This window comes from Phyllobates terribilis, unplaced genomic scaffold (genome assembly GCF_046119375.1).
Source record: "Phyllobates terribilis strain yellow unplaced genomic scaffold, ASM4611937v1 Scaffold_34__1_contigs__length_13252353, whole genome shotgun sequence".
NCBI classification, from domain to species: Eukaryota; Metazoa; Chordata; class Amphibia; order Anura; family Dendrobatidae; genus Phyllobates; species Phyllobates terribilis.
This window is the reverse complement of record NW_027362794.1, coordinates 848,901-920,989: the sequence shown is the minus strand read 5'-3', so window position 1 is coordinate 920,989 and position 72,089 is coordinate 848,901. Positions and strand designations below refer to the sequence as shown.

General features: G+C 46.7%; 1 long non-coding RNA gene across 1 annotated transcript; it reads right to left on the bottom strand.

Annotated features, from left to right (window-relative positions):
- Positions 1 to 23,992: 23,992 nt before the first annotated feature.
- Positions 23,993 to 64,887, bottom strand: LOC141180632 (uncharacterized). Its single transcript, XR_012256283.1, has 3 exons — positions 64,697 to 64,887; positions 56,469 to 56,613; positions 23,993 to 24,100 (listed from the first exon to the last, which is right to left on the bottom strand). It is a non-coding gene; the product is annotated as an uncharacterized lncRNA (long non-coding RNA).
- Between the last annotated feature and the right edge of the window lie 7,202 nt (positions 64,888 to 72,089).

Sequence of the window (72,089 nt, the reverse complement as noted above, 5' to 3'; positions counted from 1 at the left end):
GGAAGGGTTGCATAGTAAAATAGCAATATTTGCAGATGATACTAAACTTTGTAAAGTAGTTAATACAGATGAGGATAGGGCACAGCTACAGGAGGATTTAGATAAATTGGGGAGTTAGGCCAAAAAATGGCAAATGGGGTTCAATGCCGATAAATGTAAGGTCATGCACATGGGAAAGAAAAACAGCAGTCACCCACACATATTAAATGGGAAACCGTTGGGGAAATCTGACATGGAGAAGGACCTGGGCGTCTTGGTTAATAGCAAATTAAATTGGAGTGCCCTGTGTCAGGCAGCAGCTGCGAAGGCAAATAGAGTCATGGCATGCATCAGAAGAGGAATAGGGGCATATGATGAGAACATTGTTCTTCCTCTGTATAAAGCGCTGGTAAGGCCGCACTTAGAATATTGTGCACAGTTCTGGGCTCCGGTGCTCAGGAAAGACATATTGGAGCTAGAGAGGGTACAAAGGAGGGCGACTAAGGTAATAAAGGGAATGGAGGGACTAGAATACCCAGAGAGGTTGTCAAAATTAGGCCTATTTACATTGGAAAAGAGAAGGCTTAGGGGAGACCCCATAAACATGTATAAATACATCAGGAGGCAGTACAGAGATCTTTCCCATGACCTGTTTATACCAAGGATGGTGACAAAGACGAGGGGGCACACTATGCGTCTGGAGGAAAGGAGGTTCCTGCACCAGCATAGAAGGGGATTCTTTACGGTCAGAGCCGTGAGACTCTGGAACTCTCTGGGAGAGGAAGTGGTGATGTCCAACTCACTTAATGAGTTCAAGAGAGGCCTGGACGCCTTTCTTGAGAACAATAAAATTACATCTTATGCTTAGTTAATTAATCCAGGGATTTAATCTGACTGCCAGATTAGTGTCGGGAAGTGAATTTTTCCTCAATGATGTAAACTGGCCTATACCGCATAGTTTTTTGTTGCCTTCCCCTGGATCAACGCTGCGGAATAGCTGCAGTGCACAAGAAATAGGCTGAACTGGATGGAAGCTTGTCTTTTTTCGGCCTTATAAACTATGTAACTATGTAATATTACCAGATAGAAGGAAGAAATACCACCACACCGTGACCAGATCACATATTACCACCACATAGTGCCCAAATAATGCCACATACAAGGCACAAATACCGCCACACCATGACCAAAGCACATAATACCACCACATAGTGATCAAATGCTACCAGATACAAGGTATAAATACTGACACACCATGAGACCACATATTACCACCACATAGTGACTGAATAATGCCACATACAAGGGACAAATATCGTCATGTCATGACCAAAGCACATAATGCTACCACATAGTGACAAATAATGCTAAAATAATAAAAATGTAAAAAAGCTCTGTATATTGGGTCAGTGTACAGGTTATACAGTGATCACCAGTGACATTATACACAGGAGCTCTGTATATAGTGTACAGGTTATACAGTCATCACCAGTGACATTATACACAGAAGCTCTGTATATAGTGTCAGTGTGTGTGTATAGGTAATACACATACTCACCAGTGATGTCTCTAGGTGAAGTTCTTTATCTGCCGCAGACCGATATATCACATCTTCTATGCAGGACTCATCTATGCAGAAAATAACATAGTTAGCTATAACTGATCACTTCCAGAGCACAATCCACACTTTTCCCAAGATTTCTACACTGCATGAAATGACAAAAAAGCAACATAGTGCCGCACTACACAGTAACAGTGCTCCAGTGTCATTCTGTGCCTGCTCATTTGTCAGCAGACATATTTGTCTGATGGCAAAGATGTAGCAGAGCTGAAGACAGAAGACCCATGGATTACGTCAGAGCGAGGATTTTTTTTTTATATTAAAGATAGAGTCCCTTAGGCTACGTTCCCACGCGGAGTAATAGCCGCATATTCCTGCTTTTATGCGGCGTTTTAGAGCGCTCGCGTAAAAGCAGTGCCAAAGAAAGCTGGAAACGGCTTCCAGCAAAAGCTATGGCTTTTACTTAAAAGCGTTCAGACGCCGCGTTTTGCCAGGTATTTTTGCGCGGGCGCTTTCACTGCAAAAGCGGCCGTGCAAAAAGAATTGACATGCCAATTCTTGGCGTTTTTTTCGGCACGATTTCCCCATAGGCTACATGTTAACATGGCCTTGGGAAAAGCACGCTGAGAAAAGCGCAACGTCGGCATGCAGTAGCGATTTTTTGCGCCGCGTATGAACGTAGCCCAAATGTGTTTTGTGTTTTATTTTTAATAAAAAAAAAATTTCTGTGTTTTTTTTCTGTTTACTAGAAATTCATGGTGGCCATGTCTAATTTGGCGTGACAACATGAATTCCGGGCTTAGTATCAGCTGATAATACAAAGCTGGCCTGGCACTAACCCTATTATTACCCAGGGTACTCACCACCAGGGCCGCTAGAAGAGCCAGCTAAAGCGCCTGGAAATTTTCAAGGGTGGCTGCGGGCTGCGATTTTCAGCGTGGGGGGCCAAGAACACTTGGGCCTTACCATGCTGAGAATCCCAGCCCCCAGCTGCCTTGTTTTATCTGGCTGGCGATCAACATATGGCAGGAGCACACACCTTTTTCTAAAAAAAAATATTTAAAATAAGTTTAAAACAAATATTCGGCTTCTCTGTCTTTTGATCGCCAGCCAAGGTAAAGCCAGGCAGCTGGGGGTGGCAGGCCGTAGCTGTCCGCTTTACCTGCGGTGAGAATCAAAAATTCTGCAGAGTGCTACATCATGTTTTTAAAAATGATTTCTTTTCACACTTCTATATGTCACAGACCCAACAGCCAATCACAGATGCTGTCAAAGAGGATGGGCGTCTGTGATTGGCTGTTCGAGTAATGTACAATCAGCCCATACATTCTAGTATGGTACTATGTATGGGCTGCTTTCAGGTTACTCAAGCAGCCAATCACAGACGCCCATTTTCTGTGTCAGCGTCTGTGATTAGCTGTTGGGCCTGTCACACATATAGAAGTGTGAAAATAAATAAATAATAAAGCAAAAATGACATAGCGCTCCGCAGAATTTTTGATTCTCAGCGCAGATAAAGCAGACAGCTACAGGCTGCCACTTCTAGCTGCCTGGCGATCAAAAGTCAGGAAAGCCCAATGTTTTTTTTTAATTATTTAAAAAAATAATTTAAAAAAAAATGCGTGGGCTCCCGCCATATTTTGATCGCCAGCCTGGTAAAAAAAACAGGCAGCTGGGGTGTGGGATTCTCAGCATGGTAAGGCCCAGCATTCTGGGCCCCCCACGCTGAAAACGGCAGCCCACAGCCACCCCTGTAATTGGCGCATACATCGTAGCGCCATTTCCAGGCACTTTATCTGGCTCTTACAACGGCCCTGGTGGGGGTGGCACGCTGGGTGATAATGGGGTCAGTACCAGCCTTGTATTATCAGCTGGCACTAAGCCTGAAATTCATGGCGTCACGCCAACCTAGACATGGCCACCATGAATTTCTAGTAAACAGAAAAAAAAACCACAAACACAGAAATTTTTTTTTAATAAAAATAAAACACAAAACACATGTAGGGACTCCATCTTTAATAAATAACAAAATCCTCGCCCTGACGTAATCCACGGATCTTCTGTCTCCAGCTCTGCAACATCTTTGCCATCAGATCAGACAAATATGCCTGCTGACAGAGATGAGCAGGCACAGAATGACACTAGAACACAGTTGTCAGAGAAGTGCTCAGCTGGCCTCCAGCCGCCGACCATGTTTTCCTGCGCGTTGCAAATAATGCATACTTTCAAATGCATGCCTATTTTTGCAATGCAAGTCTACGGTACATTGCGTCTGCGCTGATTTACAACGGATCCGTTTTAACGCACAGCATAAACGCAATGTTAACCCATCCTAACAGCAGCGAGAAGGGGAGACGGAGCCCTGGAGACCGCCTAGTCAGTCTACTGGTGGTACTATCATGCCCATTGCCCAGTATGTACTGCCAGCCTCTGTGGTACTAGCATTCAAGCTCACATGGCATGTCCTGCCAGCCAGCCACTGGTGTTAGTACTAGCATGATAGTACCACACCACCAGTGGCTGGGCAAGGGGCATGCATGATGGTACCACCAGTGGCTGACAGGACAGGACATGCTGGGCATGATAGTACACAGAGGCTGGCAGGACATACTAAGCATGATTCATGCCTAGTATGTCCTGCAAGCCTCTGTGGTACTATCATGCCCACCCGGCATGTCCTGCCAGCCAGCCACTGGCGGTAGTAGTACTAGCATGATAGTACCACAAAGGGCCGGATCCAGGTTTTTCTGGGCCCCGGGCGAAAGAGTCTCAGTGGGCCCCTTTAACACATACCACGATTCATGATGCACAGATACTGCAGAGAGATAAAAGTATAGTACAATGCAAAGATTTCACTTCTTATATTATATGAGTGATATCTATTTTAAATTCTACAATAGCTCAGAAACCGGCGAATCGCTCCACACAGTGTACTGGCCCCCAAAAAATGCTCCATACAGGATATTGGCCCCCAAATAACGCTCCATACAGGATACTGGCCCCCAAAAAAATCCTCCATACAGGATACTGGTCCCCATATAACGCTCCATACAGGATACTGGCCCCCCAAAAATGCTCCATACAGGATACTGGCCCCCATATAACGCTCCATTCAGGATAATGGCCCCATATAACGCTCCACACAGTATACTAGCCCCCATAAAATGCTCCATACAGGATACTGGCCCCCCCATATAAGGCTCCATACAGGATACTGGCCCCCATATAAAGCTCCATGCAAGCTGTTCCCCCCACATAATGCCCTATGCAGGCTGTCCCATCCTCCCCTTATAATGCCCCATGCAGGCTGTTCCCCCCCCATATAATGTCCCATGCAGGATGTCACCCCCTATATAATGCCCCTTGCAGGATGCCACTTCCCCCCATATAATGCCCCATGCAGGATGCCACTTCCCCCCATATAATGCCCCATGCAGGATGTCACTCCCCCCCCCATATAATGCCCTATGCAGGATGTCCCTTCCCCCCCCATATAATAACCCATGTAGGATGTCCCTTCCCCTCCATATAATGCCCCATGCAGAATGTCACTCATCATATAATGCACCATGAAAGATGTCACTCCCCCACATATAATGCCCCATGCAGGATATCACTCCCCCCCATATAATGCCCCATGCAGGATGCCATCCCCCATATAATGCCCCATGCAGGATGTCACTTCTCCCCCCCATATAATGCCCCATGCAGGATGTCACCCCCCCTTATAATGCCTCATGTAGGATGTCCCTTCCCCCCATATAATGCCCCATGCAGGATGTCACCCCCATATAATGCCCCATGCATGCTGTCACCCCCACCCCATATAATGCCACATGCAGGCTGTCACCCCACCATATAATGCCCCATGAAGGGTGTCATCCCCCCATATAATGCCCCATGCAGGCTGTTACCCCCCCATATTATGCCCCATGCATGCTGTTACCCCCCCATATAAAGCCCCATGCAGGATGTCACCAGCCCCCAATATAATGCCCCATGCAGGCTGCACCCCCGCCCATATAATGCCCCATGCCTCCATACATAAAAAAAAAAAAAAATCAAATATTCACCTCCCTCCTCCTCACCTGCTGCCGCTGCTCAGGTCTATACTCCTGCGTTGCCGGCGTCTTCCCGCTCTGCGCTGCCTGTGATGGCTCAGGGGAGGACGCAGTGGAAAGTCGTCACCGCACCCTCTGACCTGAGACGTCACAGGGAGCGCAGACCAGGAAGACAGCGGATCTGCGAAGGCACGGGGAGAGGTAAGTATCCGGCTGCCGGGGCCCTGAGCAAGCGGGGGGGGAAGGGCGGGCGCTGGCACTGCTCTCCTCCGCCCATAGCCCGGCGGGGAGCCCGACGGCAAGTGGACCTCCCGCCTGCTCAGGGCCCCGGCACTTGCCCGGGAGCTGACGCCAGCACTGACTACCACTCCACCAGCCTCCTTGGTACTATCATGCCCACCCAGCATGTCCTGCCAGCCCCTGGTGGTAGTACATGCTGCTAGGCATAGTACCAGTAACCAGAGGCTGGAAGCAAGACATGCTAGGCAATGGGCATGATGATAATCATGCCCACTGCCCAGTAGTATTTACTGCCAGCCTCGGCCAGGGGTCCTCCCAGTCACTCCCACCGATCCCTCCCCCCGTCCCGGCCCCTGCTTTTCATACTCACGCGTCGAGATGAGAGGTAGGCCTGCAGCCGCTGCCTGGAGCGACGCCGGGTCCGTCAGCGCGCACAGGAAGCAGTCCCAGGGCGATGACGTCATCACCCTGAGACTGACCTCCTGCGCACGCTCCGTCAGTGTCGCGCTGCGCACGGGAGGCAGAAGGCCACTGCGGCAGCAGGCAGAGGAGGGAGATCGCTCTCCAGAGGGCCCATCACTAATCATATCGGCAGTGCTGCCGACATGATTAGCGAACCGAGGGGACCTCTGTTCTCTGTACAGGGGGTGTAGGGGGCGGGGCTTGATGGAGACATTAGGGACAGAATGGAGGCAAAATGGAGACATGGGGGCCAGGATAGAGACATAGGAAGCGGGATGGAGACATGGGGGGCAGAATGGAGACATGGGGGGCAGAATGAAGACATGGGGGACAGGATGAAGACATGGGGGCATGATGGAGACATTGTGGCCAGGATAGAGACATGGGGGGCAGAATGGAGACATAGGGAGCGGGATGGAGACATGGGGGAGAGGATGGGGGGCAAGCTTGAGACATGGGGGGCAGAATGGAGGCAAAATGGAGACATGGGGGGGGAATGGAGACATGGGGGACAGGATGGAGACCTTGTGAGGGGGGTCCTGTTACTGTGCAAGGCGACACTAGGTTGCTTTATTTTCTTTATCTTGTGCAGTGTAGAAGCTGGGGAAAAATTGAGGAATGTGCTCTGGAAACTGTTCTTGATAACTGTGTTATCTTATGCAGAGATGAGTCCTGGCTGGAAGAAGTGATGGCAGTCTGCGCTGGATGAAGAGGAAAAGCAAAGATGAAGGACTTCAACTAGAAATGTCACCGGTGAGTCAATGTGTTATCTGTACATTTACACTATACACTGTGTACGTTGTACAGAGCTCCTGTGTATAATGGTACTTATGGTAATATTAGTTTTCTTTTTTTTATTAATAATCAGTATTGTAGTATTCGGTCACTATGTGGTGGTAATATGTGATCTGGTCATAGTGTGGTGGTATTTGACCCTTGTATGTGGTATTATTCGGTCACTATGTGGTGGTATTATGTGATCTGGTCATGGTGTGATGGTATTTGTCCCTTATACGTGGTATTATTGGTCATTTTAAAAAATATATGTAACACATTCCCATAAATAAAAATATACCTAAAAAGAATATTGGATATTATAAGAAATTTTTAATAGGTTAGCGTAGAGTATGGCCCGGCCAGAAGAGTCTCCTTGTCGTGGTGGTGACTTAAAATATCTTTTGGCAAAAACAAAAGCTGCTGGCTATATATGTGATCTGCTGTTCAATGGGAAATGTTAATGTGTGATTGGTGAAGATGTGGTGCAGAAAGTAGAGTTTTTCCAGGAGTGGGCGGTGGGACTGTGGAACGTTTGAGGGATGGAGACAGAGCTGGGGTGGAGGTGGAGCTGGGATGGAGCCTGGCTGGAGTTTCAAGGGGGCCCAAAAATTTTGTCAGTATGGGGCCCCCAAATTACTGGTGGCAGCCCTGCATCTGATGGATGGCTCTAGGTTTGGTGAATGCCAGGAGAATGTGACCTGCCTGAATACATTGCAGGGCTGCCTCCAGGAATTTTAGGGCCCCATACAGCCAAAGTTTTTGGGCCCCCCTGAGACTTCACCCCAGGCTCCACACCAGCTGCACCCCTCGAACCTTCCACAGTGCCACCGCTCACTCTTGGAAAAACTCCACTTTCTGCACCACGTCCTCACCAATCACATATTAACAGTTCCATCGAATACCAGATCACCTACATAGCCAGCAGCTTTTGTTTTGGCCAAAAGATTTTTTTAAGCTGCCACCACGACAAGGAGATTCTTCTGGCCGGGCCCTACTCTACTCTAACCTATTAAACATTTCTTATTTTACCTAAAACTCTTTTTAAGTACAGTATATAGGAGCTCTGTGTATAGTATGTAATGCATAGTGTAAATGTACAGGTAACACACTGACTCACCGGTAACGTCTCTAGTTGAAGTCCTTCATCTTCGCTTTTCCTCTTCATCCAGCACAGACTGCCATCACTTCTTCCAGCAAGGACTCGTCTCTGCAGAAAATAACACATAGTTATCTAGAGCAGTTTCCAGAGCACATTCCCTAATTTTTCACCAACTTCTACACTACACCAAATGAAGAAAAAAAGCGACATAGTGCCACCCTGCACAGGAACAGTGCCCCCTCCCCACTGAAAACAGCATTCTCAAAAATAAAATACATCACACTTGTAATAATGTCCTTTTATTAGCCCCTACAGTAATAATGTAATAATGTCCCACATCCTGCTTCCATATGTACTCCATTCTGGACCCCATATGTCTTCATCTTGCCCTGATATGTTCTCCCATCCTGGCCCCATGTGACTTCATTCTCCCTGCATATTTCTCCATTCTGGCCCCCATGTGTTAGCTCGCATTCTGCCCTGCATGTGTCAGTTCCCATTTTGCCCCCCATGTCTCAGCTTCCATTCTGAACCCAATTCTCAGCTTCCATTCTGCCCCCCAGGTCTCAGCTCCCATTCTGCAACAATGTATCATCTCCCATTCTGCCCCCCATTTCTCAGCTTCCATTCTGCCCCCCAATGTGTCAGCTCCCATTCTGCCCCCCAATGTGTCAGCTCCCATTCTGCCCCCAATGTGTCAACTCCCATTCTGCCCCCCATGTCTCATCTCCCATTTTGCCCCCCGTGTCTCAGCTTCCATTCTGCCCCCCATGTGTCATTTACCATTCTGCCCCCATGTCTCAGCTTCCATTCTGCCTTCATTTCTCAGCTTCCATTCTGCCCCCCATGTCTCAGCTCCCATTCTGCAACCATGTGTCATCTCCTATTCTGCCTCCCCCCATGTGTTAGCTCTCCTTCTGCCTACCCCCATGTGTTAGCTCTCATTCTGCCCCCCTTGTCTCATATTCCATTCTGCCCCCCTTGTCTCATATTCCATTCTGTCCCCCATGTGTCATCTCCCATTCTGCCCCCCATGTGTCATCTCCCATTCTGCCCCCCATGTGTCATCTCCCATTCTGCCCCCCATGTGTCATCTCCCATTCTGCCCCCCATGTGTCATCTCCCATTCTGCCCCCCATGTGTCATCTCCCATTCTGCCCCCCATGTGTCATCTCCCATTCTGCCCCCCCATGTCTCAGCTTCCATTTTGAACCCAATTCTCAGCTTCCATTCTGCCCCCATTTCTCAGCTCCCATTCTGCCCCCCATTTCTCAGCTCCCATTCTGCCCCCCATGTGTCAGCTCCCATTCTGCCCCCCATATGTCAGCTCCCATTCTGCCCCCCATATGTCAGCTCCCATTCTGCCCCCCATATGTCAGCTCCCATTCTGCCCCCCATGTGTCAGCTCCCATTCTGCCCCCCATGTCTTATCTCCCATTCTGCCTCCATGTCTCCTCTACATTCTGCCCCCATTTTTTTGCTCCATCCAGCCTCCATGTGTCTCCTCTCCATTTTGCCCCATGTGTTATCTCCCATTCTGCCCCCCATGTATCATCATCCATTCTGCTTCCATGCCTCATCTCCCATTCTTCCCCCTGTCTCAGCTTCCATTCTGCCCCCCCCCCATGTGTTAGCTCCCATTCTGACCCCCATGTGTTAGCTCCCATTCTGACCTTCTTGTCTCATCTCCCATTCTGCCTACTATGTGCCATCTCCCATTCTGCCCCCATGTCTCATCTCCCATTCTGGCTCCCATGTCTCATCTCCCAGATTTCCAGTGTGTAGTCCCAGTCAATGTATAGCAGTCATCACCAGACAATGCAGATCAGGCTCTAGAATAGCTTACAGCCGTTGATCTTTGGGGATACAGTATATCACAAAAGTGAGTACACCCCTCACATTTTTGTAAATATTTTATTATATATTTTCATGGGACAACACTGAAGATATGACACTTTGATACAATGTAAAATAGTCAGTGTACAGCTTGTAAATTTGGTGTGCCCTCTAAATAACTCACACAACCATTAATGTCTAAGCCACTGGCAACAAAAGTGAGTACACCCCTACTTGAAAATGGCCAAATTGTGCTCATAGTGTCAAAACTTTGTGTGGCCACCATTATTTTCGTTTTGATTTAAATTATTTATTTATCATGAATCAAAAAAGTAAAGACAAATCAGAGATACAACAATGGTGGAACAACATCTGGAAATAAGATATTACAGGAAGATCAAAAATTAGAAATCAAACAGAAGTGCCAGTTGAGTAGAGCTAAAGGTGAGGATTAGTTCCGACAAGAGGAAGAGAATTAAATAGATGATTCGTGGCCACCATTATTTTCAAGCAGTGCCTTAACTCTCTTGGGCATGCAGGTCACTAGAGCTTCACAGGTTGCCACTGGAATCCTCTTCCACTCCTCCATGATGACATCACGGAGCTGGTGGATGTTAGAGACTTTGCACTCCTCCACCTTCTGTTTGAGGATGCCCCACAAATGTTCAACAGGGTTTCGGTCTGGACACATGCTTGGCTAGTCCAGCACCTTTACCGTCAGTTTCTTTAGCAAGGCAGTGGTCATCTTGGAAGTATGTTTGGGGTCATTATCATGTTGGAATACTGCGCTTTGGCCCAGCTTCCGAAGTGAGGGAATCATGCTCTGCTTCAGGATGTCACAGTACATTTTGGCATTCATGGTTCCCTTAATGAACTGTAGCTCACCACAGCCGGCAGCACTCATGTATCCCCAACCATGACACTCCCACCAGCAGGCTTGACTGTAGGGAAGACACACTTGTCTTTGTACTCCTCACCTGCTCGCTACCTAACACACTTTACACAATATGAACCAAATAACTTTATTTTGGTTTCATCAGACCACAGGACATGGTGCCAGTAATTCATGTCCTTAGTATGCTTGTCTTCAGCAAAGTGTTTGCGGGCTTTCTTGTGCAGCATCTTTAGAAGAGGCTTTCTTCTGTGACAACAGCCATGCAATAAAAATTTGATTGCAAAGTATGGTCTGAGTACTGACAGGCTGACCCCCCACGCCTTTAACCTCCGACGCAATGCTGGCAGCACTTTTACACCTCTTTTGAAAAGACAGCCTCTGGATATGACGGTGAGCACGTGTACTCAACTTCTTTGTTCGACCATGGCGAGGCCAGTTCTGAGTGGAACCTATCTTGTTAAACCACTGTATGGTCTTGGCCAGCATGTTGAAGCTCAGTTTCACAGTGTTGGTGTTATGATCTGCTACAAGAACTAAGGAAAGATAGGAAAACTGTCCCTACAATAGGACTAAGCTGATTCCCTACGATGCAGCGGGCAACCTGTTCCTTGTGAACAGACCCGCCTTCATCCTCAGCTAGTCTGAACACAGGGGTCCCTAAAAGTACTAAGGACTGGGACAAAATTGGACACCTCCTAGCAGAAGTTGTAGCGGAGCAAAAAGACAAACAGACAGAAATACTTAGATGTCCAAGGACCAAGCAAACTATAGAGATAGGTACAAAGCACCTGGCTAGATTAAGAGTCAAAGTAACACTGAAGTCCAGCAAAGCCAGAAGGGCGGAGCTTGAATAAATAGGCAGCAGGTCACGTGACCACAAAATAGAAAAAAAACTAACAGGAGGGTTCTAACAGTACCCCCTCTTCTATGAGGATCCTCCGGATCCTCCAGGCCCAGGCCTATCAGGAAACCTCCTGTGAAACGCTCTGATAAGTCTAGGAGCAGAGACATCATCTGCCCTTACCCAGGAGTTATCCTTAGGACCGAAACCTTTCCAAGCGACGAGATACTGCAATCTCCCTCTATGCCCTCTGGAATTCAGGATACGAGAAATTTCATATTCACCGTCTTCCACCACCGGAGGAACTGTGACAGTGGCGTCCCTATCCCATACATCAGCTTTTTTCAACAAGGAAACATGAAACACCGGATTAATCTTCCAGGAGGAGGGAACCTCCAACCTAACAGCAGACTGGTTAACCACCTGAAGCACTTTAAATGGTCCCACAAACTTCGGACCCAATTTCTTAGAAGGAATCCTCAACCGCAGATTCTTTGAGGACAACCAAACCATGTCACCAACCGTAAACAAAACCTCTTGACGTTTCCTGTTAAAATACTTCTTAGACTTTTTGTTAGCCTCTTGAAGGTTACAACGTACATCAGTCCAAACTCTCTCCAAATCACCGGAAAAATTCTCCTCCGGCACAGCCGACACCAATTTGGAGAACGAACCACCGACGGATGTCTCCCAGTACAACAAAAAAACAGAGAACACCCAGCAGAAGAGGATGTATGGTTGTTAAGAGCAAATTCAGCAAGTGGCAGAAACTCAGACCACACCTCTTGATTGTCTGCGACAAAACAATGCAAAAACTGCTCAACATCCTGGTTCTTTCTTTCTGTCTGTCCATTAGACTCAGGATGATACCCAGATGAAAATGACAAATGGACTCCCAACCTGTCACAAAAATCACGCCAAAAATGAGCCACAAACTGAGGTCCCCTATCAGAAACAATGTCGGTGGGAACGCCATGGAGTCTGACAATTTCCTTGACAAAAGCCTTAGCGAGTGTCTTAGCACAGGGTAGTTTAATGAAAAGAACCAAGTGACACATCTTGCTAAAACGGTCCACGACCACCCAGATGTCAGTGAAACCCTCGGACACAGGAAGGTCAGTAATAAAATCCATTGCAAGATGCGTCCAAGGTGCACTAGGAACCTCCAGAGGGCAAAGCAACCCCGCAGCAGGAGCGTGTGAAGCCTTTGATCTGGCACACACAGTACATTGACGCACCCATTTAATGATTTCCTTCTGCCACCCAGGCCACCAAAAACTGCGACCTACCAGTCTCTTAGTCTCCGAAATTCCTGGATGACCTGCCAACCGAGACTCATGGTACGCCACAAACAACTCTCTCCTAAAGGTTCTAGGTACAAACAACCTCCCATGGGGAGTGTTAGATGGGGCATCCTCCTGGGCTTTCAGAATCCCATCTTCCAAAACGGAGTCCAATGCTGCTATCACAACTCCTTCCTGTAAAATGCTCTCCTCCTCCTCGGTACCAACCATGGGAGAAAAGCTGCAAGATAAAGCATCAGCTTTAACATTCTTAGTACCCGGGATGTAAGTAACAGAAAAATTAAACTGTGAAAAAAAAAGAGCCCACCTAGCCTGACAGGCATTCAAGCGCTTGGCAGCATCTAGATAGATCAGATTCTTATGATCAGTGAAAACCTGAATGGAAAATTTAGCACCTTCCAAGAAATGACGCCAATGTTCAAATGCGAGTTTGATAGCCAGCAATTCCCGATTACCAACATCGTAATTAAGTTCGGTTTCAGAAAATTTTTTCAAACAAAAAGCACAGGGATGTACTCCATCCTTGTTCTCCTGAGACAAAACCGCACCGACCCCCACCGAAGAAGCATCAACCTCGACCAAAAAAGGCTTGGTCTCATCAGGCTGCATAAGGATGGGGGCAGAACTGAACCTCTCCTTGAGATACACAAAAGCTTCAATGGCCTCAGTAGTCCACTGGACTGTATTCGCACCTTTCCTGGTGAGATCGGTCAGCGGCTTAACAATTATAGAAAAATTCTTAATGAATTTTCTGTAATAATTGGCGAAACCCAAAAATCTTTGTATCGATTTTAAACCAATAGGCCTAGGCCATTCTTGCACAGCCTGAACCTTCACCGGGTCCATCTCAAAGCCCTCGCTGGAGATAATGTAGCCCATAAAACGAATTCTCTGCACAGCGAACTCGCATTTCTCCAGCTTAGCAAAAAGTGAATTGTCACTTAATAACTGCAATAACTCACGTACACTCTGCCAATGAGACTCCAGATCTGGCGAATAAATCAAAATGTCATCCAAATACACCACCACATTCTTACCAATGAAAGGTCTCAGGATGTCATTAATAAGATTCTGAAAAAACGCTGGTGCAATGGTAAGACCAAAAGGCATAACCAGATTCTCAAAATGACCCACCGGGGTGTTAAAAGCAGTCTTTCATTCATCACCCTCCTTCATTCGCAACAAATTGTATGCCCCCCGGAGATCAATTTTAGAGAACCACTTGGCCCCCACTAACTGGTTAAACAAGTCAGGAATTAACGGCAGTGGGTAGGAATTCCGTACGGTAATTTTATTAATTTCGCGAAAGTCCAGACATGGACGTAAACCGCCGTCCTTTTTTTTTACAAAAAATAATCCAACAGCCACAGGTGACTTAGAAGGTCTAATGTGACCAGCAGCCAAGTTCGTCTGTATGTATTCCTCCAAGGCCTATCTTTCAGGGATAGTAAGATTAAATAAGCGACTCTTGGGAAGAGTAGCTCCAGGAACAAACTCAATGGTGCAATCATAGTCCCTATGAGGAGGTAGAATTTGTGACTCCTCCTCTGAAAAAAACTTCCAAAAATCCTGAATAGATACAGGTAATTCCCCTCTTTCCACAGCAGCAATGCGACCGTTACAACATTTATCATAACACTTAGGACTCCAAGACTTAATCTCATTAGTAGACCAGTCCAGTAAAGGATTGTGCAGTTTTAACCAAGGCAAACCTAAAACTACTGGAGAAGGTAAATTATTTAATACCACTAAATCCAAATTCTCTTGGTCAATACCATTAATAGTGAGGGGAAATTCAAAAACCTTGTGAGTAACACATTTCAAAGGAGTGTTATCAACAGCAACCACAGAAATAGGAGATGACAAAGGTTTGGGTTCCAATTTAAGTTTTTCCAAAAATCCCTTATCAATCACATTCAGTGTAGAACCACAATCCACAAATACTTGAAATTCAATCAATTCCTCCTGCAATGAGGTACTCCCTGCAAGAAATACTCCCTTAGTGTTTAAACAAGCAATACGGCGTAACTGACCTTTTTTTTTGTTTAACAGAAGCTCACAGTTCTTAACAAAATGGTCAGATTTACCACAATAAAAACACAATCCCTTGGAAAACCTGCGGTCTTTTTCCTGAGAGCGGAGTGGCATCGCCCCAATCTCCATCGGTTCTCCGTCGTCCGAGCAGACCCCCTGATGACTAGGAGCTGCCATAGCAGGAGTTTTCTCCTCATTAACCCTGGCACGCAGTCTCCTGTCCACCTGAATAGCTAATTGCATGGCTTCTTGCAAGTTTCCAGGTGCAGGGAAAGCAATCAGCAGATCCTTAACCCTTTCACTTAAACCAGCAAGAAACAAACATTTTAACGCCGAATCATTCCATCTCACTTCAGAAGACCACCTTCTGAAGTGTGTACAATAATTTTCAACATCACCTGACCCCTGCTTTAAACGTCTCAGTTGTGTCTCAGCAGAAGAGACTCGACCAGGATCGTCATACAACAACCCCATAGCAGAAAAAAAATCTTCCACCGATCTAAACCACGGATCATTAGGTTGGAGAGAAAAGGCCCATCCCTGTGGTTCCTTGCGCAAAAGTGACATGATAAACCCAATGCAATGTGATTCATTCCCAGAGGACCTGGGTCTCAAACAAAAATATAATAAACAAGCATTTTTAAAGGAAAAAAAATCTTGTTTACCATAAAAAAAAATCAGGCAGTCCTACCTTCGGTTCAACAAAATGCACTCCAGGACAGCTACTCACGTGTTGCTGGAGCTCGGCCACCTCAAGAGACAATCCCAGCAGGCGTTGAGCCAATTTCTGAACAGACACCATGCTGATCTCCGGATCTCTTTCCTTAGGATTTTTTATTTTATTTTGGGCTGGACTTACTGTTATGATCTGCTACAAGAGCTAAGCAAAGATAGGAAAACTGTCCCTACAATAGGACTAAGCTGATTCCCTATGATGCAGCGGGCAACCTGTTCCTTGTGAACAGACCCGCCTTCGTCCTCAGCTAGTCTGAACGCAGACCTATAGATATAAGGGAGGGGTCCCTAAAAGTACTAAGGACTGGGACAAAATTGGACACCTCCTAGCAGAAGTTGTAGCGGAGCAAAAAGACAAACAGACAGAAATACTTAGAGGTCCAAGGACCAAGCAAACTATAGAGATAGGTACAAAGCACCTGGCTAGATTAAGAGTCAAAGTAACACTGAAGTCCAGCAAAGCCAGAAGGGCGGAGCTTGAATAAATAGGCAGCAGGTCACGTGACCACAAAATAGAAAAAAAACTAACAGGAGGGTTCTAACAGTACCCCCTCTTCTATGAGGATCCTCCGGATCCTCCAGGCCTATCAGGAAACCTGTGAAGCGCTCTGATAAGTCTAGGAACAGAGACCTCATCTGCCCTTACCCAGGAGTTATCCTAAGGAACGAAATCTTTCCAAGCGACGAGATACTGCAATCTCCCTCTATGCCCTCTGGAATTCAGGATACGAGAAATTCATATTCACCGTCTTCCACCACCGGAGGAACTGTGACAGTGGCATCCCTATCCGATACATCAGCTTTTTTCAACAAGGAAACATGAAACACCGGATTAATCTTCCAGGAGGAGGGAACCTCCAACCTAACAGCAGACTGGTTAACCACCTGAAGCACCTTAAATGGTCCCACAAACTTCGGACCCAATTTTTTAGAAGGAATCCTCAACCGCAGATTCTTTGAGGACAACCAAACCATGTCACCAACCGTAAACAAAACCTCGACGTTTCCTGTTAAAATACTTCTTAAACTTTTTGTTAGCCTCTTGAAGGTTACAACGTACATCAGTCCAAACTCTCTCCAAATCACCGGAAAAATTCTCCTCCTCCGGCACAGCAGACACCAATTTGGAGAACGAACCAAACGACGGATGTCTCCCAGTACAACAAAAAACGGAGAACACCCAGCAGAGGAGGATGTATGGTTGTTAAGAGCAAATTCAGCAAGTGGCAGAAACTCAGACCACACCTCTTGATTGTCTGCCACAAAACAACGCAAAAACTGCTCAACATCCTGGTTCTTTCTTTCTGTCTGTCCATTAGACTCAGGATGATAGACGTTGTAGTGGAGCAAAAAGACAAACACACAGAAATACTTAGAGGTCCAAGGACCAAGCAAACTATAGAGAGAGGTACAAAGCAACTGGCTAGATTAAGAGTCAAAGTAACACTGAAGTCCAGCAAAGCCAGAAGGGCGGAGCTTAAATAGGCAGCAGGTCACGTGACCACAAAATAGGAAAAAAACTAACAGGAGGGTTCTAACAGTTGGCAATATTCTTATAGCCTAGGCCAGGGGTCATCAAACTTTTTAAACAGGGGGCCAGTTCACGGTCCCTCAGACCATTGGAGGGCCGGAATATAGTTTTTTAAAAAAACTATGAACAAATTACTATGCACACTGCACATATCTTATTTTGTAGTAAAAAAAAACAATACAGGAACAAATACAATATTTAAAATGAAGAACAAGTAAAGTTAAATCAACCGGTATTTCAATAGGTAGGTAACTGTACCCAATAGGAAGCATAGGTCCTCAATAGGCAGTTAAATATCCCCAATAGGCAGCATAGGTCCTCAATAGGCAGTTAAATATCCCCAATAGGCAGGTAAATGTCCCCAATAGGCAGCATACGTCCCCAATAGGCAGGTAAATGTTCCCAATAGGCAGCATAGGTCCCCAATAGGCAGGTAAATGTCCCCAATAGGCAGGTAAATGTCCCCAATAGGCAGCATAGGTTCCTAATAGGCAAGTAAATGTCCCCAATAGGCAGGTAAATGTACCCAATAGGCAGCATAGGTTCCTAATAGGCAAGTAAATGTCCCAAATAGGCAGGTAAATATCCCCAATAGGCAGCATAGTTCCCCAATAGGCAGGTAAATATCCCCAATAGGCAGCATAGGTTCCTAATAGGCAAGTAAATGTCCCCAATAGGCAGGTAAATGTTCCCAATAGGCAGCATAGGTCCCCAATAGGCAGGTAAATGTCCCAAATAGGCAGCATAGGTCCCTAATAGGCAGGTAAATATCCCGAATAGGCAAGTAAATATCCCCAATAGGCAGGCTGTTTCCCCCTTATAATGCCCTATGCAGGCTGTTCCCTCCTTATTATGCCCCATGCAGGATTTCCCTTTCTCCCACCATATAATGCCCCATACAAGATATCACTCCCCTGTCTTTATAATGCCCCATTCAGGATGTCACCCCCCCCCCATATAATGCCCCATTCAGGATGTCACCCCCCCCATATAATGACCCATGCAGGATATCACTCCCCCATATAATGCCCCATTCAGGAAGTCACCCCCCCATATAATGCCACATGCAGGATGTCACCCCTAATATTATGTCCCATGCCTCCATACATTAAAAAAAAATATAAAAATCCAATACTCACCTCCCTCCTTGCCTGCTGCCGCTGCTCAGGTCCGGACTCCAGCGTCGCGGCGTCGTCGTCCCTCTCTGCGCTGCCTGTGATGGCTCAGGGGAGGGCGCGGTGTAAAGACGTCACCGCACCCTCTGACCTGAGACGTCACAGGGAGCGCAGACCAGGAAGACAGTGGATCTGCGAAGGCACGGGGAGAGGTAAGTATCGGGCTACCGGGGCTCTGAGAAAGCGGGGAAGAAGGGTGGGCGCTGGCACAGCTCCCCTCTGCCCACAGCCCGGCGGGCCGGATAAAAATCCTCCACGGGCCGCATGTGGCCCGCGGGCCGTAGTTTGAGGACCCCTGGCCTAGGCCATCTTTACATAGAGCAACAATTCTTTTTTTCAGATCCTCAGAGAGTTTTTTTTGCCATGAGGTGCCATGTTGAATTTCTAGTGAGCAGTGTGAGAGCGATAACACCAAATTTAATGCTCCTGCTCCAAATTCACATCTATGACTTTGTAACGTTAATGAGCCACATGAAATCGGTGAAGGAAAGTACCTAATTGAGCACAATTTGGCCATTTTCACTTAGGGGTGTACTCCCTTTTGTTGTAAGTGGTTTAGACATTAATGGCTGTGTGTTGAGTTACTTAGAGAGCACACCAAATGTACACAGTTATACAAGATGTTCACTGACTACTTTTGTGACTTTAATGCGCTTTAACAATATTATTTGTTATATCTCCAATCTATATAGGATACCACCGATACCACCACCTGCCTTGATACCACCACCTGGCTTGATACCACCACCAGCCTTGATACCACCGATACCACCACCTGCCTTGATACCAACGATACCACCACCTGCCTTGATACCACCGATACCACCACCTGCCTTGATACCACCACCTGGCTTGATACCACCGATACCACCAATACCACCACCTGCCTTGATACCACCACCTGCCTTGATACCACCGATGCCACCACCTGCCTTGATACCACCGATACCACCACCTGCCTTGATAACACCGATACCGCCACCTGCCTTGATAACACCGATACCACCACCTGCCTTGATACCACCGATACCACCACATGCCTTGATACCACCACCTGCCTTGATACCACCACCTGCCTTAATACCACCGATACCACCGCCTGCCTTGATACCACCGATACCACCTCCTGCCTTGATAGATACCACCACCTGCCTTGATAGATACCACTTTTTTATTTTTTTACTGGCAATTTTGGATGACAGCCCAATAAACTTTGTTTTTGATTTCTACCTTTCATTACTCCTGAATTTCTTTTTATTTGCTGCACCCTGTTTACATGCTGCTCTCCAGACTAGGTTGTGCTCCCTGTACCTTTTTTTGTAGACTCAGAACCAGAGCTAGCACTGCCTGGCTCAATTGTCCAGCACTTGCTTCTACCCGCCCAATACTCACTCATTGGCTGTTAGTAAACCGCCTCAGCACTGACCTCATTCATTCCAGCATTGGAACTGACTGAGCAGTGATCCTGTGCTTTTATCTGTGGCAGTGCGGCACCGATCACTTCATCTCACACCCCATCCACAATGATGTCAGTATCATCCCATGTCCCCTACATTACCCAGGGGCGTAATGATTGCGGTCTCATAAAGTGCAACTGGACCCATATGACTACTTCAGTCAGATGTGCACCTCAGGACTGAAGTGTGTTGCGGTGCAGAGAATCGGAGTCCCTGGACTACAATACACGCTGCCGGCCAATCAGAGGGCAGCAGCTGACGTTGATGTGCCAGGGATTGGCGTTTCATGGCAGTGACGTTAGCCCACACACATGGTCTAGCCTATGCTTGGGTGACACGAAGTTTGGTCACAACATAGGTCAAGCTGCCAAACTTCGTTCTATGCCGCTGCTGCATGGTAGCGTGATGCAGGTGAGTAGGGTCACATTGCGAGTCCTGCGGTGACAAGCTTTAGTCTGAATACCAGCCGAAGAAGTTTTACAATAGATCCTGCCGATTTTCTCGAGTCCGTATATTCTACACTAATATATATGAGGACAAATCTATGCAGTTTTTGTTTTACATATAAAAATGTAACCATATAACTAGAGATTCATATAGATATTTATTTATAGTGAAATACAGCAAGAAAATGGCAGCACTCCATCTGCGAGATAGTAAAAACACTGATCTTTATTCACCCGTGTAGGTGCGACATTTCAGCTCTTTATACTGTGAGCCTTTCTCAAGCCATGAACATTCACAGTGCATAAACAAGGTATATATAAGATCTACTCCATAATCAGTGATTAATCACTGTACATCAGGAAATCATACTGCAATAATATTCATCTCCTCATATAACAATACTTCATTTTTATTCTGTACCACTTCACATGTATTTGCATATAGTGATAAAAAGCCTTAATTGCATCAGAATGATAATGTGCCAACACTTGTGTTATAATTAAAAACTGCTCACCCAACTGCTGAAGTATAAGTAATATACATAGTATGGCGTCCCAGGGACGGCCTTGCATGTGCTCTAGGCTCAGCTGTGATGTCACGGACCCCAGCTACTCACTGCACCAGGGGCGGACATATGTCTGATGCAGCTGGAGGGGGCCCGCCGATACCAGCGACTATTTCAGCTTGATGTGCATCATCGTACACACATTCAGCTGAAATGTATTACGGTGCAGGGGACCCGCCGAGTCCCTGCGCTGCAATACATGCCGGCAGCCAATCAGTGCGTGACTGGAGACACAGGTCCTCTGTTGTTGTATTATGTTTTGCATATACACATACATTCATATACAGTTAGGTCCATATATATTTGGACAGAGACAACATTTTTCTAATTTTGGTTCTAGATATTACCACAATGAATTTTAAACAAAACAATTCAGATGCAGTTGAAGTTCAGACTTTCAGCTTTCATTTGAGGGTATCCACATTCAAATTGGATGAAGGGTTTAGGAGTTTCAGCTCCTTAACATGTGCCACCCTGTTTTTAAAGGGACCAAAAGTAATTGGACTGATTAAATAATTGCAAATAAAATGTTCATTTCTAGCACTTGGTTGAAAACCCTTTGTTGGCAATGACTGCCTAAAGTCTTGAACTCATGGACATCACCAGACGCTGTGTTTCCTCCTTTTTGATGCTCTGCCTGGCCTTCACTGCGGTGGTTTTCAGTTGCTGTTTGTTTGTGGGCCTTTCTGTCTGAAGTTTAGTCTTTAACAAGTGAAATGCAATTGGGTTGAGATCAGGTGACTGACTTGGCCATTCAAGAATATTCCACTTCTTTGCTTTAATAAACTCCTGGGTTGCTTTGGCTTTATGTTTTGGGTCATTGTCCATCTGTAGTATGAAACGACGACCAATCAGTTTGGCTGCATTTGGGTGGATCTGAGCACACAGTATGGCTCTGAATACATCAGAATTCATTCGGCTGCTTCTGTCCTGTGTCACATCATCAATAAACACTAGTGACCCAGTGCCACTGGCAGCCATGTATGCCCAAGCCATCACACTGCCTCCGCCGTGTTTTATAGATGATGTGGTATGCTTTGGATCATGAGCTGTACCACGCCTTCGCCATACTTTTCTCTTTCCATCATTCTGGTAGAGGTTGATCTTGGTTTCATCTGTCCAAAGAATGTTCTTCCAGAACTGTGCTGGCTGTTTTAGATGTTTCTTAGCAAAGTCCAGTCTAGCCTTTTTATTCTTGATTCTTATCAGTGGCTTGCACCGTGCAGTGAACCCTCTGTATTTACTTTCATGCAGTCTTCTCTTTATGGTAGATTTGGATATTGATACGCCTACCTCCTGGAGAGTGTTGTTCACTTGGTTGGCTGTTGTGAAGGGGTTTCTCTTCACCATGGAGATTATTCTGTTATCATCCACCACTGTTGTCTTCCGTGGGCGCCCAGGTCTTTTTGCATTGATGAGTTCACCAGTGCTTTCTTTCTTTCTCAGGATGTACCAAACTGTAGATTTTGCTACTCCTAATATTGTAGCAATTTCTCGGATGGGTTTTTTCTGTTTTTGCAGCTTAAGCATGGCTTGTTTCACCTGCATGGAGAGCTCCTTTGACCGCATGTTTACTTCACAGAAAAACCTTCCAAATGCAAGCACCACAGCTCAAATCAACTCCAAGCCTTTTATCTGCTTAATTGAGAATGACATAAAGGGATTGCTCACACCTGTCCATGAAATAGCCTTGGAGTCAATTGTCCAATTACTTTTGGTCCCTTTAAAAACAGGGTGGTACATGTTAAAGAGCTGAAACTCCTAAACCCTTCATCCAATTTTAATGTGGATACCCTCAAATGAAAGCTGAAAGTCTGAACTTCAACTGCATCTGAATTGTTTTGTTTAAAATTTACTGTGGTAATGTCTAGAACCAAAATTAGAAAAATGTTGTCTCTGTCCAAATATATATGGACCTAACTGTATATACCACCGTCCAAGGGCGGACACTAAAAGGTTGGGGCCCCTGTTTAAGAAATGTGTCTGGGCCCCCATCCTTTTGTGGTGACAAAGCTATATACACGTAATATAATTTTATATAGTGTCCTCTCTTGTCCTTTACATGTCAAATTCTCAATATTTTGGTGCCCTGTCCTTATTTCATTGCGTTCACTCTTGTTAGAAATAAATTAAAATGACGGCTGATGGAGCATGGGAAAGCTTTTTTTCTAATGGAGGCGGATGATGGACTGGTCTCCTGGTCAGATGCTGCTTCATCAGCAGTCATTATATATCTAACAAGTGAGAACCATGTGATAAAGAGAGGGCGCAGTGATTATCAAAACTAACAAGAATATGCTATGTAAGGGACGGTGCTATACATAATAAGATGCAGGGATTGCCTAACAAACAGGCAATCCCTGCATGTGTTGCAGCTGTGTAACAGCCGCGACACATGCAGCCGTAGCGACTCGAACATAGTTGTTGAGCACTCCGAAAATTCTCGGTCAGTATCCGAGCGTGCTCGGTGAAAGGGTTAACTGAGCGAGCTCGCTCATCACTAGTTACGACCACTAACAGCTGACTAACAGTCACTATGTGTGTGGCCATTTGCTAATATTACTACACTTACTACATATTAGGATAGGAACTTAGAGATGGGAATACTCCTTTAATGACTGTGCTATACATAATAAGGGAGTACACTATACAATAAGGGACGGTGCTGTATATAGTAAGGCTACATTTCTGTATCAGTGTGCTGCTCAATTTTCTTTTTCTCTCGAACAGCACACAGACCCACTGAGTAAGTCCTATTCTGATCTTCAAAATCAGATCAGAAACAGGACATGCCCCGAGTCTCGCAGACCTCATTCTCGGATCCATGATTTTTACTGATAAGTGAATGGATCTATGAAACCCTGAGTCCATGTGCCAACCAATAAAAAAATCTGGCAGCTCACAGACATTTCACACAAATGTGAGAAGTGGCCTAAGGAATTTTACAAAGAACAGTATTACTCCAAGTCATACACATCAGAATATATACTTACATCTCGTCTGATTAGAGCCATTTTCTGTTGTTTCTTCTCAATCTGGTCAGACCTTCATGTCGACATCTTCCACCCACGACGCGTCTTGTCACACTGATCACCGCAGCCCTGAAAATAATAAGGTCACATATATCATATGTATATATATATACACACACACACACAAACGTCTCCATCACATTGCTCCTTAAAAATATAAACTGATAAGTAATCTAGCTCTGTGCCCCCCACCCCACATTAACTATAATTTTCGAAGCCCAATAAATAAATATTAGTCAGTGTCTAACATTCCCCCAACTAATTTCAAGGCTATGTGCACATGTTGCATCAAATACGCATCATTTTACTGTACCAGCAAATTGAATGAGAATCCTGAAGTCATGCACACGCTGCCTATTTTTTCCTTACAGATTTGCAGCAGATTCAAATCTGCATAATGTCAATTCTTGCAGCATATTTCACCCATTCCAATGAGTGGAGAAAAATCTGCAACAAAATCGCCTTTTAAAAGCACAGCAAAAAAGCGTATTTTATGCAACGTTTTTCCTGCCAACACATTAGGATTTGCAGTAGAATTTTCTGCTGGAATTCCTGAATGTGTGCACATAGTCTTAGTCCCTGCCCTGCATCCATCCCCCCATTCATTATACATACTGTTCAAAATAATAGCAGTTTAATATGACTAACCAGATTAATCACTGTTTTTGATATAAATTATATTACCACATATCAAACAATTTACCAGTTGGTGCAATAGATTCTAAGAAAACCAACAGACTCAGCATTCATGATCTGCATGTTTTTGAGTCTGTGTATTTGAATAATTGAAAGGGGGTGTGTTCAAAATAATAGCAGTGTGGAGTTCAATTAGTGAGGTCAATCATTCTGTGAAGAAAAGGTGTGAATCAGTTGGCCCTTATTTAAGGATGAAGCCAGCACTTGTTGTACATGCATTTCTCCTTGAAAGCCTGAGAAATATGGGTTGTTCTAGACATTGTTCAGAAGAACAGCGTACTTTGATTAAAAAGTTGATTGGAGAGGGTAAAACTTCTAAAGAAGTGCAGACAATGATAGGCTGTTCAGCTAAAATGATCTCCAATGGTTTAAAATGGATCGAAGAATAGCCATAATGGCAAAGGTACAGCCAATGATCAGCTCCAGGATGATCAAAGACAGTCTCAAGTTATCTGTGAGTAGACACAAAAGACAATTTTCAAAGTCATGAAAATACATAAAAATCTTTAAATGAGAAAGTGTGTCCAAACTTTTGGTCTGTACTGTATATGTGATCCGTGTGACGGAGAAAACAGAGTTTTAAATACCTGGCCTGTAGGTAACTAGTTTGAACAGCAAACTGGTGTGAATTGCTTCACTGACACACTGAAGGAAATTTTTAATGGAGTCCAGAAATGGCAGTGTTTTCTGACAACGTATATGTGATCCGTGTGACGGAGAAAACAAAGTTTTAAATACCTGGCCTGTAGGTAACTAGTTTGAACAGCAAACTGGTGTCAAAAACTTTGCTGACACAGTGAAAAAAAATTGGAATGGAGGCCAAAAATGGCAGTATTTTCTGAATACGTATATGTGATCCATGTGACGGAGAAAACACGGTTTTAACTAGCTGGATTTCTAGCGCTGTAATATGGAAAGGACCTGACTGTATTCTGCAGTGCCAACAAGCAAATGGCGCAGAAAAAAATGGTGTTCTCTGGATTGCTTTTTAAGCAAATAATGAGGATTTAAAAAAAAAAAGTATTCCTGGCCCCTGAGACCTGGGCCTTTGTATAGAAATATCTAACAGCAGCAGAAGGCAGAATTGGAATGGAGCCTCTTGTGCTATATGCACTGCAGTCTGCTATATACACTGCCTGCCAGCCTATGTACACTGCCTGCCTGATATCTCTGCATATGGATCAGTCAGTGCTCAAAATGACTGTTTGTTAAGATGGATAAGTGTAATGTACGGTTTTTCTCCCTACACTACCTAATACACAAGCAAATCTCTCCCTGAAGCAGCAGCACCTCTCCCTACTCTGCCTGACTCCGGAGTGACTGTGACGAGCACAGCGGCGCCAGGTCTGATATAGACCTGATGACGCTGTGCGGCCATCCAACCACTGTAATGCCACAACCACCATGGCTGCGGCATTACAATGAGTGGCAGGCAATCCCTGCATGTTGATTGGCGCTCTAAAGAGCGCCAAACATGCAGGGAGGGGACCCGAGCAACCCCGGGAATACTTGGCGAGCGCCGAGCATCTCGAGCAGTGAGATGCTCGGGCGAGCACCGAGCAGTAGCGAGCATGCTCACTCATCACTAATAAAAAACAGACTCGACAATACAACCTCAATGTAATCACATTGTTCAGCTCCTGCACCTCCTCCTTCTCATCCTCCTCCTGTTCGGCCTCCATTTCCAAAATGATCAGTCACAAGCTGGAAGCACTGCAGCACTTCCTTGGCCAAGCGGCAACAGGCTGTGCCAAAGATAATATGCTTATGCTTAGGTGACAAACCACACACCGCTGCAGAGTTGTTGAAAGCTGTAACACAGCAGGCAGATCTGTGGCTTTCACCGCTGAACATGCAGCCAGACATGGTCGTGTGTGACAATGTCCGGAACCTGGTGGTGGAGAAATGACAACCGGAGTGGATAAGGTTTCCCTGTATTCCAGTCCTTTCATCTGACCTAAAGAATATGGATGTGGTGAAATACAACTCTCTCCTAGAAGCAGCCCTGGCTAAGAAAAGTATGTGTGAAGGTTTCCGGACACTCTATGGCTGCTTTTTTTTACTGTGGATTGGACGTGCTTATGCACGTTATTTCTCAAAACGCATTGCAGATCAGGCCATTGCCCAACTCTGTAGTCATGAAATTCAAGCCACAAAGAAAGATCTTTGTATGTTGAAGCACCACCCAGAAGTGGTAGCTGATGTTGGACGGGCTGCCATTGCTTATGCAACAAGCTGCATTAGAGGACTTCCTGGGAGAAATGACAGCTGGAGAAGATACGGTTTCCCTCTATACCAGTCCTTTCACAGAGCTAAAGAATATGGCTGTGGTGAAATACAACTCTCACCGTGAAGCAGTGTGAGACTGAAGAACATTGGGCCCACCAGAGGATTTGATTCTCTGAGGGTCCACCTTTCTCTCTCGCTCAAGAGCCCCATAGCAGCTGTAAGGTTTGCACTATGAACTATTCAGAAGGAGAAGCCAGGGCCCACCGGAGGAGTCTCTGATTCTCTGGTGGGCATGTCCAACCCTTCTGAGAAGCAGCCCTGGCTAATAAAAGTCTGTGTGAAGGTTCCCAGACACTCTATGGCTGCTTTTTTTTTTTTTTTACTGTGGACTGGCTCCAGCAATCTATAAGATTGCAATCTATAAGATCCCTTCACTGGCTCCCAATTGCCCAGCATAACCAGTTCAAACTACTAACACTGACCTACAAAGCCATCCACAACCTTTCTCCTCCGTACATCTCTGAACTACACTGTGTTCCAAATAATTATGCAAATAATATTTTCTCAGATTTTCCCAAATTACCTACAGTACAGACCAAAAGTTTGGACACACCTTCTCAGTTAAAGATTTTTCTGTATGCTCATGACTATGAAAATTGTACATTCACACTGAAGGCATCAAAACTATGAATTAACACAAGTGGAATTATATACTTAACAAAAAAGTGTGAAACAACTGAAAATATGTCTTATATTCTTGGTTCTTCAAAGTAGCCACCTTTTGCTTTGATGACTGCTTTGCACACTCTTGGCATTCTCTTGATGAGCTTCAAGAGGTAGTCACCGGAAATGGTTTTCACTTCACAGGTGTGCCCTGTCAGGTTTAATAAGTGGGATTTCTTGCCTTATAAATGGGGTTGGGACCATCAGTTGTGTTGTGCAGAAGTCAGGTGGATACACAGCTGATAGTCCTACTGAATAGACTGTTAGAATTTGTATTATTGCAAGAAAAAGCAGCTAAGTAAAGAAAAACGAGTGGCCATCATTACTTTAAGAAATGAAGGTCAGTCAGTCCGAAAAAATTGGGCAAACTTTGAAAGTGTTCCCAAGTGCAGTTGCAAAAACCATCAAGCGCTACAAAGAAACTGGCTCACATGAGGACCTCCCCAGGAAAGGAAGACCAAGAGTCACCTCTGCTTCTGAGGATAAGTTTATCCAAGTCACCAGCCTCAGAAATCGCAGGTTAACAGCAGTTCAGATTAGAGACCAGGTCAATGCCACACAGAGTTCTAGCAGCAGACACATCTCTACAACAACTGTTAAGACGAGACTTTGTGCAGCAGGCCTTCATGGTAAAATAGCTGCTATGAAACCACTGCTAAGGACAAGCAACAAGCAGAAGAGACTTGTTTGGGCTAAAGAACACAAGGAATGGACATTAGACCAGTGGAAATCTGTGCTTTGGTCTGATGAGTCCAAATTTGAGATCTTTGGTTCCAACCATCGTGTCTTTGTGCGACGAAGAAAAGGTGAACGGATGGATTCTACATGCCTGGTTCCCACCGTGAAGCATGGAGGAGGAGGTGTGATGGTGTGGGGGGGCTTTGCTGGTGACACTGTTGGGGATTTATTCAAAATTGAAGGCATACTGAGCCAGCATGGCTACCACAGCATCTTGCAGCGGCATGATATTCCATCCGGTTTGCTTTTAGTTGGACCATCATTTATTTTTCAACAGGACAATGACCCCAAACACACCTCCAGGCTGTGTAAGGGCTATTTGACCAAGAAGGAGAGTGATGGGGTGCTACGCCAGATGACCTGGCCTCCACAGTCACCAGACCTGAACCCAATCGAGATGGTTTGGGGTGAGCTGGACCGCAGAGTGAAGGCAAAAGGGCCAACAAGTGCTAAGCATCTCTGGGAACTCCTTCAAGATTGTTGGAAGACCATTTCCGGTGACTACCTCTTGAAGCTCATCAAGAGAATGCCAAGAGTGTGCAAAGCAGTCATCAAAGCAAAAGGTGGCTACTTTGAAGAACCTAATATAAGACATATTTTCAGTTGTTTCACACTTTTTTGTTAAGTATATAATTCCACATGTGTTAATTCATAGTTTTGATGCCTTCAGTGTGAATGTACAATTTTCATAGTTATGAAAATACAGAAAAATCTTTAAATGAGAAGGTGTGTCCAAACTTTTGGTCTGTACTGTATATGAATTGCAGTCATTGTAATTTTCCAGTCAAATAACTATTAGAGTACAATTGAAAGGTTTTTGTACAAACTGCCTATGATAACAGTATATTTTTTAAAAAATAAAACACTCGAACTGCACTCAAAATGCATGTTCCAAATTATTATGCACAGCAGAATTTTAAACCTTTTCATTTTAATAAAGAACAAAAAAATGGTCATTTTTGAAATTATAAGCATTAGCAGGTTATTACACACTAAAATCAAACAGTTTTCAACTCAAAACTTTATTCTAGGTGATGTTACATTTGCACATAGGACCCCTTGTTCGAAAGGAGCTTCTGAACTCTCTCATTCATTGAATTTGTCAGGTTTTGGATGGTTTCTGCTTCAATTGTTTTGCATGAGGACAGAATACCCTCCCAGAGCTGTTGCTTAGATGTGAACTGCCTCCCGCCATCATAGACACTCCTTTTGATGATGCTCCAGAGGTTCTCAATGGGGTTGAGGTCAGGGGAGCATGGGGGCCACACCATAAGTTTGTCCCCTTTTATGCCCACAGCAGCCAGAGATGCAGATGTGTTATGTGCAGCATGAGACGGGGCATTATCATGCATGAAAATGATCTTGCTGCGGAATGCACGGTTCTTCTTCTTGAACCATGGCAGGAAGTACTGTTTGAGAAACTCAACATACATTATGGAGTTCATCTTTACCCCTTCAGGGATCCTAAAAGGGCCGACAATCTCTCTCCCCATGATTCCAGTCCAAAACATTACTCCACCTCCTCCTTGTTGGCGCCGTAGCCGTGTTTGCATGGGGTGTCCATCAACCAGCCATCCTCCACTCCATCCATCTGGACCATCGAGATCATTTCATGCATGATATTGCCCCGTCTCATGCTGCACATAACACATCTGCATCTCTGGCTGCTATGGGCATAAAAGGGGACAAACTTATGGTGTGGCCCCCATGCTCCCCTGACCTCAACCCCATTGAGAACCTCTGGAGTATCATCAAAAGGAGTGTCTATGATGGTGGGAGGCAGTTCACATCTAAGCAACAGCTCTGGGAGGGTATTCTGTCCTCATGCAAAACAATTGAAGCAGAAACCATCCAAAACCTGACAAATTCAATGAATGAGAGAGTTCAGAAGCTCCTTTCACCTAGAATAAAGTTTTGAGTTGAAAACTGTTTGATTTCAGTTTGTAATAACCTGCTAATGCTTATAATTTAAAAAATGACCATTTTTTTTGTTCTTTATTAAAATGAAAAGGTTGCAAGGTTGAAAACTCTGCTATGCATAATAATTTGGAACATGCATTTTGAGTGCAGTTTGAGTGTTTTATTTTTTTTAAAAAATATACTGTTATCATAGGCAGTTTGTACAAAAACCTTTCAATTGTACTCTAATAGTTATTTGACTGGAAAATTACAATGACTGCAATTCATATAGGTAATTTGGGAAAATCTGAGAAAATATTATTTGCATAATAATTTGGAACACAGTGTAATCTCTCCTGATATATTCCCTTACGTAATCTCCGGTCTAACATACTGAAGAAACTTGCCACTCAGTATCTTCAGCTCCTTTATGAAAAACAAATGTATTTGGCCAGCTACTCATTCTACCAAATAAAATTCCTGAGAAGGAAATTGTGGATGGCTTCGCTACTGGTACTGGGGGCAGTGCTAATACCATGGCGTCGTGCCATAATTCACTGAAAATATTTCAGGCTGGTTGGAGCCAAGCTGATTCCTGCAGAAAAGTACCACCAGCAAGCTAAGGAGATAGTGGCCTCTATCATAGGCGCATTATAATGAAGGCAATCTGGGCTACCGCCCGGGGTCCGGAGCGGCCCTTGGCCAGATCGCCCTCATTATAATGTGTGCGCAGCTGATGTGGCGCACATATCCCGGTGGGTAGGGGCGAGCTGGACGGCGAGGAAGGGGGAGGCGTGCCACTCCCCCAGCAGCTGCGCAGGGCCCCTGCTTCTTCTTTCGGCCGGGCCAGCACTGCACCTGTAAACTTTCTTGTGTGCTGGACCGGCCGCGTCATAGCTAGGAGACACGGCCCTGTGACGTCAGGCAGTGCGCCTTGCACTGCTGCACCGGAGAGGAGTTGGATGACAGGAGCCGAGCAGAGGGATGGTGAGTGACGTGTGTGTTTGTGCGCATGTATGATTGTGTTTATGTACATAGGCTACAACACATATTCATGAAATGAATCTTCATTTATTAAAAAAAAATAATGATAACAGGCAATGGAAGAAAAAGTGCACAGTGCAAATCGCTATGTGAATAAAGGACGCGCAGCCGTGGAGACATAATTCATGGTAATATCAATAGAACAATATCTACTATATAATTGTCTTATCCCGTCTGTCTGTCTGTCTGTCTATCTGTCCAGGAAATCCCGCGTTGCTCATTGGTCCGGCAGCCAATCAGCGCCGCGGGATTTCAGAAAAAAAAATGGCAGCCGTTAGCGGCTCATCTGCGGGACGGAGCTCAGCGGCGTTGCAGCCGGGATATGAGCGCCGCGAGGCGCTCATCTCCCGGCCGGTACCAGCAGAAGGACCCCGACCGTCGGACCCATCTGCGGGACGGAGATGCAGCCGGGAGATGAGCGGCGGGAGGCGCTCATGTCCCGGCCGGTAGCAGCGGAAGGACCGCCGGCGTCGCTGACATCCATGCGGAAGGGAGGACCGAGGAGCGGCGCTGCGGGTCGGGATACTTCTGCTGCGAGCGCCCGCTCATGTCCCGGGTTCTCGCAGCGGAAGTAGCCGCACAGGCAGCGCCGCTCCCCGGTCCTCACCAAGACGATTCGATGATTGGTCACGGTCTTCGGACCCGACCAATCACTGATCTTAGCGCAAAAGTTAAATACCGCTGTGCTGATTGGTCGCGGACGCTGCCCGCGACCAATCACCGATTTGGGCGCCACATTTAAATAGCGGCCGCGACCAATCACCGATCTTGCCGCCACATTTAAACACTGCTGTGCTAATTGGTCGCGGACGCCAGCCGCGACCAATCAGCGAGCTTGGCGCCAAATTTAAACAACGCTCTGCTGATTGATCGCGGTCGCTGGCTGAGATCAATCAGCAGCATTGGCGCAAAATTTAAACAACGCTCTGATGATTGGTCGCGGCCTAACGCGATCAATCAGCGATTTGGGCGCCAAATTTAAACGCCGCTCTGCTAATTGTGCCCCGTCGGCCGCATACCTATTCTAGAATACCCGATGCGTTCGAATCGGGCCACCATCTAGTATACATATATGTGTTTATCCCCTTCATATCATGAAAATTATGACCATGCTAATACACAATAATGCAGCACATGTATACATATACCTGCATGTCACCCCTATCAAAAATATTGTTATATTATTATTACCATGAGTTATGTCTCCAGGGCTGCGCATCCTTTATTCACATTTGTAGTGTGCACTTTTCTTCCATTGCCTGTTTATTATTATTACTAGATGGTGGCCCGATTCAAACGCATCGGGTATTCTAGAATAGGTATGCGGCCGACGGGGAGCAATTAGCAGAGCGGCGTTTAAATTTGGCGCCCAAATCGCTGATTGGTCGCGTTAGGCAACCGCGACCAATCAGCAAAGCGGTGTTTAAATTTGGCGACAATATCGGTGATTGGTCGCAGGCGGCGGCCGCGACCAATCGGCGAAAAGTGTTAGTGAGGAATGGAGAGCGTGTTTAAATTTGGCACCAAAATCGCTGATTAGTCGCGACCGCGACCAATCAGCAAAGAGGTGTTTAAATTTGGCGACAATACTGCTGACTGGTCGCGGCCGGCGACCAATCAGCAGAGCGTTGTTTAAATTTTGCGCCAATACTGCTGATTGATCTCGGCCAGCGACCGCGATCAGTCAGCAGAGCGTTGTTTAAATTTGGCGCCAAGCTCGCTGATTGGTCGCGTGCGGAGAGCGCGACCAATCAGCGAATCGTATTGGTGAGGAGCGGGGAGCGGAATCGTATTAGTGAGGACCGGGGAGCGCCGCTGCCTGTGCGGCTACTTCCACTGCGAGGACCCGGGACATGAGCGACTGCTCGCAGCAGAAGTATCCCGACCCGCAGCGCCGCTCCCCGGTCTTCCCTTCACACCCTAGCCGCTGATCTCCCCACAGTATCCGCATGGTGTTACAAAGGTCCAGACATTTGTGTTAAAAATCGCTGATATTGGCTCCACATTTAAACACCGCTGTGCTGATTGGTCGCCGACGCTGGGCGCGACCAATCAACGATTTTGGCGCCACATTTAAATAGCGTCCGCGACCAATCAGTACAGCGGTGTTTAAATGTGGAGCCAAGATTGGTGATTGGTCGCGGCCGATATTTAAATTTGGCGCCCAAGTCGGTGATTGGTCGCGGGCAGCGCCAGCGACCAATCAGCGATTTTTAACACAAATGTCCGGACCTTTGTAACACCATGCTGATACTGTGGGGACATCAGCGGCTAGGGTGAGAAGGGAGGACCGGGGAGCGGCTCTGCGGGTCAGGATACTTCTGCTGCGAGCGCCCGCTCATGTCCCTGGTTCTCGCAGCGGAACTATCCGCACAGGCAGCGCCGCTCCCTGGTCCTCCCTTCACACCCTAGCCGCTGATGTCCCCACAGTATCCGCATGGTGTTACAAAGGTCCGGACATTTGTGTTAAAAATCGCTGATTGGTCGCTGGCGCTGCCCGCGACCAATCACCGATTTGGGCGCCAAATTTAAATATCGGACGCGACTGACTCGCCCCCTGGGCCTGCGCTGTGCAGGGGATACCCGGAGCCGGATCGCTGGGGGTTGTAGTCTCCGTGTGGCGGTGACCCGGTCCGTGCCCAGGGTGGTCAAACCAGTGGCAGTCTATTGGTGTTATAATAAGTGTCCGACTACGCCACCCGTGGATTGCGGTCAGTGGGGACCGCCGCTGCAAGGCAGACCGCTGGGGCTGATGGTATACGCAGCTTAGGTAGTGTGACTCCCCACGGGAAGAGTGCAGCCCCAGGGCAGTTAGTGTGCGAGATGATGGGAGTGATGGTGCGAGCGTCCCAGTACTAATGGTGCTGGTGCGGCGATGAAACACAGAGACGTGCGGTTGCAGTTTCCAATGCTTTACTCACAGTTGTTATTCGTGTCAATGCTGCAGGCGATGACTGCCCAAGCCGTGCTGCGTCCACCAGGTGAGGGACTCGGTCAACTCCCAGGCAATTCCAGAGTGTGGCACAGAACTCCCTTCTCTTCCCTTCTCTGGCCGTCCCCACCAGTGACCCACCTTTGTCCAGCTTCCTCGGGCCTTCTGTTGGCGAAAACTCTCTCCGGTTTCCCTGACCCTATGTGGTATGCTTTCCTGGTGGATGTAGTGAGGGGTCGCACCAAGATGTGGTCACAACCTCCGGTTTTGGCTGAGGATTAGTCGCCTCCACCAATTTGGGTTCCGGTACCCTGCTCTGCCAACCCTTCACCCGTTATCTCGTGGGTTCTTAAGGTTCCTACTTCACTCATGTCTCTGGGCCTTTCTCTGTGTTCCTGTTCCTTGCTTACTGTCCTTTCTGTTCCTTCTCCTTTCTCTCTCTCTCAGGCTCCAGCCTCCGGACAAGGCCAGCCTGCGGAGCAGAGCCCATGCAGAGGCTCTGCTTCCTGTCTTCCCCTCTGACTCAACTCACTACTGTCCTAAGATGGTGCCCACCTTATATACCTCCTTCTAACACCCGAGCCCAGGTGACTAGCAACCAATGGGCCCCTACCTATGCCCAGAGACCCACCCCTATCTGCTCCTACACCACTGGGTGCACTCCCCCCCCCCCCCCCACTCCAGCCAGGGACAGATGCTGTCGTGCCTGCACTTCTGTCTAGTGGGAGCACCGTTGAGCTGTCCCTCGGAAATGGGGTGTATGTGGTGCATGCAGCCTACCGAGTCCTGGTCCACACTCCATCCTTACCCGGGAGTGGAATACCACACCTCTGGTTTGAGGTGCAATACCCCTGTAGCAGCCGAGCCCTCGGGGTGCTACACGACCAATCACCGATCTTGGCTCCAGATTTAAACACCGCTGTGCTGATTGGTCGCGGCCGATATTTAAATTTGGCGCCCAAATCGGTAATTGGTCGCGGGCAGCTCCAGCGACCAATCAGCAATTTTTAACACAAATGTCCGGATCTTTGTAACACCATGCGGATACTGTGGGGACATCAGCGGCTAGGGTGTGAAGAGAGGACCGGGGAGCGGCGCTGACATCTAATTGGTCGCGGCCGCTATTTAAATGTGCCGCACAAATCAGTGATTGGTCGCGGTCTTGGCCCGCGACCAATCACTGATCTTGCGGCTAAAGTTAACCACTACTGTGCTGATTGGTCGCGGCCGATATTTAAATTTGGCGCCCAAATCGGTGATTGGTCGCGCGCAGCGTCCGCGACCAATCAGCACAGCGGTATTTAACTTTTGCGCTACGATCAGTGATTGGTCGCGGTCTTCGGACCCGACCAATCATCGAATCGTCTTGGTGAGGACCAGGAAGCGGCGCTGCCTGTTCGGCTACTTCCGCTGCGAGAACCCGGGACATGAGCGGGTGCTCGCAGCAGAAGTATCCCGACCCGCAGTGCCGCTCACCGTTCCTCTCTTCTGCATGGAGGTCAGCGACGCCGGCGGTCCTTCCGCTGCTACCGGCCGGGACATGAGCGCCTCGCGCCGCTCATCTCCCGGCTGCATCTCCGTCCCGCAGATGGGTCCGGCGGTCGGGGTCCTTCTGCTGGTACCGGCCGGGAGATGAGCGCCTCGCGGCGCTCATCTCCCGGCTGCAACGCCGCTGAGCTCTGTCCCGCTAACGGCCGCCATCTTTTTTCTGAAATCCCGCGGCGCTGATTGGCCGCTGCCGGACCAATGAGCGACGCGGGATTTCCTGGACAGACAGACGGGATAAGACAATTATATAGTAGATTATTATTTATTATTATGATCTGCCTGTATTTTTCAGCATTAAGGACTCCATCATACAATTCCATCAGGGAGGCGTCTGATTGCCTCCAACATTATTCTGCAGCAGCAAAACGACCACAAATATACAGCCAATGTCATTAAGAACTGTAAATGGCAAAAAGAAGAAAAAGGAGTCCTGGAAGTGATGATATGTCCCCACAGAGCCCTGATCTCAATATCAAGTTTGTCTGGGATTACATGAAGAGACAGAAGGTTTTGCGAAAGCCTACATAGGATCTGTGGTTAGATCTCCAAGATGTTCGGAACAATCTCCCTGTCGAGTTCCTTCAAAACTGTGTAAGTGCATCCAGAAGAATTGATGCTTTGATGATGTATTGTGTTCATTCACTTTGTATTTTGTTAATTGATAAAAATAGACACTTCTACATTTTAAACCATTTTCACTGTGCAGCATTTCTCCACACCTGCCTGTCTAGTTGATTGGAGGGGTTTCGGTCCTGAGGAACGGTCTTGGGAGCCTGCCGACAACATCGTTCTCCCCCCTCTTCCCCCCTGCGATTTTTGAGCAGTTTCTCCGTCGGGTTGGCCTAAAGAACAGTGGGGCGTCAGGGGGGTGCTGTCACAGCAGTAACTCACGTGCCTCCTCAGCGTCGTCCTACTCTCCATCGTCAGCGTTCGGCGTCTCCTCCCATCAGGGCGGCTCGCTGAGGTTTGCCTCTTGCAGCTCTCCTCTGCACAGCTGCAACAGCATGGTGTTTTCCATTTGGCCTTAGGGGGCGTGGCCGGTCTCTGCAGGAATTTAACCCTGCTTTGTCCTGCAGAGATCAGGAGTGGTACCTGGCGAATACCTGTGGCCAAGACTATCCTCGCCACCAGAGGCTCTAGTGAAAACCAGTTAGTTGCTTAGTCACGCCACTCCAGGGTCAGCCCGGCCCCAGGAGCAGTGGGTCCACACCCAGCCGTGTTACAGGAAGTTTCATCAGTTTTTATTTTAAGTACATTAAGACAACTTTTTCTGTTGAACAACTTCCTTTGTAGAGAAGCTGTCACTTGACATAAATGTGTAATTTTTTCCGTTCTTATGAATCTGCGTCATTTAGTTTTTCTTTCCTGTGCCCCTTCGTTTCTAAAAGATGGCACTTTACGCCTTGTGTAAAGTAGTCTTTTTAGCCAACTCGGAGTGGTCTTTAACCCCTTACTGGCCAGGGGCGTATTAGTACACCCCAGGCCATCACCCCTGGTTCAGCGCTGGCTCTGACGCTGAGCCCGCACTGAACCAGGCACATGTCAGCTGATTCTTACAGCTGACATGTGGCTGCAACAGCCGTTGGTGGAATTGCGATGCACCCGCAGCTGTTAACCACTTAAATGCCGCTGTCAATCTGCAACAGCGGCATTAGCCCCGCCCATCGGTGACCTGTCACGTGATCGCGGGTTAGCGATGCGTGGGCATGGCAACCCGGGGTCTGCAGCAGACCCTTGTGGTTGTCATGTCTTGCTTGCTATGAGCGCCACCTAGTGGTTGGCGCTCATAGCACATGAGCATTTCTGCTACATAGAGGCAATCTGCTCATCGCCTTTCTGAAGCCGAGCCAATCAGGTAACTGCAGCTTCTGGTCTCCTGTGGAGACTATTGAAGCATGCAGAAAGTGGAAAAAAATGTTTTTAAAAATATGAAAAAGATAAAACAATATATAAAAGTTTAAATCGCCCCCTTTCGCCCCATTCAAAATAAAATAATAATAAAGTAAAAACACATATTTGGTATTGCTGCGTTCAGAATCGCCCATTCTATCAATATAAAAAAAAGAATTAATCCGATCGGTAAACGGCGTAACGAGAAAATTCTAGACGCCAGAATTATGTTTTTTGGTCGTCACAACATTGAAATAAAATGAAATAACGGGCGATCAGCTCGACACGCAAAAAATAAGCCCTCACTTGGCCCCAGATCCCGAAAAATGGAGACTCTACGGGTCTCGGAAAATGGCGCCATTTTTAGCAAACTTTGGATTTTTTTTTCACCACTTAAATAAAAAAGAACCTATACATGTTTGGTGTCTACAAACTCGTAATGACCTGGAGAATCATAATTGCAGGTCAGTTATAGCATTCAGTGAACGTGGTAAAAACAAAACAACGATGGAATTGCATTTTTTTTGCAATTTCACCGCGCTTGGAATTTTTTTCCCCGTTCTCCAGTACATGATATGGTAAAACCAGTGATGACGTTTAAAAGTACAACTTGTCCCGCAAAAAATAAGCCCTCACATGGCAATATTGACCTAAAAATAAAAAGGCTATGGGTCTGGGAAGAAGGGGAGCAAAAAATGAAAATGCAAAAATGGAAAATGCTCCGGTCATTAAGGGGTTAAAAAGCCTCCCATGTAGAGGAGTTTTGTATCACTACCACTTAGCTAAAGGGAGAAGATTAATATATAAGTAAGAGGAGTGGAGTGGCCGATGGAAAAGGGAATAAAACCAATCCCAGATTCAGAAGAACAGCGGCATTTACACCAAATAAATGTTACAGATTTATGACAAGTGACAGATCCTATTTAATGTGATTGTTTCTGTGACAAAACAGACATTTTCTGATGTTCTATAACTCCTTTCCATATAAATGTATTGTGGGCTCTAGATGGCACCGTGTATGCTATCATTGTAATCTCCATTACTGGATAGAATTAGAGAAGAAAGACTAAGGCCAGAAGCTGTGACAAAAAATTATCAAAAGTGACTGCAGATTTTATTTGTATTTTTTTTTAGGCAAAAGGAGTTAATAACAGCGACCACCTGACTGGGGTCTTACATCTTCAAGCAACTATTCCCAATCATCCGGGGAATCTACAAGAAGAAATGTCTTGTTTGCAGCCACTGATTTCTCTGCCTCCATTCAGTCCACAGTTGTGGATTTGTCCGGCTGAATCTTCCATGAGGCTTTTCCTCCATCACTGACTGCGAGGATCCATCACAGAACTGCCATAGATTCAGCTTATGTGCTCAGACATCACTGGGAGCCCCCCAGCAATGTATACATGACATTGCCAGAACAGACCACCCCACTGTATCCAGAGCTGATCCCTCCGTACTAGGACCCTGTAATAGAAGTGGACGGCCCCCACACACAGGGGGCAGCTGTGGACGTGGTCCTGTGCCGGCTTCATTAGGGCAAGGTATATAGAGGATCTCATCTGTACCGAGAAGCCGGACGAGCAGTCCTGCAGCAGAAGTGACCGAGCACTGCGAGGGTCAGTACCTAGGACCACCTCTTGGGAGGAGGAGGATGTTTTAATGAAGTATAAAAACTTAGGACACTATAGTCCTGATTGATCAATGCAATTATGCCAGAATACTAGTGTAAATCACTTTGAAAAGTCACAATTTTTGTTCATTGTTGAGTTGATCAAAAATGTTGTGACGTTTGGTGTTTTCACGTCAGTTTTGCCCAGCTTCACCAAAATGGGCAGAGTTGGGGCAGGATGAAAGTGTGGCACCACAGCTTGTCTAATTCATAGCGAACTGTGGCTTCCCTTACACCAGAAATCTTACTCCAGTCCGTGACTGGAGTAAGATTTGTGGCAAGGTGCACGCACCACTTGTCAGAAGCGCATAATTCATGCGCCACTTAATGAATCTGGACCGTCTGACTCCAGCACGCTCCCTCATCAAGAGCAGCTTGAATATGACCAGTCTTAATGAATCCGTGTCCTAAGTGCTTTATTAGTTAAAGAATAACCGTTGTTTTAATTTTTGTTTTGTAAATTAATATTACACATGAAAATAAGTAATTTTATAATCTTATCAGAGAAGTCTTCTTTTTCCTGCTGGATTGATCTTTCAGTCTCAATTCACGGTAACATCTGTAAAATCTGTATTCAGTGAAGACAAACTTTCCTATTAGTGAGATAGATGACAGTTAGTGCTATTAATACTCTTTAAAGAAGGAAGGGGAGGAGCTAGCGGAAGGGGGAGGAGCTAGCGGAAGGCACAGACCTTCTGCTGCAAGTTCTCCTGAAACCACAGTTACTTCTCCATGGAAGATTGCAGCTGGTGTTTATAAATAGAATCCTAGAACATTAGAATTGGAGGAACCTCCAGGGTCCTAGTGTCCAACCCCTGCTCAATGCAGGATTCACTAAACCATCTCAGACAAATGTCTGTCCAGCCTCTGTTTGAAGACTTCCATTGAAGGAGAATTCACCACCTCTCGTGGCAGCCTGTTCCATTGAAGAACGCACCAAATCTGCAGCGTGTGCACACAGCCTTGTTGTTCTTTTGGTCACAGGCAGGTCTTTGCACAGTCCTGAATGATAAGTACAGCACATACACGCTAAGGCTATGTGCCCACGTAGCAGATTTGATGCAGAGCGTTTTTGCCTCTCTCTGGCAGATTTACATGCAGATTTACATGCAGATTTACATGCATTTTTTCTGCCAGAGAGAAGTGTTTTTTCAGCGTTTTTTCAAGCACTTTTCCAAGTGATTTTGAGCATAACTTGGAAAAGTGCTTGACAAGTTGGTCACACAATATAAATCCATGCAACCGGCATGGATTTATATTGTGTGACCAACTTAGATGCTTTAAATGCTGCATCTATAGTAAAAAAGTTAAAAGTAAAAACAAACCTGTATACTCACCTCTCCAGTCTCCTCCCGGCGGCGTTCTCTCTCTTCAGCGTCGCGCGGTGTACTGGCAGGATCTGCGGTGACGTCATTTAGTCAGCTGATGGTCACGTGACCATCACCTGACCGCTGACGTCAGCGGTCGCGTGACCATCAGCTGACTAGATGACGTCACCGCAGGTCCTGCAAGTACACCGCTGGACGCCGAGGAGAGAGGATCGCCGCCGGGAGCAGACCGGAGAGGTGAGTATACAGGGTTTTTTATTTTTAACTTATTTATTTCTTTTTTTCACCGCTTGGTAGCCGGGATGAAGAGGAGTTGTAGTCTCTTCTTCATCCTGGGTACCACACGCACCCCGATTACGCTGCAAATTCTCGGCCATTGAATTTAATTGAAAAGCAGCAAATCCACATATACCTGCGGGGTTGCTGCTTTCCAATGGCCGCGAATTTGCAGCGTAATCGCGGTAGAAATGGTCATGCTGCGTTTTGCAACGCAATGCGAATTTGGCGCGCTAATTAGCGCATCATGTGCACAGCACATCCGAATTCACATTGCTTTGCATGGCAGACGGTTTTACAAGCGTTTTCATGGGCACATAGCCTAAGAGCGGGGAGCGGCTCTAGTGTCACCTGCTGGGATGGCACAATCACTGTCACCAGGATACAGGGGACATTATCAGAAAGGAGGAGATGACGTCTCTTCCCTCTCGCCTATCAGAGAATAGATTGCTGTATACGGGGGGCCTTATCCTCCTCTATTACACATCACTCAGTTCCTAAAGGGAATGATTTGACCATAATACAATATATTTGAGTGGGGCCAGTGCTCCAGTTTTACGTTCATCATGTTGAATGGAGATTGATCAGTTCCAGTGTGTCTGAACAGGGTCCGAGCCCACATCTCCTGAGCTCAGGCTTTACACTGAGCATCACTGTCACGGACGTCAGATTAGAAGGGCATGGAGCACGATGTGGATGGTTGCCTCCGTATCCGCCATTACCTGGACTGCTAGCTTTACCTGGACACTCTGGATCAGCTCCTCCGTCTTGTCGAGACCTCTAAGGGCCTGTTCACACAAGCAGATAAAATATCATTCAGAGTTTCATCCAGAAAAGTGGGAGAATTCTTTTCTCACTTGTCGTCCATGTGCAGTCCAGATCTAATCTGGCTTTTTAACCATTTACAGTTTCCAGGGCTACAGGATTGCAATGTATCTGTATAAAGCAGATTTTTTTCTGTACCCATAGACTTGAATGGGTGAATCTTGTCTGACGGATGAAACGAGGACATGCTGCCATTTTCTCTATTTATTTTTTGCTCACACACAGATTCGATCAGTGACAAAAAAAAAATGACTCCTCTGCACTTTCCCATTGAATAGCATTGGTCTGAGTGCTGTCCATTTGTTCCACAGACAACTTTCCTACTGAAAATACATTCGTGTGAACGAGTCCTAAGAAAGACATTGTAATTGGTTATTAGATGTTGACTGAAGTTTGGCTCTGAAAATGCAGGGCTCTTAAAGACGTTCTCTAATACTTTAATGCAGATGATTTATGCATAAAATAGGTCGTCTATATCAGATGGTTGTAGGTCCGACTCTTGGCTCCCCACCAATAAGTTGTTTATAGCTCTGGCAACGGCCGGATGTAACTTGTGCACAGAGCGCACCCCAGTGGCCACTGCCTGATGCTGCAGATCACCTCCGGTACTCCTCAATAGCTGGTCTGCACCCGGCAGCGGCCGCAGTGTACGGAGCGGTTTTGTCAGAGGTGATGGCGGCTGATCATCGGGGGGCCGATGGTTGGACCCCCACCTATCTTATATTAATGACCTATCCAGTGGAGTATAAAAGTGTTTGATAACTCCTTTTAAAATCTTGTTTCCATACCATTGTCTTATACAGCGTGTATCTGTGTTCTTGCTGTAACCAGATCGGCCTGACCTCTGATGGTTCTTCTAGGCCTCTATTACAGCTCTTACAGCCCCAGCATGCATCATTTGTGCTGGAGAGGAATATGAAGATGCAGGAGCAAATAGAAGAACAATTAGGAAAGCTTGGATTATTAGAAGAGCAAAAAATGCTCATAGTGGAGGTGAGCCTATTATTATTATTTTATTTTTTTTTAACTTTCATTTTTATATTTTTTTATTTTTAGGACATTTGTTTCCTCTCTTCAGGAAATAACAGTAGATAAGATTGATTAAAGCTTCTGGAAAGGTGTTCAATAACGTCTGATCAGGTGGCTGGTTTGTAATGGTTGTCCCATCTTACCAATCCCTCTCTCCTGCGGTGAATGTGACATTGTGGGATGAATATATATATATGTATATGTGTATGTGTGAAAAGTTATTTGCCCCTTCCTGATTTCTCATTCTTTTGCATGCTTGTCATACTTAAATATTTCAGATCTCAAAACAAATTTTAATATTAGACAAAGATAACACAAGTAAACACAAAATGCAGTTTTTAAATGAAGATCCTAATTATTAAGGGAAAAAGAAATCCAAACCTACAGGGCCCTGTGTGAAAAAGTGATTGCCCTCTAAACCTAATAACTGGTTGAAGCACCCTCAGCAACAACAACTACAATCAAGTGTTTGGGATAATTGGCAATGAATCTTTTACAACACTCTGGAGGAATTTTTGCCCACTCATCTTTGCAAAATTGTTGTAATTTAGCCACATTGGAGGGTTTCCGAGCATGAACCGCTTTCTTAAGGTCAGGACTTTGACTAAACCACTGCAAAGTCTTAATTTTGTTTTCCTTAAGCCATTCAGAGGTGGACTTACTCCTGTGTTTTGGATCATTGTCCTGCTGCATAACCCAAGTGCACTTCAGCTTGAGGTCATGAACAGATGGCCAGACATTCTCTTTCAGGATTTTTTGGTTAACCAGCAGAATTCATGGTTCCATTTACCACAGCAAGTCTTCCAGGTCCTGAAGCAGCATAACAGTCCCAGACAATCACGCTACTGCCACCATATTTTACGGTTGGTATGATGTTCCTTTTTTGAAATGCAGTGTTACTTCTACGCCAGATGTAATGGGACATACACCTTCCAAAAAGTTCAACTTTTGTCTTGTCAGTCCACAGAGTATTCTCCCAAAAGTCTTGGCGATCATCAAGATGTTTTCTGCCAAAACTGACATGAGCCTTTGTTCTTATTGCTCAGCAGTGGTTTTCATCTTGGAACTCTGCTATGCGTGTCATTTTTGCCCAGTCTCTTTCTTATGGTGTAGTCATGAACACTGTCCTTAACTGAGGCAAGTGAGACCTGCAGTTCTCTGGATGTTGTTGTGGGGTCTTTTGTGACCTCTTGGATGAGTCGTTGCTGTGCTCTTGGGGTAATTTTGATCAGCCGGCCACGCCTAGGAAAGTTCACCATTGTTCCATATTTTCGCCTATTCTGGATAATGACTCCCACTGTGGTTCGCTGGAGTCCCAAATCTTTAGAAATGGCTTTAGAACGTTTTCCAGACTGATAGATCTCAATTACTTTGTTTCTCATTTGGTCCTGAATTTCTTTGGATCGCAGCATGATCTCTAGCTTTAGAGGATCTTTTGTTCTACTTCACTTTGTCAGGCATGTCCTATTTAAGTGATTTCTTGATTGAGAACACGTGTGGCAGTAAACAGGGCTGTGTGGGGCTACGGAAATTGAACTCAGCTTCCCAAAGATGTGACAAATCACAGTTAATTTATGTTTTAAGGAGGGAGGGGCATCACTTTTTTCACACAGGGCCCTGTAGGTTTGGGTTTCCTTTTCCCTTAATCATAAAAACCTTCCTTTTAAAAACTGCATTTTGTGTATACTTGTGCTATCTTTGTCTAATAGGAGTCTGCTGCTGACATTGGTATTGGGGTAATGTCCCCTAATTCTGTTAATATCCTCCATCCTGGTATGTATGGTCCCTCCTTCCTGGTATATGTGGCCCCCATCCCATCTTGGTATACGTGGCCCTCATCCCCATCCTGGAATGCATGGCACCCATTGATCCCCCATCCTGGTATTCATGGCACCCCTTTGATCTACCATCCTGGTATGCATGGCACCCCCTGATCCCCATCCTAGTTTTCATGGCACCCCTTGATCCCCCATCCTGGTATGCATGGCACCCCTTGATCCCCCATCCTGGTATGCATGGCATCCCTTGATCACCCATCCTGGTATGCATGACACCCCTTGATCCCCCATTCTGGTATGTATGGCACCCCTTGATCACACATCCTGGATATATACAGTAACAGACCAAAAGTTTGGACACACCTTCTCATTTAAAGATTTTTCTGTATTTTCAATGACTATGAAAATTGTACATTCACACTGAAGGCATCAAAACTATGAATTAACACATGTGGAATTATATACTTAACAAAAAAGTGTGAAACAACTGAAAATATGTCTTATATTATAGGTTCTTCAAAGTAGCCACCTTTTGCTTTGATGACTGCTTTGCACACTCTTGGCATTCTCTTGATGAGCTTCAAGAGGTAGTCACCGGAAATGGTTTTCACTTCACAGGTGTGCCCTGTCAGGTTTAATAAGTGGGATTTCTTGCCTTATAAATGGGGTTGGGACCATCAGTTGTGTTGTGCAGAAGTCTGGTGGATACACAGCTGATAGTCCTACTGAATAGAATTTGTACTATGGCAAGAAAAAAAGCAGAAAAACACGTCCCCAGCATGAGACACCCATTCAGGGCCAGCGTAAGGGCAGGCAGACTAGGCATCTGCCTGGGGCCTCCAGCCCGTGGCGTGCCGCTATAGGGCCCGTGAGTTCGTCCCCCCACATCGCGCATTGAACTGTATCGGTAGCGGGGGAATGACTGTGCCTGCAGAGTGGAGCTGCTGAGACGCTCTGCAGAGCATGGAGCAGCTGGAGAACGAGGAGAGGTGAGTATTGTATGTATTTGTTTTTTATACGTGGTGACCATAATACTGCAGAACTGGGGGGCTGCATTATACTCTATGGTTGGGGCCGAATTATACTTTATCGAGGACTATGGGTTGCATTATATTATATGTACTATATGTTTGGCTGCATTATACTATAGGGAGGCTGCATTATACTCTATTAAGGACTGAGGAGAATGCATTATACTATATGAAGGACTATGGGGAGTGCATTATACACTATGAAGGACTATGGAGAGTGCATTATACTAAAGGGAGGGCTATGGGGAGTGCATTATACTATAGGGAGGGCTATGGGGCAGTGTATTATACTATATGGAGGGCTGTGGGGCAGTGTATTATACTATACACAGGGCTATGGGAAGTGTATTATACTATATGGAGGACTATGGGGAATGTATTATACTATATTGAGGAATATGGGCCACATCATACAATATGGAGGGCTGTGGGCCACATTATACTATATGGAGGACTATTGGGAGTGCATTATACTATATGGAGGACTATGGGCCGTATATTATACTATATGGAGGACTTTGGGGAGTGCATTATACTATTTAGAGGGGTATGGGGAGTGTATTATACTATATGGAGGACTATGAAGTGCATTTTACTATATGGAGGGCTATGGGGAGTGCATTATACTATATGGAGGGCTATGGGGAGTGCATTATACTATATGGAGGGCTATGGGTAGTGTATTATACTATATGGCGGACTATGAGGTTCATTATACTATATGGAGGACTATGAGGTGCATTATACTATGTGGAGGGCTACGGGGATTGTATTATACTATTTGGAGGAATATGGGTCACATTATACAATATGGAGCGCTGTGGGTCACATTATACAATATGGAGCTCTGTGGGGCACATTATACAATATTGAAGACTTTGGGGAGTGCGTTATACTATAGGGAGTATATTATACTATATGGAGGGCTATGAGGTGCATTATACTATATGGAGGGCTATGAGGTGCATTATACTACACTGTGTTCCAAATTATTATGCAAATAATATTTTCTCAGATTTTCCCAAATTGCCTATATGAATGGCAGTCATTGTAATTTTCCAGTCAAATAACTATTAGAGTACAATTGAAAGGTTTTTGTACAATCTGCCTATGATAACAGTATATTTTTAAAAAAATAAAACACTCAAACTGCACTCGAAATGCATGTTCCAAATTATTATGCACAGCAGAGTTTTCAACCTTTTCATTTTAATAAAGAACAAAAAAATGGTCATTTTTGAAATTATAAGCATTAGCAGGTTATTACAAACTGAAATCAAACAGTTTTCAACTCAAAACTTTATTCTAGGTGATGTTACATTTGCACATAGGACCCCTTGTTCGAAAGGAGCTTCTGAACTCTCTCATTCATTGAATTTGTCAGGTTTTGGATGGTTTCTGCTTCAATTGTTTTGCATGAGGACAGAATACCCTCCCAGAACTGTTGCTTAGATGTGAACTGCCTCCCGCCATCATAGACACTCCTTTTGATGATGCTCCAGAGGTTTTCAATGGGGTTGAGGTCAGGGGAGCATGGGGGCCACACCATAAGTTTGTCCCGTTTTATGCCCACAGCAGCCAGAGATGCAGATGTGTTATGTGCAGCATGAGACGGGGCATTATCATGCATGAAATGATCTCGATGGTCCAGATGGATGGAATGGAGGATGGCTGGTTGATGGACACCCCATGCAAACACGGCTACGGCGCCAACAAGGAGGAGACGGAGTAATGTTTTGTGCTGGAATCATGGGGAGAGAGATTGTCGGCCCTTTTAGGATCCCTGAAGGGGTAAAGATGAACTCCATAATGTATGTTGAGTTTCTCAAACAGTACTTCCTGCCATGGTTCAAGAAGAAGAACCGTGCATTCCGCAGCAAGATCATTTTCATGCATGATAATGCCCCGTCTCATGCTGCACATAACACATCTGCATCTCTGGCTGCTGTGGGTATAAAACGGGACAAACTTATTCAATGAATGAGAGAGTTCAGAAGCTCCTTTCGAACAAGGGGTCCTATGTGCAAATGTAACATCACCTAGAATAAAGTTTTGAGTTGAAAACTGTTTGAGTTCAGTTTGTAATAACCTGCTAATGCTTATAATTTCAAAAATGACCATTTTTTTGTTCTTTATTAAAATGAAAAGGTTGAAAACTCTGCTGTGCATAATAATTTGGAACATGCATTTTGAGTGCAGTTTGAGTGTTTTATTTTTTTCAAAATATACTGTTATCATAGGCAGTTTGTACAAAAACCTTTCAATTGTACTCTAATAGTTATTTGACTGGAAAATTACAATGACTGCAATTCATATAGGTAATTTGGGAAAATCTGAGAAAATATTATTTGCATAATAATTTGGAACACAGTGTATATGGAGGACTATGAGGTGCATTATACTATATGGAGAACTATGAGGTGCATTATACTATATAGAGAGATATGGGGAGTGTATTATACTATTTGGAGGAATATGGGCCACATTATACAATATGGAGGACTGTGGGGCACATTATACAATATGGAGGACTATGGGGAGTATATTATACTATATAGAGGGTTATGGGGAGTGCATTATACTATATGGAGGGCTATCGGGAGTGTATTATACTATTTGGAGGACTATGGGCCTCACTATACAATATGGGGGGCTGTGGGGCACATTATACAATATGGAGGGCTATGGGGAGTGCATTATACTATATGGAGGGCTATCGGGAGTGTATTATACTATATGGAGGACTATGGGCCTCATTATACAATATTGGGGGCTGTGGGGCACATTATAAAATATGGAGGACTATGGCATGTATTATACTAAACACGCAAAATGCTGCCTATTCATCGAGTAATTGGATTGTTTATGCCAGAACAAAAATCCTTGTTCTCAGCAGCACATCGGCCGGTGTAACCTGCTGATAACATTATGCTGTATGGGGACAGATTGATCTATTAGTGATTGTTCTGTATCCATCATTCTTCCTCAGCTGGTGTAAAGAGGTCGGGAAACAAGCGTCGAACGGCTTCAGTATTGTGGATTGCGCTCGTTTAGCGGCCTGATCTCAGCGCATGTAAATACAAGCTAAATGTTTGTGTGGTGCTGTATGTCAGCATTTGGGACCCCACTTTAAACTTTTCCCCAGGGCCCCACTTTATCTAAAATCGGCCCTGCACCCATTTAAATGGTTCCCGTCCGCTGCACAGACTGGGAGAGAGAGGGGAGACTATTTGTGGCTTATGTAGTGGCGCTCAGTTTTGTGGACATCGGAGGGAAAGTTTTCTTTTAATTTATGAAATTCAATTCATGCGCTAAATTTAAAAAAATAATATTAGTAACAATTCAACTTTATTTTAATCCTTAGGTTATGGGTGAGGATCTTTTGGCAGAAAGAACAGAGGAAGGACAAACGGACACAAAAACCCCTCAGACATTGGCCTCTTACATAATGCCGTCTGACGCCGAGTTCAGAGTCAAATGGTTTCAGAAAGCGACCACTTTCCTAATGAGCAGCGAGTAAAGATGATCAGCTCTCCGCCATCACTGACTGTCTGCCAACTGGAGCTTGTCCATCTCTAATCATTCCTGCTCAATGGGGGCCACAATATTTTTACTTCACAGTAATCCCTGACATCTTTTCGGAGTATATTGTATACATAGTGATCTTTATACGGCTGGAGCACTTAGCAAATCAGATGGCATGCAGGTAGCGTTGTGCGAGATCCAGTATGCCGTCCTGCTTCTATCATTAGAGGGTCCTGCTAGAGAACAGCGGCCACACTATTATACTGTGTCCAGAGTTACAGGAGTCTGTCAGATGTGGACTGCTACGTTGCAAAAAATACTTAATAAGTTATTTTTTTTCAAACTGGATTGATATGCAAAATATTTTTAATAAAATCATTTTCTTATACTTGCAGGGTTTCTGTTTATTCAGTAATGTTGTAGCTGTTTTCTCTCACTCTGTGGATGATTGTAAATGAATACAGTTTCCTACATAATCATTGCAGCAGATCAGTTAAAAACGGGTGCCGTATGTGTTGTACCCAGGGCCGGCATCACCACCCGGGCAAGAGCCTGGGCCCTGAGCGAGCAGGGGGCCCACTCACCCTCTGGGACACCAGCGTGCTATGGGGCCCATGAGTCGGCGGGGCCTGATGCCAGCGAATGGGCACTTGCACTGGGCCTTCCCCAGTACTTTAAACTGTTTGCAATACTTACCTCTCCCTGTTCCTCTGCTGCTCCTCTGTCTTCTGCGTCTTCTTACTCTGTGACATCTCAGGGCAGAGGGCGCGATGACGTCACTACAGAGCGCCCTCTGCTGAGCAGTCCCAGTGCAGAGAGTCGGAAGACGCTGATGAGACAGGCCTGCTTCCAGCAAGGAGCGGTGAGTATTTGATTTTTTTTTTTATGTAAGGAGTATTATATGGAGCTCATTATGTATGGAGTATTATATGGGGCTCATTATATATTGAACAATATATGGGGCCCATTATGTATGGAGTATTATATAGGGCCCATTATCTATGGAGCATTATATGGGGCCTATTCTTTATGGAGCAATATATTGGGCCCACTATTTATGGAGCAATATAAAGGGCCCATACTGTGTGGAGCAATATATGGGGCCCATACTGTATGGAGCAATATTTGGGCTCCATTATTCTGTATGGAGCATTATATGGTACCCATTATGTATGGAGCAATATATGGGGCTCATTTTACTTTATGGAGCAATATATGGGGTCCATTATACTGAATGGAGCAATATATGGGGATCATACTGTATGGAGCATTATATGCGGTCCATTATTCTGTATGGAGCAATATATGGTGCCCATAGTACTGGATGCAGGACCATGTGCTGCCCATAATACTATATGGAGGACCATGTGGTGTCCATAATACTGTATGGAGGACCATGTGGTGTCCATAATACTGTATAGAGGACCATGTGGTGTCCATAATACTGTATGGAGGACCATGTGGTGTCCACAATACTGTATAGAGGACCATGTGGTGTCCATAATACTGTATGGAGGACCATGTGGTGCCCATAATACTGTGTGGAGGACCATGTGGTGCCCATAATACTGTATATGGAGGACCATGTGGTGCCCATAATACTGTATATGGAGGACCATGTGGTGCCCATAATACTGTATATGGAGGACCATGTGGTGCCCATAATACTGTATATGGAGGACCACGTGGTGCCCATAATACTGTATATGGAGGACCACGTGGTGCCCATAATACTGTATATGGAGGACTACGTGGGGCCCATAATACTGTATATGGAGGACTACGTGGGCCCGTAATACTGTATAGAGGACTATATTGTCTGCACTGTGCGCTGGGAGGATTCGCCGGTTTCTGAGCTGTTGTAGACTTTACAATAGATATCACTCATGTAATGTGAGAAGTCAGTGAAATCTTTAGCATTGTACTATACCTATATTTCTGTGCATCATGAATCGTGGTAGGTGTGAAAGGGGCCCACTGAGACTTTTGCCCGGGGCCCATGAAATCCTGGAGCCGGCCCTGGTTGTGGCATCTATTTCTTTTTGTACTGTATGCATGAGTTTTAATGGCGAATTTCTTTCAAAAAACAGTGGGATAAACAGTCATCTGAACTTGTCCCTTAACTTACATTGGTCTGTGAGGTGATCTGAAAGAAGAGAATCCAATGCTGACTTCTATAACATTTGGGGTAACTTTCCCGCATTGGTCTCTACATAATCTGTGAATTCAGGGAACTGCTAGATCTGCAGCAGATAAAAGAGGGATTATATCAAAATGCCATCATGCAGACCAGCAAGTGACACATCGCTGGGATAAGGTCCTCTGCCCCGACTTGTTGCTTTTAGATTACATAGCAAAAACCTGATGACCGTTTCCCTGTAATAAAATATCAGAGCTTCTCACATGGGAAATACAGCGGGTGGCAGATACTGGCCTGGAATCCTGCAAATACACAGTACTGCCGTCGCCTATACAGTGCATTGTGAAAGGATTTGGCCCCCTTAAACTTTTCTACCTTTTGCCACATTTCTGGCTTCAAACATCTACTATATAATTGTCTTATCCCGTCTGTCTGTCTGTCTGTCTGTCTGTCCGTCCTGGAAATCCTGCGTCGCTCATTGGTCCGGCAGCGGCCAATCAGCGCCGCGGGATTTCTGAAAAAAGATGGCGGCCGTTAGCGGCTCATCTGGCGGACGGAGGTCAGCGGCGATGCAGCGGGGAGATGAGCGGCGCTAGCAGCACAACTACCCCGACCGGCGCCGCTGACCTCCATGCGGCTAACGTCGGAAGATCAGCGGCTCGGCCCGCTGATCTCCCGACAGCAAGTGTGAACGGAGGACCGGGGAGCGGCGCCGCCGGTCGGGATGCTTCTGCTGCGAGCAGCCGCTCATCTCCCGGCTTCTCGCAGCAGAAGGAGCCGCACAAGCAGCGCCGCTCCCGGGCCTACACTAATACGACGCTGTTGGTCGCGGTGGCCGGCCGCGACCAATCAGCGAGATGGGCGGCAAATTTAAACGCCGCTCTGCTGATTGGTAGCGTTGGCCGACCGCGACCAATCAGCGAGATGGGCGGCAAATTTAAACGCCGCTGTGCTGATTGGTCGCGGTGGCCGACTGCGACCAATCAGCGAGATGGGCTGCAAATTTAAACGCCGCTCTGCTGATTGGTCGCGGTGGCCGACCGCGACCAATCAGCGAGATGGGTGGCAAATTTAAACGCCGCTCTGCTGATTGATCGCGGCCAGCCACCGCGACCAATGAGCGAGATGGGCGGCAAATTTAAACGCCGCTGTGCTGATTAATCGCAGCCGGCCACCGCGACCAATCAGCGATATCGGCGGCAAATTTAAACGCCGCTCTGCTCATTGGTCGCGGTGGCCGGCCGCGACCAATCAGCGAGATGGGCGGCAAATGTAAACACCGCTGTGCTGATTCGTCGTGGCCGACAGCCGCGACCAATCAGCGAGATTGGCGCCAAACTTAAACAACGCTCTGCGGATTGGTCGCGGCCGCCGGCGACTGCTACCAATCAGCGATTTTGGCGCCAAATTTAAACACCGCTCTGCTCATTGGTCCCGGCCGCCGGCCGGCCAAGACCAATCAGCGAGATTGCCGGAAAATTTAAACAACGCTCTGCTGATTGGTCTATTTTATCGCCAAATTTAAACAAGCTCTCCCGTCCTCACTAACACAGTTCGCTGATTGGTCGCGGCCGCCACCCATGACCAATCACCGATATTGCCGCCAAATTTAAACACCGTTTTGCTGATTAGTCGCGGTTGCCGGCCGCGACCAATCAGCGATTTTGGCGCCAAATTTAAACAACGTTCTGCTGATTGCGCCCGGTCGGCCGCATACATATTCTAGAATACCCGATGCGTTAGAATCGGGCCACCATCTAGTAAAGATATAAAATTCTATTTTTCTGGGGAAGAATCAACAACAAGTGGGACACAATCGTGAAGTGGAACGAAATTTATTTGCTATTTTAAACTTTTTTAACAAATTGAAAAGTGGGGCGTGCAATATTGTTCGGCCCCCTTGAGTTAATACTTTTATAGTGCCACCTTTTGCTGCGATTACAGCTGCAAGTCGCTTGGGGTATGTCTCTATCAGTTTTGCACATCGAGAGGCTGAAATTCTTGCCCATTCTTCCTTGCAAAACAGCTCGAGCTCATTGAGGTTGGATGGAGGGCGTTTGTGAACAGCAGTTTTCAGCTCTTTCCACTGATTCTCGATTGGATTCAGGTCTGGACTTTGACTTGGCCATTCTAACACCTGGATACGTTTATTTTCTAACCATTCCATTGTAGAGTTTGCTTTATGTTTGGGATCATTGTCTTGTTGGAAGATAAATCTTCTTCCCAGTCTCAGGTCTTTTGCAGACTCCAACAGGTTTTCTTCCAGAATGGTCCTGTATTTGGCTCCATCCATCTTCCCATCAATTTTAACCATCTTCTCTGTCCCTGCTGAAGATAAGCAGGCCCAAACCATGATGCTGCCACCACCATGTTCGACAGTGGGGATGGTGTTTTGAGGGTGATGAGCTGTGTTGCTTTTACGCCAAACATATCATTTTGCATTGTGACCAAAAAGTTCGATTTTGGTTTAATCTGACCAGAGCACCTTATTCTACATGTTTGGTGTGTCTCCTAGGTGGCTTGTGGCAAACTTCAAACGAGACTGTTTATGGATATCTTTGAGAAATGGCTTTCTTCTTGCCATTCTTCCATAAAGCCCAGATTTGTGCAGTGTACAACTGATTGTTGTCCTATGGACAGACTATCCCACCTCAGCTCTAGATCTCTGCAGTTCATCCAGAGTGATCATGGGCCTTTTGGCTGCATCTCTGATCAGTCTTCTCCTTGTTCGAGATGAAAGTTTAGAGCAGTGTTTCCCATACTCCAGTCCTCACAGACCCCACAGGTCATGTTTTCAGGATTTCCATAGTATTGCACAGGTGAGAGAATTCCTGATGCCTTGATGATACTTCCATCACCTATGCAATACTAAGGGAATACTGAAAACATGACCTGTGGGGGTCCGTGAGGACTGGAGTTTGGGAAAAACTGGTTTAGAGGGACGGCCGGGTCTTGGTAGATTTGCATTGGTCTGATACTCCTTCCATTTCAATATTATCGCTTGCACAGTGCTCCTTGAGATGTTTAAAACTTGGGAAATCTTTTTGTATCCAAATCCGGCTTTGAACTTCGCCACAACAGTATCTCGGACCTGCCTGGTGTGTTCCTTGGTCTTCATGATGCTCTCTGCACTTGAAACAGAACCCTGAGACTATCACACAGCAGGTGCATTTATACAGAGACTTGATTACACACAGGTGGATTCTAGTTATCGTTACCAGTCATTTAGGACAACATTGGATCAGTGGATTCTCGTTATCGTTACCAGTCATTTAGGACAACATTGGATCATTCAGAGATCCTCACTGAACTTCTGGAGTGAGTTTGCTGAACTGAAAGTAAAGGGGCCGAATAATATTGCTCGTCCCACTTTTCATTTTTTATTTTTTTTAAAAAGTTTAAAATATCCAATAGATTTCATTCCCACTTGTTGATTCTTCCCAAAAAAATTTGAATTTTATATCTTTATGTTTGAAGCCAGAAATGTGGCAAAAGGTAGAAAAGTTCAAGGGGGCCAAATCCTTTCACAATGCGCTGTATGTACCACTCGCCGACCTCCCTCTGTGAGAAGCTGATGGTTATTAATTATGGAATACAATGTTTTATTATAGCGGTGAGCAGAGTCGGACTGGGGTGCCCAGGGCCCACCAGGGGAACTGACTCTAGGGGCCCACACTACAGCCCACCATAAACGGTTTTATTACTTGTTATGCTTTTCTATAATGCACTATAGTTACATGATTGGCCACGCTGTGAAGCACTGAGCGGCAGGACTTTGTTCGAACAGTCATTCCGTACTGCCAGAGTCCCTTTAATGGTAACTTGTCACCTTGAAAAACGCTATTTATCTGCAGATATAGGGGTAATCTGCAGGTAAATAGGGTTTAAAGCCTGGTTAGACAGCTTAATGGAAAAGCGTTGGCTACACAGAGAAAATTACGTTTTATTCTCCCTGCCGCAACTCGCTTCCTGTTATAAGGTCGGTGCAAGGAGGGAGACATTACAGTCACCGCGAACTACAAAGTGAGGGTGCTGCAATAACGTCCGACACCTTGATTGTGACACTTCCATGGAGCCCAGCCTCAGGCTGAGCTTCATTGAACGACTAACATGGCAGCAGCATCTGGCAACTAGTGCTGAGCGAGCATGGTCGGATAAGGTGTGATCCCAGCATGCTCGGGTGTTATCCAGGTATCTTGTAATGTTCTGCTAATATGCTCGAGTCCCCAGGGTAGCATGTTTTGCAGGCAGACGCAACACATGCAGGAATTGCCTGTTTGTTAGGTAATCACTGCATGTGTTGCTTCTGTCTACCGCCGCAAAACATGTTACCGCAGGGACTCGAGCATATTAGCAGAGCACTACAAGATACTCAGATAACACCCGAACATGCTGAGATAACACCTTGTCCGACCACGCTCACTCAGCACTACTGGCAACCCACCAGCAACCTGCAACTGCGTCACAGGGGGCTGAAGGGAGCAGGTGACTGCATGCACCGGCCATCGTGCTATCTAAATGCCGCTGTCAGTGATTGACAAGGGCACTTAAATACTCAGAACAGCAGCAATCAAGGCGAACTCTGATCACTGCTGTTACAGGCAGACGCCGGCTATGTAACACAGCCGACATCCGCCTGGTATGGAGCAGGCTCAGCTCCTGAACCCGCTCCATACAAGTACAACCCTATGGTTATGACAAGGTTAGCAAATTTCACTTGTCTGTTCCTAAATGTGGAAAGACAAATGGAATTCCCTAACACATGTGAGCAAGTCCTAATAGATTTAGTAAAGGTGCCCCAAGCATATGAATGTTATTACACACCACAATGGACTCTTACATACACGCATCTTACAAAAATACAAATTATTCCAGATACGTAGACACATACAAACACACAGACGCGCACAAACACATTAGTACAAGAATACATCATCTGAACCACCATCATTTGTAATGTCAGGTCAGCCCCATATATCTTTGTATCGCATAAACCTACAACTCCCAGTATGTAATTAACAATAGAGATACTGGGAGTTGTTATCAGTCATCATCAGACTGTGGACCATACAGGAACCACAGTACTGATGAGACGCAGGCAGGATCACAAATGAACATTTACATCCAGGTGTCTTACCTGAGACGTCTTCTCTGATTAGAGTCGTTCTCTCTCTTTTCGTCTCCCTCTTGTCCAGTCTCCATGATGACTTTTCTCATCCACAGCTCGTCTCTGCAGACTTCCATCTTCTCCGGTCTTCTGCAGCACATCCCGACACGATGCCCTTAAAGATAGCAGTGTCATTATAATGCTCCCGAATAAAAATATCTACACTGAGCCCCTGAATAAACCTAACTCTTACAATGCTCCCTGCACAAAACATGACATACACTCTACCCCTCTTATGGTACCTGCTCTCCACACTGTCCTCTCCTTACCATACTGGGCCCCCTCTTCACATTGTCCTCTCACACGGTGTCCCCCCTATACTGCCCAGTCTCTATACTGTGCCCCTTCATCACACTCCCCCCTCCTCAGCATACTGTTCCCTCCTTGCTGTGCCCTCACACTGTTCCCCCCATACTGCCGCATCTCTATACCTTCCCCCACACTACCTAGTATCTGTGCTGTGTCACCTCACACTTTTCTCCCTCCATACTGTCTCCTCACACTATTCCCCCACTCTCCATACTGTCTTATACATCCCTTCCCCATTCTGTTCCCGCACCCATTCCCACCCCTCCCCTAGTTCACCATACTGTTTCTTCACACATCTCCCCATTCTGTCTCCTAGAATTTCTCTCCCATCTCTCTCCAAATATAATAAATCTTCGGAAGAGCACACAGACATGCAGAAGCACGCTTACACACACGAAAACAAGCGCACACGGACACATACTAAGGGCTCTTTCACACGTCAGTACATGCGGTGACCGTTTCCACACGTACCAGAGACACTGACACACGTAGACCCATTCACATGAATGCGTATGTGCACATGTCAGTGTGTTTCCACTTTACACAGACCATGTGGTGTCCGTGGGCAAAACACGCTGACATGTCTGTTTTTTACCTGATGTCCAGACCGCAAAATGTCCCGCACACTGATGACAGTTAGCACCCGGTGCTTGGGAAGAGCGCTGAGCGCTGCCCTCATCATAGATCCCTGCCGGCTCTGCGATCAGCACCCCAGGGTCAATGATGAGAGTAATAGTCTATACCCGCTGTGTCCAACTGTAAAAAGAATAAAATAAAAAAATCCTTATACTCACCTCTACTAAGTGTCACCCGCTGTAATCCGTGCGAGCTCTCACGCCGAGGAGAATGTCTCCTGCAGCGAGTGGGCTCCGGAGCTGCGCTCAACAAGCGGTGCCCTGTGATTCACTAAGCGCAGCTCTGGAGCAAGCTCGCTGCAGAAGTCATTCTCCTTGGCGTGAGCGCTCGCACGGATTACAGCAGGTGACACTTAGGAGAGGTGAGTATAAGGATTTTTTTATTTTATTCTTATTTTTACAGTTGGACACGGACACAGTGGGAGTAGACTACTACTCTCATCATTGACCCCGCTGCTGCTGATCACAGCGCCTGCAGGGATCTATGATGAGGGCAGCGCTCAGCACCCGGCTCTTGGGAACAGCGCTAACTGTACACTGATTCCCAGTATGTGTCACTTGGATGACACACAGGTGGACACGGATATCTCCAGTCCCGTAAATATCAGGACATGTGAAAGAGCCCTAATATACACACGCAGATACAGATACTCACAGAAATGGGGACAAGTACACACACAGGCAAGCACACACAGAAATGCACAGACACACTCAGACAATCACACACAAAAATGCAGACACGCAGGGAAGCACACACACACGTGTGAAGACACATAAGCACACAGGCATACACAATGTACACATACAGGCATATACACACATACGCACACGCACACAGGCATATACACACACACACACACAGGCATATACACACACAGGCATATACACACACACACGCACGCACAGGCATATACACAAACGCACAGGCATATAAACACACACTGTACACACACACAGGCACACACACAGGCATATACACACACTGTACACACACACAGGCATATACACACAGGCATATACACACACTGTACACACACAGGCATATACACACACTGTACACACACACAGGCATATACACACACTGTACACACACAGGCATATACACACAGGCATATACACACACAGGCATATACACACACTGTACACACACAGGCATATACACACACTGTACACACACACAGGCATATACACACAGGCATATACACACACTGTACACACACAGGCATATACACACACTGTACACACACAGGCATATACACACACTGTACACACACACAAGCATATACGCACACTGTACACACACAGGCATATACACACACATGCAGGCATATACACACACTGTACACACACAGGCATATACACACACACAGGCATATACACACTGTACACACACAGGCATATACACACACTGTACACACACACTGTACACACACAGGCATATACACACACTGTACACACAGGCATATACACACACTGTACACACACACTGTACACACACAGGCATATACACACACTGTACACACACAGGCATATACACACACAGGCATATACACACACTGTACACACACAGGCATATACACACACAGGCATATACACACACTGTACACACACAGGCATATACACACACTGTACACACACAGGCATATACACACACAGGCATATACACACACTGTACACACACACAGGCATATACACACACAGGCATATACACACACTGTACACACACAGGCATATACACACACTGTACACACACAAGCATATACACACACTGTACACACACAGGCATATACACACACATGCAGGCATATACACACTGTACACACACAGGCATATACACACACTGTACACACACACTGTACACACACAGGCATATACACACACTGTACACACAGGCATATACACACACTGTACACACGCAGGCATATACACATGTAGCACCCTGAGGATTCGGCTGCTACAGGGGTATTGCACCTCAACCCAGAGGTGTGATATTCCACTCCCGGGTAAGGATGGAGTGTGGACCTGAGCTCGGTAGGCTGCATGCACTACACACATCCCATTTCCGAGGAGCAGACCGACGGTACTCCCACTTAGAAATGTGCAGGTACGACCGAGTCTGTTCCTGGCTGGAGTGGGAGGGGGGTGGAACATCCCAAGTAGTGTAGGGGCAGATAGGGGGAGCAGCCTGGGTAAAGATAGGAGCTCATTGGGTGCTGGTCACCTGAGCTCACACATAGAGGGTGTATATAAGGTGGGCACCATCAAAGAACAGGGTCAGTCTGTCAGAGCAGAGCAGAGGAAGAGGAGCAGAGAAGCCCCAGAGAGAGAGAGGAGAAAGCAAGAGAGACCCAGAGGGGGAAACAGAAGAGAGGACTCTGAGACCCCAAATCCAATCCACGGGTGAAGAGTCGGCATCAGGGTACCGGAACCCAAGCTGGTGGGGGCAAAAACACACCCCAGCCAGAGACCGGAGGCCGTGGGCAGCGTCTGCCACGGCCACCCACCACATCCACCCCGAAGGCATACCACGTGGAGGGTCAGGGAACCCAAGGCCAAGGGTCTCCCAACAGAAGGCCCGAGGGAGCTGGACCTGGGTGGATCACTAGTGGGGACGGCCAGAGAAAGGACAGAAGGAGAGCTCAGGGTCACGCTCCGGACTCGCTTGGGGGTTGGCTGGATCCAGGACCTGGTGGATGCAGCACGGCTCGGGAGGTCACTTGAAGCTGGAGTGACCGGAACATCAGCAGTGAGTAAACACCCTAAACTGCACAACCCGACTCTGTCTTCATTTAACACCTATGCTGCACCACCACAACCCCCATCCTCTGCACCTGACCCCCTGAGGCTATACCCCACCCGTTGGGGGTTATACCATCACAAGCTGCACCTACACCATCAGCCTCAGCGGACCCTGCTGCAGCGGCGGCCATAGTGACCGCAATACAACGGGTGGCGTAGTCGACATTAAGAACTTAATAACATCTGTAGGACTGCCACATACAACTGAGTTTGATACCCTGGGCACGGACCGGGTCATAGCCACTCGGAAGACTACAACTCCCATCTGATCCGGCTCCGGGTATTCCCCTAAGGAATATGGCCCAGGGGGCGCGTCAACTTTGGCGTAGTCGGCAGGATTACGTGCCCACAACAACCGGGTACTGCGTGCCTGAAGAAAAGTGCAAGTTTACCTCAAAAAGAAGTCTCCTGCCGGTTCCGGAGGGTCCCCGCCATCGGACCCCATCACCAGTCGATTCCCGCCGGTTGTCCGCCATTAACAGCGTTTTCCCGCCATCTGCAGAGTTTCCCGCCACTGGGAAGCGATTCCCGCCATTTCCAAAGGTTTCCCGCCTTGGAAGAGCGGACGCCATTATGGGCGTGCCAGAGGGTGGCAGGAGGCCACCTCCCATCGTGGGCCAGGACCGAAAATGGCGCCAAAAGTGGAAACCGCCCCCACCAACAGAGACTGTGATGCTAGAGGTGTCTGTCAGCGTGAAAGAACAGCCCCTGGAGCTGACAGTCACCAAGTGGCCCCGGGACCGCCCTCGAGGGGGGAGGAGACGAAAGGAGAGAACAAAGATGGGTGCCGCTTGGAGCAGTCTGGAGAGAGCGCACCCGGAGGCAAGAAGCCTGGAGAAGAGTATCGGAGGAGCTTACCCAGAGATGGCGAGAAAGCAGAGCAGCACCGGCCCGTTGGCCAGGAGCCTGCTAGAAACCGAGGAGGGAGAGCAGAGCAGCACCGGCCCGCTGGCCAGGAGCCTGCTGGAGATGACTGTAGGAGAGCAGAGCAGCACCGACCCGTTGGTCAGGAGCCTGCTGGAAACAACGACCCCACTAGGACTAGTGGAGGTCCTAGCACAGCTCCCCCGAGACCGGGAGTGTGCACAGACCGCTCTGGAGGGCCTCGCAAGGAGGATGGCCCGGGTGCAGCGAGAGACGTTAGCAGAATGGAGCCGTGAGATGGCCCAGCAGACCGAGACCTGTCAGCGGAGCACGCCACCCGAGATGAGGAGACAGACCGCCTCTGAGGATGGCGCAGGAGGACTGAAGGCCGGAGACGGCGCCGAGAAGGGAGCCGAACGAGTGGAGGCAGGTAAAGGGGACGTCTATACCCCAAACCGGGAAACCGCGCACCTGCCCCAGCTCCCCGTCGCAGAGCCCGAAGTCTATCCTGCCGTGCCCGTCGCTGCAACGTCACCGCCGCAGACTAGGCCTCAAACGGGAGCCGCGACCCCTGTGACGTCACACGCCTCGACCCCGAGCGTGACCAAGCAGGAAGTACCACCAGCCTGGTCGCAAGGCCTAGTACCCCCGGGCGCCGCAATACCAACAGCGCCCCCTACCTCCGCGGAGCCCCCGGCCTGGTCGCAGGGCCAAGTAGCCCAGGGCGCCGCCGTCCTTACGGTGCCCTTCACCTTCCAGATACCCCAGGCCTGGCCGCAAGGCCCGGGCAACCCGGGCGCTAACACCACCGCGCCCATAAGACCAAGAGTGCCGCATCTGGGAGAGGACCTGTACGCCCAGCACACGTGCCCGGATGGGCAGCCATTTATATGGCCACCGGAGTTCCACCATCCCCGACTCCGGAGAGAGAGACCCCTGGATGAACCCCTGATCCCGGCTCCAAAGCCCGTAAAGAGGATCTCGCCCCCGCTAGCAGAAGCGCAGTTTGAGTAGGACCCCACCGGAGAAGACCTCATGGGGTTCACTCAAGAGACTCGGGCAGCTGCAGCGGAGCGTGCTGAGTGCTGCCGCCAACAGCTCGAGGACTTCGAGAGGGAGCGGAGAGAGAGGCGGGTCCGGGAACAACAAGCCCAAATAAAGAGCGCGGAGCAGAAGAGCCGGGCCAGGAGAGACCCCCGTGCAGCGCATAGTCCCCGCACCACCGGGACTGTGATAAAGTTTAACCTGCAGCATGGGTGGGGCTTCATCCGAGACCACCACACCCTAGGCGACGTCTTCGTAACCAGGAGAGACGTTGAGTCCCACCTACCGGAGGGACACAGAGGTCGTGACCTTTACATCGGGGACGAGGTCACCTTCACCCGGCACAAGTGTGCCAAAGGTCCCTACGCCCTCCATGTGCATCGCCTGACGGAGGAAGAGCTGCGGTGTGAGGAGGAAGAACAAGAGGACCCGGACGGGTCTGAAGCCAAAGGTAACCATAAAGCAAGAGCAGGAGGACGCCGTCGTTAAGTACAGCGAAGCAGAAGCTGTATATAGTTGCCCGTCGGGGCACCGTGAACTGAAACTGTTACTGTTGCTAATATAGTCCCCGTTGGGACCAGCAAGTGTGAACTGTTTACCCGTTTAACCCCTAAATCCCACTGACCGAGGACTGAGAGCGGTCATTCCTCCCTAATACCTGGCCGAGGACTGAGAGCGGCCACTACCCCTTGTAAATAGTTGCGCGTCCTAAAGCGCCCCCTACCGGTTTTATAGGAAAGCCACGAGTTCCAAAGACTGTCGCACTTTACCCGGTCACACGTTGCACAGTGACCGGAGGAGGAGCCAGAGGCGACGAGAATGTTTTATAAGAATGTTTTGCTGCTAATGTATGTTATTTTATATGTTTATACGATGTTGTTGATATGAAAAAAATTGTATGTTTTGGTGTTGTTTATGTCTTACAGCCCGAGGACGTGCTGTGATTTACCAGGGGGGAATGTAGCACCCTGAGGATTCGGCTGCTACAGGGGTATTGCACCTCAACCCAGAGGTGTGATATTCCACTCCCGGGTAAGGATGGAGTGTGGACCTGAGCTCGGTAGGCTGCATGCACTACACACATCCCATTTCCGAGGAGCAGACCGACGGTACTCCCACTTAGAAATGTGCAGGTACGACCGAGTCTGTTCCTGGCTGGAGTGGGAGGGGGGTGGAACATCCCAAGTAGTGTAGGGGCAGATAGGGGGAGCAGCCTGGGTAAAGATAGGAGCTCATTGGGTGCTGGTCACCTGAGCTCACACATAGAGGGTGTATATAAGGTGGGCACCATCAAAGAACAGGGTCAGTCTGTCAGAGCAGAGCAGAGGAAGAGGAGCAGAGAAGCCCCAGAGAGAGAGAGGAGAAAGCAAGAGAGACCCAGAGGGGGAAACAGAAGAGAGGACTCTGAGACCCCAAATCCAATCCACGGGTGAAGAGTCGGCATCAGGGTACCGGAACCCAAGCTGGTGGGGGCAAAAACACACCCCAGCCAGAGACCGGAGGCCGTGGGCAGCGTCTGCCACGGCCACCCACCACATCCACCCCGAAGGCATACCACGTGGAGGGTCAGGGAACCCAAGGCCAAGGGTCTCCCAACAGAAGGCCCGAGGGAGCTGGACCTGGGTGGATCACTAGTGGGGACGGCCAGAGAAAGGACAGAAGGAGAGCTCAGGGTCACGCTCCGGACTCGCTTGGGGGTTGGCTGGATCCAGGACCTGGTGGATGCAGCACGGCTCGGGAGGTCACTTGAAGCTGGAGTGACCGGAACATCAGCAGTGAGTAAACACCCTAAACTGCACAACCCGACTCTGTCTTCATTTAACACCTATGCTGCACCACCACAACCCCCATCCTCTGCACCTGACCCCCTGAGGCTATACCCCACCCGTTGGGGGTTATACCATCACAAGCTGCACCTACACCATCAGCCTCAGCGGACCCTGCTGCAGCGGCGGCCATAGTGACCGCAATACAACGGGTGGCGTAGTCGACATTAAGAACTTAATAACATCTGTAGGACTGCCACATACAACTGAGCTTGACACCCTGGGCACGGACCGGGTCATAGCCACTCGGAAGACTACAACTCCCATCTGATCCGGCTCCGGGTATTCCCCTAAGGAATATGGCCCAGGGGGCGCGTCACACACACTGTACACACAGGCATATACACACACTGTACACACGCAGGCATATACACACACAGGCATATACACACACTGTACACACAGGCATATACACACACTGTACACACACAGGCATATACACACACTGTACACACACAAGCATATACACACACTGTACACACACAGGCATATACACACACATGCAGGCATATACACACACTGTACACACACAGGCATATACACACACTGTACACACACACTGTACACACACAGGCATATACACACACTGTACACACAGGCATATACACACACTGTACACACGCAGGCATATACACACACAGGCATATACACACACTGTACACACACACATGCAGGCAGCATATACATAAAAATCCATACAAACACACAAATATTACAGTACCTTGGCTTGTCTCCAGCCCATACAGTGTACAGACGCGCCCCTAATGCGGGAGACTGCAGTGCAGGGCGCGCTGTGACGTCACTTTTAGCAGACGTACGGCCCTGTCTGCTGAGTGTGACGCTGCAGTGCAGCCCCTGCCCTGCTCTCCTGCTCCCAGGCCCCTCCCGCTACTGTCCTGGGCATCGCGTCGGTGAAAGTGCTTGCGTGCGCCCTCGACCACTTTTTTTTTTTTTTTATTCTCCTGTTCCCTCTGCAAGGGGCCCGGGGCCCACCGGGAAATTTCCCGGCGCCCCGCCAGGCCAGACCGAGCCTGACTACAATGATAAATAAGTGCTACAGCTCATAAGTCTAATAGATGAGATACAAGGGCGGCAGTAGAAGCATTTACCTCACTGCCCACTAATGAATGAAACCAAATATTGCCGAATAAGGCTCATTTGGATATGAAAAGATATCTATTGTGATCCAAATAGTTTTCTATATATAGAGACTGGAGAGACGGCTGAACACCGGGATGACCAGTGTAGTTGTACATAGAAGCAGTTTTCTCTTGCTACGTATAGCATAATCCCTTTTATCCAATTTCCTGATAAATAAGCCCTCATAATAAAGTGAATAGTGTATACCGAGTAGGATTATATTGAGGACTCAGTATTGGTGGTGATTTATTCTGAAGAATAATATATTAGACAAATAAGCCCTCGATACACAACTGCCATAACAGAAGCACAAGCACTTTAATAGTTATGGCTCATATAACCCAGCGCTGAATTATCAGAAACATCCAGTACTGTGTGATTTTAAGTGTGTGTTATCTTTTCCGTTATTATATCTAATAATCAAAATAAAAGTTATGTTTTATATTTCGGTCTTTATTAAGGGATCTCTATTTGCCTTTGGCAATTTGTGTGTACATGAAGTAAACCCTAAGCCGACCTTTGAACAGAGTTTTTGTGTGTCTGATCCACACAATGTTACTCCACATTATGAGCTAAAGAGGAGTTAAAAATGAGCAATTGCTGCCTATTTGCTTCTGTGCTGATCTGACACATGGGCCCATCAGGTAAAGGGATGGAAGGAAGTTTTCTCTCCTCATGTTGAAAAATGACATTTTCTGCCACCTATTGATGAGAGAAAAAAAGTGATGAAGATTTACAAACTTCTAACATTAGTCAGTGAAAAACATACAGAACAAGGATGCAAATGTATCTTTTTTTTGACAATCCAATCATTTGAATGGGCCAGTTTTATCTGCAAATCAGATTACAATCAAACATGTCTCAAATTTCTTTTGTGAACCATCAGCATCAGAAAAGGTCCATAGACTATAATTATTACGTTTTTATAAGCAAAGAAAAGGAACACAATGCAAACTCTAAAATCAGACATTTAAATGGATGAGTTTGGTGGGCAAACAGGGTCTGACTGGAGCACCGGGACACTGGACGATTATCCAGTGGGCCAGGGTCCTTGGCAGGACCCTGAGCAGGACGTAGAGGGGGCCCACTGGTTTCAACTGAATGTGCGTCCGAGGACATTTCATTAATGATCAGTATTGTAATATTCGGTCACTATGTTGTAATATCTGGTCCAGTCATGGTGTGGTATTTATCCCTGTATGTGTTATTATTTGGTCACTATGTGGTGTGGACATGGTGTGGTGGTATTTCTCCCTTGTATGTGGAATTATTTGGTCACTATATGTTTGTAATATCTGGTCTGGTCATGGTGTGGCGATATTTCTCCCTTTTACAGTATGTGGTATTGTTCGGTCACTATGTGGTGATCATATGTGGTCTGCTCACGGTGTGACGGTAGTTCTCCCTTCTATGTGGAATAATTTGGTCGCTATATGCTGGTAAAATCTGGTCTGGTCATGGTGTGGCGATATTTGTCCCTTATACAATATGTGGTATTATTCGGTCACTATGTGGTGGTAATATGTGGTCTGGTCACGGTGTGGCTGTATTTCTCCCTTCTACGTGGGATTATTTGGTCGCTTTATGCTGGTAATATGTGGTCTGGTCACAGTGTCGCGTTAGTTCTCCCTTGAATGTGGTATTATTGGTCTTGAAAAAGTGGATTGTGTTGTGTATAGCAGTCAATTGTTCTCTCAGATATTAATTAGGAGAATAATCTTTATTTAGATTTGTGATTAAATACTTGGAACAAGATGCACTTACAGGAAATCTACTGTGAAAACAAGTAATCACCTTTCCAAAGGATAAGTGATAAGGTATTGATTGGTGGGGGTCTGACTGTTGGGACCCGCACCGATTGGTAGAATGTGAGCTTTTATCCCCACTAGACTGGAGCAGCATGTGCGACTTCAGCACTGATCCATTCATTCCCTCAATGGCTGCGAGCGCTGCTCTTGTTTTTTTCTGGAAGCCCCAAAGAGAATGAATGGATCTGCGGTCAGACATCCCACCTGCCGCTGCATTTTAAAATGGGGATAAAAGTGTCCTGTCAGGGATAAAACTTCCCAATTCTGATCAGTGCGGTTTCCAATGGTCGGACCCAAACGATCATTAAGTTATCACCAATCCTGAGGAGCCCATGGATCGGTGATAACTTGTTTTCACCAAAGAAGCCCTTTAATGCAAACTACCGTAATTGTACATCCCAGTTGTGCTGTGCGCACAGTAGATGTGCAGGAGCCGCCTGTGTTTTACAGTCGAGGTTCCACTATAACGGGGATAAAGGCTAACAGGTATCTGCATCTATCTGTAGGGTGGGCCCCAGTCTCCCCAGTCCGACGCTGATTGTAGTGCTTTTCAATTGTCATACAATAGGGCTTCTTGTAGCATGCATTCTTACCTGTAGCAGCTAATCAAAACCATAAAATGTACTGATTTTTATCAATTGTACATAAAGCGGAAATCATACTGCTCCTGTTATTCAGCCCTTGTATTTTGATCAACAGTTACTAATACAATATGATGTACCACACGGCCCGGCACCTAGAATGACATCCCCACAAAGCCTCACTACACAGTATTATGTCCACACAGAACGATATGCTCACACAGCCCCCTCACACAGTATTGTCCCCACAAAGTTCCCTTAAACAGTATTCTGCACCCTGTGACAGAGTCACTGGTGTTATATGCAAGAGGAGGTATGTGTCACTCCAGCTGCTAGCTTGTGAGAACTGAAACCTACAAACTTTCCTCCAGCATGTTATATGTTGGGGTTAATTCCTAAAGGGTGTGGTTTTATGTGAATGGCAAAGAGGGTGGGAGGTCATTCACCCTATGTCCCCTCAGGGTGTAGCTGAGCAAGCTTAAATGCTCAGTCACTGTTTTTTTTCTGTAGTGTGTGGTCTGGAGAGTGAATTTTCCAGGCTGTGTTTGCCAGAGAGCAACACCGAAGGACTGGTGTTTGGGGCACTTCACTGTGCTGCTTTGAGTGGGCAAAGCCTCGCTAATGGACTCTGCTATACTTTATCTTTTGTTTTCCCGTTAACCCAGAGAGGGCCTGTTTATTTTTGTGGAACGCTGCTGGAGTTTATGCCATACAATAAACCAGCAGGAAGTTAACCCGAACCGTGTGTCCTGTGTCTGCCTCTGGAAAGCCTAGCAAGTCGCTTTACCACAATTGGTGGAGAATACGGGCAAGATTCTAGGAACACTTGTACCTGCCATAGAGAACGGTGGATGTCCTGGGTGAAGGCCGTCAGCCAGCCACAGATGTCCGGAAACATGGAGGAGCTTATTAAGCATTTAGTCCAGAGCCAAGCGCAGCAACACCAGCAGCACCTACAGCAATTACAGCAGCATCGGGAGCTACAGCAGCAACAAGCTCAACAGGAGACGACCAAACTTGCTGCAACAGTTGTAGCCAAAGGCGCAGCAGCAGCACCAGCGGGAGCAGCAAAAGAAGATACAGTTTCTGGCGGATGCCATCCAGGGTAGAGCAACCGCACCACCCCCTGGGCCGACTGATGACTCACACGTCAGGAAGGCGGTAAGATGGGCCATGCAGAAGATGACCCCTGGGATGATGTAGAAGCCTTTCTGACAGTCTTTGAGAGGGTGGCTGATCGGGATTGACTTCCACCAGAACAGTGGGCAGAGGTTCTGGCACCATATTTGTCTGAGACATGGTTATGACTAAGGATATTTTTTTCGAAACGCGTAATCCCTTGGATCCACAATTTTAACAGCATGATTTTAAAGGAATTCTAATAAACATGAAGTTTTAATACACATTCAGATTCTCATTTGGATGTTTGTTGCTGGATCCCTGTTTTTTGTTGTTGGACTCTGGGAGTCTGGTGACCTTAATCAGAGCTACCCTTCCCCACCAGTTGGTCCCTACCAAATCTGTGGGCGTTCGGTAAATCTATGAGGATGCCAAGCACTACCCCGTGGCCACAGTGACAGTGGGAAAAGAGTGTGGTGCCCATTCCCACGAGGTCGGGGTGGTAAAGGACCTGATATATCCCGTATTACTAGGATGTGATTTTTCTTCGTTTTGGGACTTGTGGGGAAAGGGAACCGGACTATGTAGCATGGGCCAAAGCTTGGTCCCTAGGTAAGAGCCCCCGATGAAGTCTCAAGTGGATGAGTTCCCACTGTGCATCCTTGCTGGCAATGAGGGTGAGATGGTGACCGACGAGGCCGAGCTTCCTGAATTAGATGTGTCCAGAGAGAACTTTGGGACTGCTCAAGTTCGGGACCTGACCTTAAAGGGGGCGTTTGACCAGGTTACTGTATGTAATGGGGTTGCTCAAGAGCCGGGGGCCGACACCAGGTTCCCCCACTTTGCAGTTCAGGGGGAGTTGTTCTATCGGGTGGCCAAACTAAGGGGCGGTGAGATAGTGGAACAGCTGTTAGTGCCGGGGCCCTACCGACGGAGGGTATTAGATATGACCCATTCACATGTTCTGGGGGGACGCCTAGGGGTCGAGAAAACTCAGGAGAGGATGTTGAGAAGGTTTTATTGGCCAGGGTGTTACCGAGAAATTATAAACTATTGTAGGTCCTGCCCCACCTGCGAGTTAACCACTCCGTCTTCCCACTTCCGTAGCCCACTAATCCCACTACCTGTGATAGAGGTCCCCTTTGAGAGGATTGCAATGGACCTAGTGGGGCCCTTAGTCAAATCAGTCCGGGGCCACCAATACATTCTGGTGGTCATGGACTATGTGACCTGGTATCCAGAAGCGGTACCGCTAAGGAACTCATTGACTAAGTACATAGCCAGAGAACTTGTCAATATATTCACCAGGACCGGTCTGCCGAAGGAAATACTAACCGATCAAGGGACCCTATTCATGAGCAAGGTAATGAAGGAGCTGTGTAAGGTCCTACAGATTAACCAGTCCATTAGACTCAGGATGATAACCAGACGAAAATGACAAATGAACTCCCAACCAGTCACAAAAAGCACGCCAAAAGCGAGCCACAAACTGAGGTCCTCTATCACAAACAATATCCGTGGGAACGCCATGGAGCTTGACAATCTCCTTAACAAACGCCTTAGCGAGTGTCTTGGCGCAGGGCAACTTAATGAATGGAACCAAATGACACATCTTACTAAAACGGTCTACGACCACCCAGATGACAGTAAAACCCTCAGACACAGGAAGATCAGTAATAAAATCCATAGAGAGATGCGTCCAAGGCGCACTAGGAACCTCCAGAGGGCAAAGCAACCCCGCAGCAGGAGTATGTGAAGCCTTTGACCTGGCACACACAGTACACTGACGCACCCACTTGATGACTTCCTTCTGCCATCCAGGCCACCAAAAACTGCGACTGATAAGTCTCTTGGTCTCCGAAACTCCTGGATGACCTGCCAACCGAGACTCATGACACTCCACAAACAAATCTTTCCTAAAGGCTCTAGGCACGAACAACCTCCCATGGGGAGTGTTAGATGGAGCATCATCTTGAGCATTCAGAATCCCATTCTCCAAATCAGAGTCCAATGCCGCCACCACAACTCCTTTCTGCAAAATGCTCTCCTGCTCCTCGGCACCGACCGTAGGAGAGAAGTTGCGAGATAAAGCATCGGCTTTAACATTCTTAGTACCAGGGATATAGGTAACAGAAAAATGAAACCGAAAAAAAAAAAGTGCCCACCTAGCTTGACAGGCATTCAAGCGCTTGGCAGCATCCAGATAGATCAAATTCTTATGATCTGTGAAAACCTGAATAGGAAATCTAACGCCTTCCAAAAAATGATGCCAGTGTTCAAACGCAAGTTTGATAGCCAGAAACTCCCGATTTCCAACATCATAATTCAGTTCGGTTTCCGAATTTTTTTTCGAAAAGAAGGCACAAGGATGTACTCCATCCACCCTTGTTCTCCTGAGACAAAACTGCTCCGACCCCCACTGATGAAGCATCGACCTCGACCAAAAAAGGTTTGGTCTCATCAGGCTGTATAAGGATAGGGGCAGAACTGAACCTCTCTTTGAGATACTCAAACGCTTCAATGGCTTCAGTAGTCCACTGGGTCGTATTCGCACCTTTCCTGGTGAGATCGGTTAGAGGTTTAACAATTACAGAAAAATTCTTAATGAATTTCCTGTAATAATTGGCAAAACCCAAAAACCTCTGTATAGATTTCAAACCAATAGGCCTAGGCCATTCCTGCACAGCCTGAACCTTCACAGGGTCCATCTCAAAGCCCTCGCTGGAGACAATGTAGCCCAAAAAACTAATTTTCTGCACAGGGAACTCACATTTCTCCAGCTTAGCAAAAAGTGAATTATCACTCAATAACTGCAAAACTTTATGTACACTCTGCCAATGGGACTAAATCAAAATGTCATCCAAATAAACAACCACATTCTTACCAATCAAAGATCTTAGGATGTCATTAATAAGATTCTGAAAAAATGCAGGTGCATTGGTAAGACCAAAAGGCATAACCAGATTCTCAAAATGACCTACCGGAGTGTTAAAAGCAGTTTTCCATTCATCACCCTCCTTCACATGTAACAAATTGTATGCCCCTCGGAGATCAATTTTTGAGAACCACTTGGCCCCCACTAACTGGTTAAACAAATCAGGAATTAACGGCAATGGGTAGGAATTGCATATGGTACTCTTATTAATTTCACGAAAATCCAGACATAGACGCAAACCGCCGTCCTTTTTTTTAACAAAGAAGAATCCGACTGCCACAGGCGACTTAGAAGGTCTAATGTGACCAGCAGCCGGCTAGTCTGTATGTACTCCTCCAATGCCTTTCTTTCAGGGATAGTCTGATTAAACAAGCGACTTTTGGGAAGAGTAGCACCTGGAACAAACTCAATGGTGCAATCATAATCCCTATGAGGAGGTAAAACTTGCGACTCCTCCTCCGAAAAAACCCTACAAAAATCTTGAATAGGTACAGGTAATTCCCCTTTTTCCACAGCCGCAATGCGACCATT